Source organism: Xyrauchen texanus, chromosome 27 (genome assembly GCF_025860055.1).
Source record: "Xyrauchen texanus isolate HMW12.3.18 chromosome 27, RBS_HiC_50CHRs, whole genome shotgun sequence".
NCBI lineage: Eukaryota > Metazoa > Chordata > Actinopteri > Cypriniformes > Catostomidae > Xyrauchen > Xyrauchen texanus.
In genome coordinates this window covers 25,176,930-25,239,787 of record NC_068302.1, presented here as the reverse complement: position 1 = coordinate 25,239,787, position 62,858 = coordinate 25,176,930, and the positions used below count along the sequence as shown (strand labels likewise).

General features: G+C 39.2%; 3 protein-coding genes across 5 annotated transcripts; 2 read left to right on the top strand and 1 right to left on the bottom strand.

Moving 5' to 3' along the window:
- Positions 1-21,801: 21,801 nt before the first annotated feature.
- LOC127621262 (matrix metalloproteinase-9-like) lies at positions 21,802-26,308 on the top strand. The gene is made up of 10 exons (XM_052094778.1): positions 21,802-22,042; positions 22,516-22,754; positions 22,873-23,021; positions 23,409-23,537; positions 24,335-24,490; positions 24,601-24,808; positions 24,933-25,066; positions 25,161-25,305; positions 25,415-25,518; positions 25,694-26,308. Exons 1-10 carry the CDS (start codon positions 21,908-21,910, stop codon positions 25,798-25,800), a joined length of 1,506 nt encoding a protein of 501 aa, XP_051950738.1. The 5' UTR covers positions 21,802-21,907; the 3' UTR covers positions 25,801-26,308.
- A 745-nt stretch (positions 26,309-27,053) lies between these two features.
- On the top strand, positions 27,054-51,726 carry LOC127621261 (zinc finger protein 335-like). 3 transcript variants are annotated; one of them, XM_052094777.1, is made up of 28 exons: positions 27,054-27,177; positions 30,552-30,747; positions 30,841-31,111; positions 31,260-31,337; positions 31,843-32,730; positions 33,100-33,246; positions 33,336-33,503; positions 33,692-33,950; positions 34,127-34,304; positions 35,008-35,120; positions 35,331-35,349; positions 35,831-35,947; positions 36,109-36,185; positions 36,384-36,544; positions 37,128-37,345; positions 39,283-39,382; positions 39,547-39,620; positions 41,902-42,185; positions 45,232-45,364; positions 45,463-45,669; positions 45,857-45,999; positions 46,346-46,485; positions 46,691-46,791; positions 47,889-47,975; positions 48,176-48,259; positions 48,452-48,517; positions 50,492-50,597; positions 50,753-51,726. In XM_052094777.1, exons 2-28 carry the CDS (start codon positions 30,559-30,561, stop codon positions 50,872-50,874), a joined length of 4,530 nt encoding a protein of 1,509 aa, XP_051950737.1. In that variant the 5' UTR covers positions 27,054-27,177; positions 30,552-30,558; the 3' UTR covers positions 50,875-51,726. The 3 variants fall into 3 exon arrangements, with proteins under 3 accessions (XP_051950737.1, XP_051950735.1, XP_051950736.1); XM_052094775.1 differs by having other exon boundaries at positions 45,232-45,370; XM_052094776.1 differs by having other exon boundaries at positions 27,072-27,177; positions 30,522-30,747; positions 45,232-45,370.
- Positions 51,727-58,421: 6,695 nt separating this feature from the next.
- Positions 58,422-62,174, bottom strand: prok1 (prokineticin 1). Its single transcript, XM_052094697.1, has 3 exons — positions 62,103-62,174; positions 59,320-59,445; positions 58,422-58,553 (listed from the first exon to the last, which is right to left on the bottom strand). Exons 1-3 carry the CDS (start codon positions 62,172-62,174, stop codon positions 58,434-58,436), a joined length of 318 nt encoding a protein of 105 aa, XP_051950657.1. The 3' UTR covers positions 58,422-58,433.
- Between the last annotated feature and the right edge of the window lie 684 nt (positions 62,175-62,858).

Sequence of the window (62,858 nt, the reverse complement as noted above, 5' to 3'; positions counted from 1 at the left end):
CTTGTTAGTTCTTGCATGTTTTTGTATGCTCTGTGCCAGGTTTCCCGTGTTTTTCTTTATTCCGAGTTTTCTTTATGTTTATTAAATAAACTGCTGCACTTAGATCCTCATTATCTGCCTGCTTCATCACAGAAGAACTAACCACCATTATGGATCTAGCAGCCGTCAGAATTCTCCTCCTCAGTCAAGAGGACCGTCCAGTTGAGGATCACGTTCGTGAGTTTTTAGAGCTGGCAAATTTAGTGGACTACCCAGAATTTTCCTTGGTGGTTTTCTTCAGAGCAGGTCTCAGTAGTTCACTAAAGGAGCTGTTGCCTCCGGCGGATCCTCACTGGACGCTCCTCGAGTTCGTGGAGGAGACTCTAGGAGTTAGCGGCTCGCTGTTCACTGTGGGTGTAGAGGAGGAGGGCTTAACATCTCCTCCCACTGTGGTCACCCCCCAGACTTCCATGGCTCGTCCCCCCACGCCTGCCACGGCCAACGAGCCAACGCCCACGCCTGCCACGGCCAACAAGCCAACGCCCACACCTGCCATGGCCAACGAGCTGGAATTCTCGTCCGTCCCATAGCCGGCGTTGCCAGCTTCGTCCGCCCGGAGGAGGAGGAGGAGAAGAGGGAAGGCTTCTGCTCTCCAGCCCACGCCTGCCACGGTCAGCGAGCCAGAGCCCACGCCTGCCACAGTCACCGTCCCAGCGCCTGTAGCCTCGACCGTCCCAGCGCCTCCCGAGCCTCCGCCTCCCAGGGCTCCTCCTCCCGAGCCTCCCAGGGCTCCGCCTCTGGAGCTTCCCAGGGCTCTGCCTCCCAGGGCTCCGCCTCTGGAGCTTCCCAGGGCTCTGCCTCCCAGGGCTCCGCCTCTGGAGCTTCCCAGGGCTCTGCCTCTCAAGCCTCCCAGGGCTCCAGCTCCCGGGCCTTCCACCACTCCGCCCACACAGCCTTCAAGGAATCTGCCTTCCACGGCTCTGCCCCCTGAGCTTTCCACAGCTCTGCCTTCCACGGCTCCGCCCCCAGAGCTTTCCACGGCTCCACCACCAGAGCCTTCCAGGAATCTGCCCCAGCTCCGCCTCCCATGGCTCCGCCTTCAAAACCTTCCATGGCTCCATCTCCCTGGGTCTTCTGGGCCTCCCAGGGCTCCGTCTTCTGGGCCTCCCAGGGCTCCGCCTTCCACAGCTCCGCCTTCCATGGCTCCGTCTTCCGGGCCTCCCAGGGCTCCGCCTTCCACAGCTCCGCCTCCCAGGGCTCCGCCTCTCGAGCCTCCCAGGGCTCCGCCTTCCACATCTCTGCCTCAAGCCTCCCAGGGCTCCGCCTCCCAGGGCTCTGCCTCTCGAGTCTCCTAGGGCTCCGCCTCCCAGGGCTCCACCTCTCGAGCCTCCCAGGGCTCCGCCTTCCATGGCTCCATCTTCCGGGCCTCCCAGGGCTCCACCTTCCACAGCTCCGCCTTCCATGGCTCCGTTTTCCGGGCCTCCCAGGGCTCCACCTTCCACCGCTCCGCCTTCCATGACTCCATCTTCCGGGCCTCCCAGGGCTCCACCTTCCACAGCTCCGCCTTACATGGCTCCATCTTCCAGGCCCCCCCAGGGCTCCACCTTCCACAACTCTGCCTTCCATGTCTCTGTCTTCCGGGCCTCCCAGGGCTCCGCCTTCCACAGCACTGCCTTCCATGGCCCCGCCTCCCAAGCCTCCCAGGCTTCCTGACCCTGTTCCCGTCCTGTGGCCTCCTCCTGACCCTGTTCCCATCCTGTGGCCTCCTCCCAGGCCCCCTGACCCAGTCCCTGTCTTGTGGCCTCCTCCCAGGCCTTCTGACCCGGCCCCTGTCCTGTGGCCTCCTCCCAGGCCCCCTGACCCAGTCCCTGTCCTGTGGCCTCCTCCCAGGCCCCCTGACCCAGTCCCTGTCCTGCGGCCTCCTCCCAGGCCCCCTGACCCTGTGGCCTCCTCCCAGTCCCTGTCTTGTGGCCTCCTCCCAGGCCCCCTGACCCGGTCCCCGTCTTGTGGCCTCCTCCCAGGCCCCCTGACCCGGTCCCCATCTTGTGGCCTCCTGAACCGGTCCCCGTCCTGTGGCCTCCTCCCAGGCCCCCTGACCCGGTCCCCGTCCTGTGGCCTCCTCCCAGGCCCCCTGACCCGGTCCCCGTCCTGTGGCCTCCTCCCAGGCCCCCTGACCCTGTTCCCATCCTGTGGCCTCCTCCCAGGCCCCCTGACCCAGTCCCCATCCTGTGGCCTCCTCCTGACCCGACCCCTGTCCTGTGGCCTCCTCCTGACCCGGCCCCTGTCCTGTGGCCTCCTCCCAGGCTCCCTGACCCAGTCCCCATCCTGTGGCCGCCTCCCAGGCCCCCTGACCCAGTCCCCGTCCTGTGGACTGCTCTGTTTGCCCCTTGTGCCCCCTTGGAGTGCTCTGTTTGCCCCTTGTGCCCCCTTGGACTGCCTGTTTGCCCCTTGTGCCCCCTTGGACTGCCTGTTTGCCCCTTGTGCCCCCTTGGACAATTTGTTTTTTGTTTTTGTTCTTTTTGCTTTTTGGAGTGTCTGGAATCCGCTCCTTAAAGCGGGGGCTCTGTCATGTTCACTGTTGTCTTTTGTTTTTGTGCTTTTATGTTGAAGTTTAGTTTTAGTTCCTGTTTGGTTTTTGTAGTCCTTTGTAGTTTCATTTTATGATTGGTTTTCCCCTGATTAGTTCTCATTCCCTGATTGTTTCCCCAGGTGTTCCTCATTCCCTTGTTTGTTCCTTTTGTGTATATAAGCCCCTTTAGTTTCCTTGTTAGTTCTTGCATGTTTTTGTATGCTGTGTGTGTGTGTGTGTGTGTGTGTGTGTGTGTGTGTGTGTGTGTGTGTGTGTGTGTGTGTGTGTGTGTGTGTGTGTGTGTGTGTGTGTGTGTGTGTGTGTGTGTGTGTGTGTGTGTGTGTGTGTGTGTGTGTGTGTGTGTGTGTGTGTGTGTGTGTGTATTTATCACTTTGTGGGGACCAAATGTCCCCATAAGGATAGTAAAACCCGAAATGTTTGACCTTGTGGGGACATTTTGTCGGTCCCCATGAGGGAAAACAGCTTATAAATCATAAAAAATTATGTTTTGTAAAAATGCAGAAAGTTTTCTGTGAGGGTTAGGTTTAGGGGATAGAATATAAAGTTTGTACAGTATAAAAACCATTATGTCTATGGAAAGTCCCCATAAAACATGGAAACACAACGTGTGTGTGTGTGTGTGTGTGTGTGTGTGTGTGTGTGTGTGTGTGTGTGTGTGTGTGTGTGTGTGTGTGTGTGTGTGTGTGTGTGTGTGTGTGTGTGTGTGTGTGTGTGTGTGTGTGTGTGTGTCTTTTAAGAAAGATTGATATTCATTGTTTTTTAGATGCAACTCCAAACGTTCTTGGCAGCAGATCAAGACAAAACATACAAATATAATTCAATGTGGTGAGTATTTACCACAACCTTTTATTATTTTTGTGAACATTTCATCACAAACACTTGTTTGCAGCAAACAGAAAAAAGTGTGAAATACGGAAAACTGAGGGAGGGCCACCTCCTCCAGAATACACTGTGGCAGAGGAGTTGGCTCTGAGTAACAATAAGAGATGGCTGATTATGGATGGGATTGCAGGTGCTGTGCCATCTGACCCTGGTGCTGGCTCCTCGAAGCAAGTGACACTGGGTATGTGTGTGCAATGCATTACTAATTTTTAAAAAGTTGTTAAATATGGCTGACTCTGTTCTGCAGTAGAGGGAAATACAGTGTCCCTGTTAAAGCCAGCATACATGCACACAGTCTCCCACACAGAGGTCAGTATACAGCAGACAAAACACAACAGTTTTACAACAGTTATGATTTATATTGGCCTACTTATATTTATTAGGGTGAAGCAAATGATGAAGACACTCTGTTTGTGTGTTCTGAGCCAGTTGCTGAGGTGAATGCATTGGGCTTTTTATTATGGCACACATTTGAATGTCATAATTAAGTGACTGGCCCTTACACATCTCTTTTATTGTAGGGTTTTTCACAACCTGACCCAGAAACTGAAGCCTCTACCTCAATGGCCTACAGAAGGAATGTGAACAGGGTAATACTTTAAACCCTTGCCATAAATTACGGTCAGTCCTATGTTTGTAAAAAGTCATGCTACTTTTTGTGATTTGATTAACCTCCAGAAAACTTGTAATAATTGTTTTTGGTGGAATTGTTTCAGGTGAAAACCGACTCCGTCAGGGCCCTTTACAAAAGGAGTCTAGAACTAGACTGTTCACTAAAGGAGCTGGACTGTGAGCTGAGGAGGCTCCAAATTAAATTGGAGATCAAACAGCTGGAAAAAACAGATCTCCGTGTGTGAACTTATTTAACCAAGTAACCCTTTAGTATGAACACAATGAATATTTATTAATGTAACTTTCTCTTGCTCTCTTTCCTCCTCCCTAGCCACATGACCAATAAAACCGTTTGAGACCTATCTGATTCTGCAGTGTCAATGTGCTTTTATTAAGTAAAATATTGTGTTGTGATTGCATCTCTGACAGCTGTGCCAGCTGGGTGGTCAAGTGTGATGGGGTCAATTTCATCGGGGAGAAGCTGGTTTTGTGGTGGTACTCGCTCCTTTCTGATAGTGGCTATATTGTGCAGAATGGCACATGCAGCCACTATCTGTGATGCCCGCTCTGGTGATACACTTAAGCGCCTAAGGCAGTTGAAACGTGCCTTTAGGATGTCAAATGTCATCTTGATCTTGACCCTGGTTTTACTGAGGGCTACATCGAAGCGGTTTTGTGGCCCTGTCTGAGGGTCAGGATAGGGGGTTAGCAAAAACCTCTGGCATGCATAACCCCTGTCTCCTACCAACAGGCTATCAAAAAGCCCTGCCACTGAAGGGAAAATTGTGTAAGTTTTGCTGTGTCACAATTAAAATGAACACTTTAAAGTGTTTTGTACTGTAACAAATTTAACTTGCCATCCTCAAAGCGCTGACACAACACACTCACGGAAAATTTGTGAGTCATGCACTGAGCCAGGCCATTTGGAATCCAAGCTTGTGATCATGCATTCATGATCACAAGCTTGGATTCCAAATGGCCTGGCTCAGTGCATGACTTAAAGATTGATCTAAATTGCAAATAAAAATCATCTCACAGCCCTACCTGAACATTAAGGCTGTGAAAGGACTTTCTGTTCACATAATCCGCCTCATGTTCTCCTAGAGCTGTGGAGATGGCAACATGTGTGCAGTCTATTGCTCCAATGACTCTAGGGAATCCTATCATAGGAATAATAAAACAAAAAAATAGGCTACATATTTAAAACCATTCTTAACATGTAGCTACTGTAGAGTATTGTATAAGACATTGTATTACAATACAAGTGCTCCAAGTGAAATGTGCTTTTTGAAGAAAAAAAACAACTGAATGTGAAAGGTTAAATTTGTTCATGTCACCCAATCAATATATCTTACCGGCAATTTTATAAAAGCCGTCTTTTATGGACATGGTTGTTAAATGTCCAGGGAACACAATGAAGCTATTTATGTACCCCTGCAGTGCGAGGACCACCTTGCGAATAGTTCGACAAACTGTGTTTTTCCCTAGATTCTCTGCATCACTGACCGCATACAAGTATGTTCCACGTTCAAAAAAAAAAAAAAACGCAACGCAATACATACCATTTGCAGTACAGTAAGTGCATGGCTTCGATGTGCTGCTCAAGAAGTTCGCAAAGGAAGTCTGTGGAAAATCTGTATCTTTCATACAAGTATCAGGAAAGTCAAGGGGATTTTGTCTGTCCCTAAAAACTCTTTCTCTATGAAGTGCTCGTCTAACAATTTTCACGGAGATGTCCACAGGATTTGGAAGAAAAGGTGAAGCCATTGCAACAGAGAACAGAAGCTGGGAATTAGTTATGTCACCTATATGTTTCTTTGCTCACAGCTGATTGGTCAAACTTCAGTCTGAAAACTCGAATCCAGAACATAACCTGCCCCGGACCAGGTTAGCCGTGGAGCGTTAGTTACTATGGCGATGAACACTGCTAAAAGGTGAAAAACTTTCATGGTGCCTAAAACCCAGGGTTGGCACAAACTAAACTGAAACATACCTGGCTAGCCACCTAAACCGGCTTCATGGTATAGGCCCCAGGTTTTCACCTGCTTCTGGAGCGGTTTTGTGCGTCTGATGAGCGGTCTGTATGCTGAAATTAGCATAACAAAGATGCGGTCTGAGTAGCTGAGGTGGGGGGTGGGGATGTTTGTAAACAAGATCAAGCGCGTTCGGCCCTCTCGTTGCAAAGTCCACATACTGATGGAATTTAGGGAGCACTGTCATGAGATTCGCATGATTGAAATCTCCGGCGACAATAGAGATTGCTAATGTGACGTCATCGTGACGTATCATCAATGGTGAACGCAAAGCATTTTGGGAATCCGCGGCACAAACAGAAGGCACCAGACTTGATTGCATGGAGGGAAGAACGCAGTGTTCAAGATGCCGTCTACCTGCTGTGTTATAAACTGCAATAGTCGTTCTCACGATAGAAGTGGCATAAAGCTTAAGAACGTAAAATCCTTTTATCGTATTCCAGCGTGGAAAAATAATAGTACAAGCCATGTTTCAGAGGTGACAAAAAGGCGACGAATGGCATGGATAGCAGCAGTAACGATTTCGGTACAACGGAGTGAAAAGCAAAACAAAAATGCAGAAGGTATTTTTATAAATGTCTTAAGCCTTGTATTTTTTTAATAAGATTTATTAATAAAGGCATAGAACCAGTTTATTTGTAGTGCACTGACAATAGCTTTATATAATTAGTTTATTAATTAAAGTAATAAAAAGACAAAAAGACCTTGCGATATGTTTGGTATTTGTACCTGAATTAATTTAAAATTTATTTGCTATATTTCAGATCAATATATTTGTTTTCCTTAATTTTAATTAACCCTAACTTTATTCTCATCTGAATTATAAATAATTGATTTCCGTATAAAATAATACTACCATTTTTTAATCAATGTAGACTATGTAACTCTGCTCTGAGGACAAGAAATGAAAACCAATGCGATATGATTACTGTCCAAAAGATGGAACCCACAGACTGTTTTGAAATGGGGTTAGATAAATATGTTTTGCTTTTAAACCTGTGTGTGTGTGTGTGTGTGTGTGTGTGTGTGTGTGTGTGTGTGTGTGTGTGTGTGTGTGTGTGTGTGTTTGTTTGGTTGGGTGACAGTTGTAGGTTACAGTTTGACAAGAATTTAGAGTGTGACAAAAGCACAATGTTGTGTTTTATTGCGAGTGTACACAAATATAAGTAAACACTTTGCAGTTTGAATGATGTCCTCTATGAACAAAATGACGGAGTATGTTTTTATGTTTCCACTGCGCGCGACACACACACACACACACACACACACACACTCCAGCATTGCAATCTTGACTTGAATTCTGACTGCATGCAGATAGATGAGAGAGAGCGAGGAGTGTGGTGCTTAAAACATTAGCATACCGTTGAACGGACGACAGTTTTCTGCCCCACTTTTACAATCTCCAGGTCCTGGACCAATCCATCTGTAAAAAAGACCTGGGCCTGCTGCAACGACTTGAAGATACTGAAAATTTCGTGTGTATGCACTAACACTTAATATCATTTAGTTGTATAAATATGGGTGCTGGAAGTTGGGCAACAGGTTGACGTCCCCTGACCAGTCACTATGCTCGTAAGGATCCAGTCCTTTGATTCCCTTTATTTTCTCGTCATATCTCGTCTTTGCATTAGGATTTAGTTTTAGGCGGTATGGTCCGACAATGTTTTCTTTAGCCCGCTGCATTTTGTAGGATTATTCTGTTTTTCACGCAAAATTTTTATTATTTTCATGCCAGAACACTAGCCTGCTATGCCAGCGCATGTAAACTGGCCAAACATACCCATAATTCTTTGCGTTCTGATGACGTTGCCGCCCAGTTGGTCACGTCTTAGCGATCTCTATAAACAGTCCGCCAGGGTGAGCATTCTGCAGTTCGCTAATAGCCCTATACAGTTCACAGAGCGCTTCCTTAACATTAGCGCTGGGAGAATGTAAACTCCGGTTATAATAACAGTGGTGAATTCCCGTGGTAAATAAAAAGGTCTGCATCTAACAGTCACACGCTCCACCAGCGATGAGCAGTAACTAGAGACTAGCATAGAGTTACTGCACCATTCCGTGTTGAGGTAAACACACAAGTATGTAGTCCAGTTTATTGTCCAGGGAGCAAATATTTGAGAGCAGGATAGACGGGAGAGCCGGCCGGCTAGGGTTTGTTTTTAGCCCGCCCCCCCGACCTCTTGCCGCGCTTTCGCTTCCTCGCACAGCGCTTACGACGTCCCCTCCCCCTGGCACCGGCATCAGGCGACGCCGAGGACTGGAGGCCTGGTCTCCGCAGCAAGCCGAGTTCGCGTAGCAACTCCTGCAGATCATCATGCAGCTTGGTTGTTGCATGAATCTTATATGTTAACAGTGTCTGGCGATGGTAGACACGAACACCGGTTGCTCCGATGTCCATGTGCCGTAAAAGTCGGGCAAGTGACAAAAATAGCACCATTTTGAATTCTGGGAAATAAAGACATAAATTGATTCTGAGAAATAAAGCCCAAAAGTGTCTTCTTTCAAAAGATACAACTGTGTTCATACTCCAAAGGGTCCAGTAAATACAACCATTTAAGTTCAGGTATAATTTTCATAGTTTGTGCTCAAAAAGGGGGTGCGTATCAACAGGTTAATGATATTGCTGTTATAATAATTTCAGCCTCTATTTTGTATTCTCTACTCTTGAAGTTTAAGCTGTTGTTTAAACAGTTATCATTAATAATTCTATCATCATCATTATAATCGTCATACCTCTCTCTATTTTACTTACATACAAACACACTCATGCAAAAAAAGAGCATCAGTTGGATAAATCAATACCTAATTACTGTGCAGTTCAAGGCTCTGAATAAATAATTTCAATGAGGCCTGTTCTATAAATTGATTTAGCAGAACTTCTCTTCAGCCAGACAGAAGAGTCATCTGAGCTTTATCTTCACCAGCTCTTTGACTCACGAATACTGAGAATCACAAAGGTCTATTTTGATTTTACATTTACTATTCAGGCTAGTTTTGCATTATACTGTAGGCTCTAAATAATAATGGTTTCCTCCCCTTTTTTTTTTCTTAAATTCCATCAGGACAGGTGATTTTTGCCTCCACACAAATTATTTCTTAAGTGACACTTCACCTTAAAGTTTTGCTTTACTAAATAATTTCCATGATTGAGTGGTTTTAAATGTGAGATTGAGAGTATACATTATATGTATATGTATCTTTGCTGAGATTTGTTTACGTATCTGAATATCTATAGGCACATTTAAATGCATTTAAATTGTATGTATGTAAATGAGGTATTTTACAATAAAAGACTTTAAACCTCCAGCACTCATCTGTCATTGACAATTAAATGGCTTTGAAATAGTGTCTCTATAAATACATTATGACAGAATTACCATCATTCTGGAGAGCATGACATGGGTTAAAAAGAATTGCTTTGTTGTCATGATGAATTTGTTAAAAACCTAGACTAGTGCCAGGGAAACCGTGTAAGCAGTTAACATGTATTAAATGTATAGAATTTAATATATAATTCTAAACACATGTCAAATATATAGACATGGATAAATACACATATAAATATATGGATTCATCAGTGCTGCAGGGCAGATTTCACTCCTGACATAAAGTTTTTAGAAGGCAAGACAGTTGCTTTGAAAGTTGAGAAATCTTGGAGTTAGGACTCTTCATACACAATCTGAGGGAGTAGATGATTAATTTAGCCACAAATCATTGACATAAGCTTCTTATGAAGAAGGAATATGTCAATGTGTAATTCTGGTGGTGGCTCATAATATGAAATGTTTAATTGTGCAAAGTAAAAAAATCCCACCAAATTCATTGTATAGTGTCATCATGTGTGTAGCAACAGGAAATGATTCAAGCTATTAAGCTATTAACAAACAAATTCTCTGCAACTGCTGTGCTAGTAATCAAACAGCAAGTACCTTTGAACTTAAAAGCACAACAGTGCAACTTTTTTACTTTTTTTATTCTGCCCATGTGTGCCCCTTTGTGTTCCAAATCAAAGAACTGTTCTTACCTTCAGAGTTACTTGGTTAAGCAATTATGCTTTATTTTCTGCAACAGAAAATTGTTGTCCACATCGCAGTGAATGTTGCGTCTAAAATGATTCTATCAATACACACTGCAGGCAGGTTTGCCTCTAACATGCTTTCTGCACAATCTCTTAAAATTTTCTAAAGTTCGGCATTACAACGAGTGTGTCTTCTATAAGCAGCACTAAACTAATGTTTTCAGAAAATATGCTGGGAGTCGTTGACTTGTTATATTGTGATATAGAGTGATATTGACAGCAGATATAATTTGCTAATGTTCCAATTGACAATGTAAGGTCATGGAACAAACTTTGGGAACCGACCACCTGATCAACATCAGCCAATTTCTGAGCTCAAGAATGAAGCAGTATAACCTTCCAGTGCCATGTTGTGATATCATCTGTTTAAAACCCTAGTGAGCTTCTTCCGGTGGTTCCATTTTAAGGCTTCATATCTGTGCTCCCAATGCAAAGGCTGTACCAAAAGGTGCATAACTTAATTATGCTGCCTTAGAACATGTCTCAAACATAATCTTCCACAGGTAGGCAATCCCAGAAAGCATCGCAATGAGCTTGTGAAAAAACTAATCCAAGATGGTGGACGAAGCAAGATACATTTTTATTATAAATAATATCGATGTAAAAGTATTGATTTTGATATTGATTATTTTTTTTAAATAATAGAAAACAGGATATTCAACTGGATCTTTTTACAAAAACAACTTTGCTAATCCAAGCCAGACCGCATCACAAAGTTTTGTCATCACAATTAAATGATTTGGGGATTTTGTTTGCTTTCTAAATGTAGCACAACAAAGCGTGCATTATGTGTGTGGTTGTTACTCTAATTCGTATTAGAATTATTTGGTTTTGTTGACATTTTGCCTCCTTGAAGAAATAATCATCCTCAAAAATAGTTTCATGGCCAAACTTAAAATGAGCTACACATTTCTCCACATCAAAGCCAAATGGCAGCCGTATGTCTGGGGAAAAAAAAAACATAAACACAAGTATATTTTTGTTTATTTTTTGATACTTTTAGGAGACCTCTAACTCCTAATAGACCAAAATATGTTGCCATACTCTTAATAGTCTAGTCCCAAAATAGATAAATAGCCATGGATAAGATGCAGTAGGCATTTTTGAGGAAAAGTACTTCAAGTGTTGTTTCTATATGATTTTTAGGTGCTGAATCCATTTCTGCCATATAACAAGTTGTAAACATCACTGTTTTGGCATAAACAATAAAAACAAAATGGATGCCAAAAAAAAAAAAAACGTTTTAATGCATTTATTGCAGTTTAAACATTAAACATTAGAACTAAACTGTGCATTCTCAGAATATTTAAACATGTAAACAATGAAAAAACAACATTAACATGAAAGGGACAGTTTTTAATGTTTAAATGGCTGCTGGAACTCTGAAATTTCAACAAAATCAAGCAACAATACTGTGATCACAGGTATTCCAAAAGTTTTTTGTTCATACAAGTATCATTGGACTTTCTGCATTTGCAGGATGCAGTGCATGGATTAGGCTTGCAGCCGCATCGGGCTGTCTTGCACCCAGTGGTGCAGGAACAGGTGATGAACTCCTCACAAGCATCTGGAACTGGGGGTAGTGACATGAGTTGAGGAATAAGGGAATTCCCCTCTGTCTTCCATCCCATGGTTTCAGGGGTGGCAGAACTGGCTGCTGCAAGTGGGCCTGCCGCCAGATCAAAGCCTGGAAGTGAGAGCGCTGAATGTGGAAGTAGAGAGCGTCTCTGGTTGGGGGCAGTCTTTCTATTGTCATGCCCTTGACAAACATGCTTGCTCGAACTTCATTGATGTTATCAGCATCCTTTACATCATAGAGTTTGCAGAAAAACTTTTCTGCATTCTGAATGGTGTGGTCACTCAGTTCAGGACCTTCGCCAAGCCCCGTTATTAGATGTGAATACTCTATGAAAACTTTCCAGCATGTCTTCTTTGAATGTCCTGCAATGTATGAAGTTGAGTCACTCCCAGTGAGCGCATGGAAACCAGGAAGTAGCTCGAGGACCTGTGGCTCCATCTGCAGTTGTTCCACTACAGTATGAACTGGGACGTACTTTCTCTCCTTTGCTGTACCTGTCTTCATCCAGATCTTTTTGCATTGCATCATGTGGAAGTGGGCAATCAGCAGTACCAAGATGTCGGTGTCTCTTGCAGAGACAACAATTTTTGATGCTTTGCTTCTGATGCAGTTAAGGATAATTCTTGTGTCTCCTTCTTCATGTTTAGCTTCCAAACTATCAGTGTTAAGGGTTGTATTAGATGCTTCAACCCTCTCTTCATCACTGAAGCCACCTGCAGCAACTATAATCTTGGTGTCTGGTGCTCTCACAATCAGCTGTTGTGATAGAAAACGAGCAAGGTCTGCCTTGTTGTCCTCGTGAGCGATAAAGTTCTCCCATTTTGTGGGAAGAGGTAAATCTCTGCCCTCAACTGGTCTTCTGATTGCCACCAAGCCTCTTCCACGCCTTTTATGTGTTCCACTCTTGATTGAGTGTGTGTGGTAGCGATCAAACAGAACATCAATTCGCTGGAACTGTGCTCCACTTCGGAGAACAGTTTCCACAAAGATGTCTGCCAGGTCTCCAAAAGTCTTTGCTTCTTGTGGCTTCCCAATAGCAATGACCAAAGCTTGACCATCAACGATAAGCATGGATTCGTCTTGTAGGTCTGTGGCACCAAGGTGGTTGGGACATGGAATGTCAGCAGTCAAGACCTTAGTAAGTATCGCCTTTGAACCTGAACGAAGCTGCCCATTAACTTCTGCCAAGGACAGAGGTACAACGAATAGTTCATGCATCATAATGCTTTTGAGGTTGACTGGGCATCCTGCCTCATATGCAGCAATGAGGCGCTGTAGAATGTTTCTGTCTGCCTTGACAGTTTTTGCCTTCCCAGTGATTGGGTCTGACTGTTGAACTTCAAACAGGGAAGCAAAAGTCAAATACTTGTTCTTTTTCAGTTTGTCCCTGAAAGTGACTCTTCTCCACTCAGATGGCAACAGCCTCTCCTCTACAAATGTATCCAGTTGACTTTGCCCTTTCTGTGTAGCTGTCAACAGCTCATCTTCAATATCCTGGGTGGCAAAGTCTTTGTTTGCAATGTTTTGCAGTGTCTGGGGCAGGTTAGACGAAAAGAGACCAAATCTCTGCAATACTGCAAGCAAAGCATCTTCATCTATTGAGTCCCGTTTCATTCTGCCTTTTGTGGTTTCATTGTGGATGTAGTCATCATCTGTATCCAGACCAAAGGCACTTTTTGTGTCATGGGCAAGATGGGATCGGAAGTTGAAAGACAGAGCCCATCTGCCAAGAGCTGAAGATGTCTTTGTGATACCAACAATTCCTCCTCCCTTTTTTCCAATACAGCCTAGCCACTCCTGACTATGATCGGGATCCACTTGGTTGAAGTGATGTAAAGAGCGCTTGACTACAAAGTTTCCAGCCTCAAACTCCTTCTTCACAGGCTGTGGAAGTTGGTGCATCTCGTTCAGGTAGACGGTCCCCCACCGAGCATAGTTGATGTGGTTATACCGCATGAAATAAGGCAACATTTGCTGGAATGCACAAAGGTGCAGGTCCCAGATTCCGTCCCTCTGTGCGCGAATGAAAAATAGAAGAATGTGAACCATCTTCATGTAGCCCCACCAAAACATGAGGTTTGGGTTGTTGTTGGCTTTAATGTAGGCCTCTGTGACTGCTTGAAATTCTTCAGAAGCAAGCAATGTCACAAGATCTTCTACAGGGCTGTTCTTTGTCTTATCCAGTAGTTCATTAAGGTCACGATTTCTGTCTTCCAGAAAGCTAAGCAGCTGAGGCAACAGAATCCTCCACATGGCCTGCAGAGTGATTTTGTGGGCTCTAATTCCTTTGTTGTAAGACTTCCCTGCCATAACTTGCTCTGCAGTTTTGGGGCCTAGTAGGTTGCCTTCAACCCATGGTTCCAACAATCCAGATGATTGGACGTGCTTGCCAATGACTTCCATGAATTTTAGGGCAATGTGCAGGCCACCTAATCTGACAACAAGGCAATCCAAATAGTCATCATTTTCCCACTTCAACTCCATCAATTTACAGAACAATGCTTCATCCACTGTGATAACAACGTGATGCTGCCCTAGTTTTCTGGCCACATGTTTACATCTCAGCACAACAGTATTCAGTGTATCTAGGTCATGAGCAGGTGCCTGGATAATGGGCATGTAACCAATGCTTGTCATTTCAGGTGACCTTTCACTGTGATTTTGGTTAAAGGTTGTCCAGCCTTGCTTCATGTCTCCTTCATCCTGACGCTTGAAAAAGAATGCCATGTCTATGGCAGTTGCTTTTGCAATTGATCCATTCTCATCTGATTTTTTGAACCACTCCTTCTTTGTATTTTCTGTTGATTTTGGATAGGCTTTACCTTCTATAACTCCAGCTGGAAAAAGCATCTCCATCACCTCAGGGACCTGAAGGCTTTCCGTTTTTGATGGTCTCAAATCCTTCATCATGTCACCTTCTGGACCACGTTGCCATGCTCCATCTGTGTAGCATGGAAGGTGTTCTTGCCATCAAGGGTTGAATCATTTATGTCAGTGTTGTCACATGTAAAATGTGTGAATCTGCCAGGTACAAAGTTAAGTGGAGTCACTGCTCCTGTCACTGAATCCATGGTTTGCAGGGTTTTTTGTGCCATAGCAGTATCAACCTGCAACAGACTGTGATAGCTGATTGTGTGCCCTGCATTGTGAAACAGTTTCACCAGTTCCTTTGATCGTGTGGCTTGGTGCAAGGTACAAGCTAGTCCCACATGCTTGGGTGTCCAGTGTTTTCCACCGGTTACATTGTAGACAAGATCTTAGGACACACTTAAAACTCTTGTCTGAGTATCAGCTTCCTCTCTGTCCACGGTGATGTCTTCATCATCTGGGCTTCCTTCCAACAGGTTGTGGCCACCAAACATCAAACGGACGAACATGAAAACGCTTTCAGGAACACACGCTATCATTTCATCTTGATTGACAACAAATCCAGTGTACTTTGGGTGCGCAAGTATGTCTGCTCTTAATTTCAATGCAACATGTACCATTTCCAGGAATCCCTCATCAGGAGACTGATATATAGGAATTGCACAAGACTCTTCTTCCTCTGACATGAGATTTGAAAATGGCACATGTCCAAATTCTCTGGGAACAAGTAACACATATTGGTTAGGTACAGTTATGAAGTCATATGAGTCCTGTGCATATAATTGAAGTTTTTCTTTAAATGTAGCTCTCCTGCTTCTAAATGACATTGGCCTTTTCTGCTAATCAACATTGGCCTTTTCTGCTAATTCACAGTATCTGTTCCACACTTCAGAAAGTTGAAGGACATGTCCTTTCTTTGCAGATTGTCTGATCTCCTTGACAAGCCATTCCATAGCTAGATCAGTTTTTTCTGAACTTTCTTTGGTCTTTGATGCATTTCGCATAAACTTCTTTAAGCAGTTTGCATGGTATTTTCCTTCCGCTGCAATGAGGTCACTAATACCAGCTAGACGCACATGGGCCTCCTGGTCATACTTGGACAAATCCAGGATCTGATCACTCATTTTAAATGTACTCACAGATGACAGTGTATCTTTCCCTTTTGTGTCTTGGCAGAAGATGCAAAGATCCCACTTGACAGATGTCGTTGAGCTTCGCAGCATTGTCGCTGATGTACTAGGTTCACCACTTTGTGGTCTGGAAATCTGCTTTTTCCTTTGTAATCTTTCAATGAGAGTCTTGCTTGTGAATAATGAGAAACATGACTTGTACCACAACAGCGGATTAACATCATGTAAAGATATTTCCTTGATTCGGTCGATTGCAGGCTTGCTGTCTATATCACACAGTTTCTCTCTTGTTTGGGAAGCACATTTTAACGTCTCAAAGCCCTTTTCTCCAGCCTTTACTAACCTTTCCCTTTTCCTTTCTTGACAGATGAGACATTCTTCTAAATTTGGGGACTGGTGAATCCGCTTGAGACTGCAAACAGCTTCCATGATCAGGCGAATCAGAAATGAAAACTGGAAGAAATAGTCTTATTTATAATGATATACTTCACTGACATATCCAAACGCTGTTGTCCCTGTTTTGTGGCACTGCATCAAATTTGTTACAAAAAGGGCTAGACATTTGACCCCTGCATAATGCTCATGGCACTATTTAACTTGAAGTACAACCAAAAACACTGTTGTTGTTTTTTTATGCAGTGGTCATTTGAGATTTTGTGTTATTTTGGTTCCTTAACATGTATTCCTTCAGATCAGTGCAAAGAAAATACACAACAATACAAAGCACAACTGTTAATTTAACGACACTTTGTCTATTCGAGTCTGTGGATTTCAATTCCGATATAAAAGTTTAGATTATGCAAATTAGCACATATTTAAATTTAAATTGATAATGCCTCATTTACATATGTAAACATGACATTTCAGAAAACTTGTAATACAAAAAATGTTTGTCTCTATATAACTGAAAAACTGGAAAAGTTTTATGGTGATATCTATAACTTAAAATGTTTACCCTATCCACCTGTAGTGTTTCGGCTGTGAATAATGCACCTATTGTTTCGATAACAATTACAAGAAAATGGGATCCTTATTTCAATGTTATACGGTGGATCCTTATTCAGGAGACATTGAACTTTCAAAAAATGTGTTATAACAACTTTTCCTCAAAAATGCCTACAGGGTTACACAATCTTGAAGATTCGGACCTGACTAAATGAAATGAGCGTGCATCCTATCAACAGCATCAAAACACTGGGTAAGCCAGCGATTGCTTCAGTTAAGAACAGGTTGTTTATGGAAACAGTTTGAAGTTCTATGAGTGCATTCCTTGCCTTTGGCATCCGCCAAGTCTGACACTGACAAAAAAATCTATTCAAGCACGTGGGCACCATCTTTTACAGTAATTAATGGTTTGGGCTATTCCAGTTATTCTAATCAAAACAAATCTTAATGTTACACCCAAATGTGACATTCTAGGGAATTCTATATTTCTAACTTTGTTGTGACAGTTTGATGAGGGCATTTTCTGTTCCAGAATGACATTGTCCTTGTGCACAAAGGACATGAAGAAATGATTTACAAAGTCTGGTGTGGAAAAAATTGACTGTTTTTTTTTTTTTTTTTTTTTTGTCATGTTGCAGCCTTATGCTAAAATGCTTTAAATATTTTTTTCTGCTTCAATGAACATCAAAAAACAGATTTTTATAACTTTGCAAATGTATTAAAAAGAAAAAACTGAAATATCACATTGACATAAGTATTCACACCCTTTCCTATGACATTTGAAATTTAGCTCAGGTGCATCTGATTTCTCTGGATCATCTTTGAGATGTTTCTACACTTTGATTGTAGTCAACCTGTGGCAAATTCAATTGATTGGACATAAGGTCTCACAGCTGAAAATGCATATCAGAGCAAAAAACAATCTATAAGGTCAAAGGAACTGCCTGCAGAGCTCAGAGTCAGGATTGTGTTGAGACACAGCTCTGAGTAAGGCTTCAAAAACATTTGGACTGCACTGAAGGTACCCAAGAGCACAGTGGCCTACATAATTCTAAATTGGAAGAAGTTTGGAACTGAATACTTTGGGTCTAAATACTTTCTGTATGCACTGTACATGGATAGATAGATGGGTCAATAGATGCATAGGAAGGCAGATAAAAAGTGTAAGCTGTAAATCAGCCATTTCATTTTATTTATGAATAACAGATATTCTAAGCATCATTGTTTAAACTCTGAAAGTGCCATTTTTTTTCTTGTTTGTCCAATTTTGTCTAATTATTGTCTATAATAATCTGTCTGTGAAATCTGCTGTTGAACTTGATTTGCGCACTTGTGATCAGCCTGACTGAAATCAGCAAATTTCAAAATTATAGCTCCTGATCAAATAATTAAAAAGGATGTTACGTTTGTGTCAGAAGTGTTGATCACTTCAGACAATAGGATTTCTTAATGCAGTCTTGTTTTACTGATAACACCATGTCTGTTAATCATAAACAAATATTCAAATTTGGCACAGCCCACTATACTTCTTTACAGCCTGAACATACAAGTTTCTTCCATTTAAAAACTATATTATATGTGTTGATACATTATTCTGTATTTATATCTTAGTAAGCAATAAAATATGCACATGAAAGTAATTTAGAAAAAAAGAGCCTACTTGTTTACATCATTTACTTAAAAATAAAACATACTGGCAGTCGCCACCTCCAACGTCATAAGAATTAGAATAAGTATTTTTAAACGTCAAAATTAGAGACATGCAAGATATTTTTAGCACTAAACCATGAGAGACCTCTTTCCTGTGTCAGATTGTGTCACAGTGCATTTGTTCATCTATTCCTAAAATGTATACAATTTATTGTGAGTACATTGCATTCTTCTATGGCTATATGTTCAGACTGCAGGCAAATCGGATTTTTTTTCTCAAATCAGATATTTTCAGGCAGACTGTCTGCATTGTTAATTGCAAGTGATCGAATTAAATTTGCGCATTCAGACATAACCAACCTATCTGCATGGGTTGCTTTGGTAACGAGGTAGGCGTACCCACATGACGATGCTTTCAAAACAGATGCGGGAAAAATGGAGGCGCATCATCTCGCTCTCCAAATAGGGCCCTGTCCAGTCGCGTTGCAGAACTCCTCCGTCGCACAAGAAACACTCAGTGAAAACATTGTGATGTTCCAAGCAGGTTACACATTTTGTAAGAGCTTGTGGAACTGATATTTCTGAGACAATATATGTTAAAGACAGCATGTTTATAGGAGATATTGATATCCTTAAACACCATTGTACCAATAAACATATTATAAATATTATAATAGGTGAAACGGCAACTCATAAAAGTTCATTGTGGAACAATGTATTTAGAAACATAAACTGGACAAAAGTGGAAATTATTGTTTAAATAATAAAGTAATAAAGTTACTTTCAAAGTTTTATATGGCATCTATCCAGCTAAAGGTATATTAGAGAGATTTCATTTGGATATTGATTATTCCTGTGATTTTTGCTCAACAGAAAAATAATCTATTATCCATCTTTTTTGTAATTGTGCATACCAGATTTTTTGGGTGGATATGGAAAACCTAAATTATATTCAATCTATATAATTTTGATATAGGCCTATGTATATATTATTCCAATGAAAATAATGAGAATATTTTAACTGTTCTTACAACTTTTCAACGTTTTTTTATTATTTTGGGGAATTTCCACATACATAAGAAGAAATGGTCAGGGTCCAAGCCAAATTTCATTCATTTTCTCCAGGAGATCAAGAACTACAACACCTGTTTGGAGAATATTGTTGTGGCAGGGCGGAGGGCGGTGCAGGGTCCTGATTCCACACACCTGGCCCCTAATCAGTCTAATCAAGCCTCAGAGAGGGATAAAGGCATACTGGAAGCTGTCTGACACCTTTTTTGTTTATTTTCTTATTAAAATATTATTTATATTCTCAAGCCAGTTCTCGCCTCCTCTCCATTAATCCCTTTACAATTATCAATCAAAAAAAGACTTCAGAGAAAAAAACATATTTCAATTGCATTTGAAACCACCTCTTGATGAATTTTTTTTTTTGTTGTTGTTGTTCAGACTATCAAAAACTCATCTGGATACAATCTGGATATGCAAACAAATCTGATTTTTAAAGGCAGTGTGAACAAGGCCTAGGTAGAGTATGTGAGAAGAAAAAAATATAATCATAATTTTTTTTACAAGAAACGCATAGCCTACAGGCACACATATGGTTACTTACGGCAAAATTAGGAAATTAGCAAATAATTATATCTTGCAGTATCTAGTAACACAACACAACACTCTCATGTCCTTATTAGGCAACAAAATGTAAGAAATATTTTTAGATGTAAAAAATAACACAAGCTGATTGCTTCTGCATTTCTCTCCACAAACTAGAGCAATGCATGCCCATATATGGATTATGATTTCCTTAGCCTCTGGGCACATACTGCTCAGAACCCCCTACACAGGCCAATTACACAGTGCAGTCCAACATGAATAGTTTCACAATTTATGGTTAAGTTTCTGGAGCTATGTTGTCAGAACACCTGCATGCACATTCAACGTCATTCAGTCATTCAACCTCATGAACGTTGGTGAACATTATTTATAGGGACAGCCAGGGTTTCATAAGTCACAAACCTAAGGAACCAATAAAGCAACAGTTTGGTGTTCCTGGTAGAACAGAAACATTTTAACCTACTTGTTAATCCATTCATGTGCACTGTATGTATTTAAAAACTTTCAAACATATCCACTGAAAACAGTGGTAAACTACCTGATTATTTTATAGAGCTATTTCTACCTGATCTATAACTTAAAATTAGTTTAGTTGATGTTACCTAATGTGTGAAATAAAATACAGAATGTAATGTATTTCTATGCAAAAAAAAAAAAAATGCAATTCAAAGCTAATAGAGGAGATTATTTCATTACACAAGAAAGGTCATGGCTAAAAGTACATTTCCAAGGCACTTCAATTTACAATAGACAAAGTTGGCAACACCATTCATACATTTTTTAAATGTGGTACAACAGCAACCTTCTGTTGAAAGCAAAACTTCACCAAGGGAAATGTTAATTCCAGTTGACTGAATATTCAATAAGTAATTAAGAAAGACCTGTGGAGTCCTGGAAGAAGGTTTTATAGATGTTTGACACTAAACTGAAAATGAGTTTTAGACCCATGGGTCAGCAGTGCATCTGGAGAAAGATGACCAGGTGATGAACAAGAACAACAACATCCCCACAGTCAAGCATGGAGTTGGGTCAGTCCTGTTATGAGGGTGTTTTGCAGCTGGAGGAAATGGCTATCCTGACTGTGTGACTGACACAATGGATTCTTTCAGGTATCAGGCCATTTTGGCATGAAAAATGTGATTACTTCAGTGTGTAAATTGAAACTCTGTGATCATTTAACTTTCCAGCAAGACAATAACACAAAGGATACATCCAAGTTCTTCAAAATCTGGTTCAGGAATGGGTCGTGGAATGTCCATAAATGGACCTTTCAGTCCATCATTAACCTTTGTTGGGATTTCAAGGAAGAAGTGGCAGCACAGAAACCAAAGAATGTCAATGAACTGGAAGCATTTGCTCATGAGAAATGTGAAAATATTCTAATAGAGAGGTGTCTGAAGCCTGAGAACACTTACCTGAAACATTTAGGGACTTTGGGGGTTGAATATTTTTGACATGACATTTGTGGAGATAATTAGTTATTTTTTATTTTTAAATTTGGGTAAACTGAACTCTTTGTTCTCAAAATCACTCAAATGTGTATTAAAAATGTAAAACTGAGGTTTAAGTTGATGTGTTTTAATTCACATCACCAGAATGTATTGCTGGTCAGGGGGGTTGAATAATTTCGATTGCAAATGTATAATATATAGGTTGCTGGAAAGTCCCTTCTTTTTTTAATAAGATAAAAAAATCCCTTCTTTCAGTGGGCAAGTATTTAGTAAGTGGGAGTGCTAAAATTACCTACAGGAGGTGGGTGGGTGTTCAGTGACTAATACCTGTGGACCACATAAATACTGCCTTCAGGGCATGAGAGAAGACAGAGAGATCAAGAGGAGGACACAACAAGACTGCACGTTCTTCACTTCTGGCTTGATCAGTTTCTCCAGCTTTGTTTTCTGTTTCCTTACTAAAGTTTACTTTGATCTGTGACTTGAAGCTCTAAATATGAGACTTGGAGTCCTGTCATTTCTGGTCCTAGGATCCTGCTCATTAACAGTGTGGTGTCTGCCACTACAATCTGTGTATGTGACATTCCCTGGAGATGTGATCAAGAACATGACAGATATACAGCTGGCAGATGTGAGTATAAGTTGCATTTCAAGACTACAAATTTTTTTTAATGGTTCTGTTCAAATGGGCATAATTTTAATTGCAAACCAACGACAATATATGATTTAGTCTGACTGAGAATTAGATTGATTTAGTCAAAAAAAAATAATAATAATAATAATTTAGATGTTACCACATGAAGCACATTTTTATGTTACCTGACAAAACATTGAACAAAAAATTTACCTGGAAATGTGCTCTATGTGGTAACATAAATTAAGTGGATTGATTCAAGTCAGAAATATTATTTCACTGAATCAACCTGACTAAATTAGGTTACACCAACAAAGCTCATTTTAAGGGTTAGGTCAGATAGAAATAGCTCCTTAGGGTTAAAATGGCAGGTTACCTGTTTGTATAGTGTAGATTAATGTTGGAATAGACAGAGCACAAGTGAATCTAATGAATCTGTATGAATTCCTTTTATATTTATTTGGCTCCAGGATTACCTGAAGCGTTATGGCTACATAGATGTCTTGCAGAAGAGTGGAAAGCAATCAGTAGTATCCAAATCTAAAGCACTGAAGAATCTCCAAAGGCATCTCGGACTGCAGGAGACAGGGACACTTGACAAACGCACGATTGATGCAATGAAGCAGCCTCGTTGTGGGGTCCCAGACATCCGTAACTATCAGACTTTTGCTGGGGACCTGAAATGGAACCACCAAGATGTCACATACAAGTGGGATATTAACTAAATTACAAAATATGTATTACACTAGCAACATAATCAAGCACTTTAAAATCCCAATAATTTTTGGTTAACAGATTTTAATCAATTGCATTGTTTTGAATTGTAGAATTCTGAATTATTCTCCTGACATGGAAGCCTCTTTGATTGATGACGTATTTGCCAGAGCTTTCAAGGTGTGGAGTGATGTGACCCCTCTGACCTTTACCCGCATCTATGAGGGCACTGCTGAAATCATGATCTCCTTTGGGAGAGCAGGTAAGTTGGATTCTTGTATCCCATCAATTCACTCACAATTTCTGATATATCCAAGGTGAAGAATGGATATAAAAATAACCTACTTCCTTCTATTCCAATTTAATATTCAATCAACTATGAGTAAGCCATTCATAGGTTGATTCTACTGAAAAGTGTAGCCATTGGCGGTTCTGTGGCATTCCAGCCATCCTGACACAGAAACATTGGATTTCAATGGCATGAGTTTAGGGTGGGATCTTTTGTCCCACCAATTTTTGAAAACATTAAATATTTATTGCAACTCTGTTTGGTGATGATAGTGGTTCAAATATTACACAATTCTTTAAGGGAAAAACTATTGTAACACAAAATTAAAAAGGTCTGAATGAGTTGTGTTTGTTGTTTCAGAACATGGTGATGGCTACCCATTTGATGGCACAAATGGCCTGCTGGCTCACGCCTATCCTCCAGGTGAAGGAATATTGGGGGATGCCCATTTCGATGATGATGAATACTGGACACTGGGCACCGGACCAGGTGAGTGTCATTCATGCCTCCTGTCAAAAAAGTAAACTGAAGGGCTCCTTTTGTATTTGAATACACCTCATTTGCACAGTTAATATTAGAGTAGTTTAGATTTATAAGTGGCCAGAATTTTAAACATCATGTAAGAGTATAAGTCCCTGAGTGTTAAGCTTGCATAGTGGAACAATCACTACATCTACATTTTGGACTGCATATTGACAGAGCAACTGTGCCCTGATATTTGTGGTCAACCTGGTCTCACATGGAAAGGGGTACATGGAAAGATTTTGATTTAGCTTTTTTTTTTAACATAAAAAACAGAAACTTAAAATATTGTAGGCTGTCAAAAGAGTAAAATAAATAATCAATTACAATAAAAATAATGTTTTAGTAAATGCCTTAACACATTTATTACCTTTTAAGGAAATCCAGTATGAGTTTAAAGGAAAGGTAAAAACTGAAGGTAAAACTAGTTTAGAAAATAACAATTATGTGACACTTTAAGCAATTAAAACACACAAAGGTAATGCAGAGGGAGCCATATGCCACTTCCCATTCCTGTTTGAGGGAATGTCCTACAACACCTGTACCACTGAAGGGCACAAAGATATAAAATAAATACATTTGGCTTCTGTCCCAGTGAACGTAATTGTTCTTTTTGAAGGGCTTTTACTCAAAAACAGATATTATATAAAATAATCACATTTAATTAGTTTCATTCATAGTAAGGAATTCATATAAAATGAGCCAAAGAATGTATTACATTTTTAACATTCTGTCTTTGTTCTGTCACTGCTTTCTCCTCATAGGATACAGTCTGTTTCTGGTAGCTGCCCATGAGTTCGGACATGCACTTGGTCTGGACCACTCTAACATCAAAGATGCTCTGATGTATCCCATGTACAAATATGTAGAGGATTTATCTCTACATAGTGACGATATCAAGGGCATTCAGTCTCTATATGGTATTTAACCAATCAAACAATCAATCATTTACTGATTGATACAAAATTCAATATTTTCCTGAATTATTCTTACTTCATATCTCTATTTTTATTTTATTACTTCCTTTCAGGACCTAAAACAGGCCCTGATCCCACTCCACCACAAACCAAGACGACCAATTCCTCTCCAATCATGCCAACTAGACCCAACCCAAGTGAGACAACTGCATCTGTTTCCACTGCAACACATGTAGTAGACCCTTCTCAGGATGCCTGTGAAATCAAAGAATTTGATGCCATCACTGAAATCCAGAAAGAGCTTTATTTCTTCAAGGATGGGTATGAGTCATCATTCTACAAATAGACTAATATGGGAAAACAAATTACATGTTGATTAACTGTGAATGTTCACTAAAAAAGGTTCTTAAAAATGTTTTAAAATTATTTTTCATTAACAACAAAGGCTCTACTGGAAATTATCAAGCACTGGAGAACGCAAAGGTCCTTTCTTAGTATCTAAGAAATGGCCTGCCCTGCCAGCAGTCATTAATACTGCCTTTGAAGACCAACTTACTAAAAATATTTACTTCTTTGCAGGTACTAGCGTTACAGATTTTTTGCCATAATTACTAGATGAATACTGATATATATAATTTTGAATGCAAATGAAACCTGTATCTTTTGCACACAGAAAAACAGTTCTGGGTATATACTGGAAATGAAGTACTCGGACCACGTAGCATTGAGATGCTCGGCCTACCATTAGAAAGAGTGGTGGGAGCAATCCAGAGAAAAAATGGCAAAGTGCTTCTGTTTAACGGCGAGAACTTCTGTAGGTGAGAAAAACTTCGTATTGAGAAGAATATTCTATTCAATAATTGCACAAGCAATACCTGTTACCTGTCCTTGTGTGGTTTTTCACTATTTTGTCATTTATTGTCACAGACTGGATGTAAAGACTCAGTTGATAGACAGAGAGTACCCTAAATTGACTGAATCAGCTTTTGGTGGAGTGCCTACCGATTCACACAATGTATTCCTGCACAAGGGTAGGTGTGCTTAATCCAAAATATTGTATAGTTAACTAAACTCATTATATATAATATGCTTCTTCTTGGCCATACATTTCAAATGACTTATTTAAATTATTTGTTGAAATTTTAGTAACTACTCTGATTATCTGATTTGTTCAAGCATGTTAAATCTATTATTTATACGTTGCAGGATTCTTTTACTTTTGCCGGGACGGTTTCTACTGGAGAATGAATTCCAAAAAGCAGGTTGACCAAATTGCATATGTGAAGTACAAACTCCTGAAATGCACAGTCTAATGAAGACGTCCAACATCCTAACCTGATGACAGAGCCCTTTATAATAGGAAAACATTACTCTTCAGTGTAGATTTAGTGAGGAATAAACTAATGTATTAAATTTAAAGTCTCTGTTATGGGGATTTTGACTTTAACTGTTAATGGAGAAGAGCAGTTTTATCATTGAAATGATCATAGGCACATCAAATGGGATGTTAGACATATTTGTATGTCTACTTTAACGTGATCTGATAATTTATTATTATTTCAGTTTATTTTATAACTTGCTTAGGTCTGAATGTGTTCCTTAACAGAATATTACGAGAAACTTTAATCTTGTTATATAAAACTATAATGAGGCAATGGCCGTGTTAATCTTGGAATTAACTTTGTGTTTGTAAACATAGGAGTGGAGTCACAACAAGAACAGTCAAGGTCAAATTAACTTATTGATGACCCACATTAATTGTTGTTTTGTACAACGTGTTAATTCTCTGTGTTGACCACACTCAAATGTTAATTTTTTTATGCAAAGGTTTATTTTTAGCCATAGAGCTAATATTGATGATATTAAGCCCATATTTTGTTTATTGTGAAAATAATTTGCCTGGTGTAAATTAGAATATTGGTATTAATTTAATTGTCCACTTGGAACTTATTTATATTGTTCTTTGTTTTGTTGAATTGTTTGCTGTTTAAATAAATTTGTAAACAAGAAATCCTTCTGCAATTCCTGTGTCATTACAACTTGATAAAGAAACCTAGTTGGAAATATGGGGAAACACTGAATTGACCAGACTAAGCAATGCGTTTTACCAAGTGTACAAGAGGATGGCAAAAAATAGATAATAACCCAATCCTAGTTGTCTCCGTATTATGGCACAATACTACATCTATATCCAGTTTGAACATACTTGTAACGTACAACGTGTAAACTAAATTACCCTACACATTTAATTAATTGAAAGCTGAGCAAGCTGATTTTTATTTGGAGAATCAAAGATTATAAATGAATATTAAACCAAATAATTATCGTCTATATTAATCCGCGAGTCACTCACTGGGTTCATCCTCTCAAAGGAATAGTCCACCGTTGTTACAACATCAATTTACAAAACACTCAAAAAATGAGTGTTTAGCCGAGAATGTTAATATTCTTGTTTCCTAGTCAATAAGTGAACTTTAAGTTAACTCTTAGTACATTTTAAAATGCGAATTAGCGTCCCCACTAATCTTTTCCCCGCGACAGATAAATGAGTTCCGGCCAGATATGAGGACAGGAAGCGAGGAGACGCTGATGGCGCCCGACTAGAAAGCAGTAGCAACTAATCGCTTTCAAATATCGATTTTATTTAACCTCAATCGCGAACGCGAGGAGCAAAAAGTCGTCCATCTACGGTAAGAAAATATCTAATCTCTAAATATTGGGGGCAAGTTGTTTCAAGATACATTTTGTTGCATGGTAGGCAAGAGAAAACATTCGGGCAGGCTGGTTGCTCCCTGCCCGTGTAGGCCCTCGAGGTCCCCGAGTGGTTCTTCATATCGCCTGAGCGGAAAAAATAATCTGAGAGCGGCGGAAGGAAAAATGGCGCTGCCCGAGCAGGCAGAAGAAAGGGCAGCACATACACACGCATTTAGATAGAGATTGAAGCACGCGAACAGGAGCCATTCAGTTCTCTGAGTGCTTAGGCGTTTTAAAATGAAACGTGGTTGCATTTTCTCCCATTTAAATGGTTATAATGGACGTTTCGTGGTATTAATGTAGGACAATGACCCGAGCCTTGTACAAGCAGTTGTCCTTGAGAAGTTTGAGCAGAGAGAGAAATGTCCAAATCCAAGCTATATTAGCTGTTGTGGCGGGTTGGGATGGTTTAGGTGATATTTTTGCGTTATGAAGTGCATTTAATGCAAAGTCCACATTGCTGTCTGATAGTTGTTGTGGTGGTGGTAATTTATTAAGTGGAGTGAGTGCTTATAGTGACCAAGAATGTGCCAGCACAAGACAGCTTACTGTATATTGTTCTGCGTGTAGTCTACATAAATTGCAAATAAATTAAATGGGATTGTCACCAAGTTTTTATTTTCAGTGGGGAATGTTTTTTGAAATACTCGAAAACCGATACAAAACTAGGCGGTATGTTTTGCCACTGTGTCTTAAAGGAGTCATGACGCAAACTTTTAGCTGATTGATGATTTAAAAACAAAATGCAATTCACATAAAACCATTACTTGAGTACCCCTTTTCTATGATGTTTTCAGTTTAAGGAATCAAAATGTTTTTTGTATTTTCTCTGGATCGTAATGTTACACCCTATGTTTTCCTCATAAAAAAAAAAAAAAGGTTAACTCTTAAAGACAAGAATTGTAATTTTGCAATGTATGTAGGAAATCGTGACCACTCACATTAAAACTCCAGTCATATCAGTAACCTTATCAAAGCTGTTTTACTCTACATGGAGAGGGTCCACACATGGGGGCTGCCATGACAGAATCACATGATCAGCCATATGCTACTTGCTTAATCTCAGTAACAGTCCTGTTATTTGATACTTCCACTGATGGATTAAAGTAATCATGGCTGACTGAATGCAACATCTCTACAATGGCATCTGAAACTGAAAACTTTTGATTTTAAATGATGCTGCATCCAAGCCGCTAGGTGTCAGTTTAATTCCAAGATGACACAAAGACAAAAGTTACTGAGTGCACCTTTTTAAAGTTAAAAATGTCATGTAGTTGATTTTATTGGACCCCCTCTAGATTGTATAGGCTTGGTCTTAAAGACACACCTACCTTCTTGAGATGCCAATCAGAAGATAGGGACACAAGTCATGTTTTTTGGTGGTGTGTTAAGATCTAAAAATGTATTTGTGACGTATTGGACACTCAAATTTCATTTTGCCCCAGACTCTGTATTTTAGGCGATCGGGTGGTCATTAATATAGGGGATAAATACATAAAAAATTGTGTCCTAGGCAGTGTTATGAACCACAGGCGTTATGATCCTTATCATAACAGAAATAATAATCCTTATCATAACAGTAATAATCAGTGTTATGATTCTTAGTGAATGGAAGTCGGCTGGAGCGCCCTCATTTCAGGAGTGGTGCATAGAGATGGGCAGGGTGGTGGCATTCAAAGAAATGTCTTATAGAAGGCAGGGAAACTTGGAGTTATTTAATAAAAAATGGGATAGCTATTTGGCATTTTTGGAAGGCTCTTGGGGAGGGGAAGTGGAGAAAGATGTGTAGTTTTAAATATGTGTGATTTTATATATATATATATATATATATATATATATATATATATATATATATCATTTTTATTTGTTTTGTATTCTCAAGTTGGACCACAGGGATATTCGTTGAGGGTGGGGTTAGGGATTGGTTGGGGGAAAGGTAATGATCAGGGTTAAAAGTTGATTCTGTGCATATATGTTTTCTTTTCTGATTCATGTGCCTGAATCAATAAAAACTGTTAATCAGAAGAAAAAAATATATAATGTGGTTTAACTTCCCAGAGACAGTAAAATGTCTCATTAAAAGCTGATATTATTGAGAACAGAAATATTGGCACGAGTGGTACAAAATAAAATTTTATTAATATTCCTTTTATAAATAAGCAGTGAATCAGTTGTTTCAAAATATGATTAATATTTGAAAAAGAAAAAAAAAAAGTCCACCAAATCATGTGGTGTAACCACTGATCTATATATATAACTGGATAGCTCATAGAATTCTAAACTGCCAGCAGTAGCTTCACTGTTGTGACGTCATGAGCTATCCAGTTATATATATAGATCAGTGGGTGTAACTAACATGTAAGAACCATTTTGTTGTTTACAAAAAATAAAGAGGACCCCTTTAGACCCTAATAACTGTGTAAAGTTGCAAATTGATATTTTGTCCTTGCTATGAAAACCACACCAGGTCATGTGGTGCAACCCTGAGAAAACTGAGTTTTATTTATTTATTTTTCAAATAAAATATCAAATAATTAAAAATTTCACAAATTCATGTGAATTGTGGCCAGAACTTTGAAGGTCCGAAAAGCACATAAAAGTAATCCATAAGACTTCAGTGGGTAAATCCATATCTTCAGAAACAGATCAATATATAAGTCCTTTTTAAAAAAAATGTCCTCCCTGCCCAGAAGGTAGTGATATGCATGAAGAATGAGAATCTGCAAAAACAAAGGAAGAAGAAGAATGTGAAAGTGAAAGTAAAAAGTACTTTTGCAAGGATAGTACTCGAATTAATTTTATATGATGTTACACCATGTGACAGTTTTAATGTCATAAAATACTTATTTTAATTTGTTGCAGAAAATCCTATACTTTTTATTTTCTAAAAACCAAATTGGGCACAAAGATTCCATTTCTATGAACTTGACACGTTTTAAACAAGATTTTTAAAAGAATTAAACATTTTATCATATAAGAAAAGTGATGATCTAAGTGTCAGTGACCCAAAGATATTGTTAGGCAACACATCAGTTATGCAAATAAACTTTTCCTTAAACTTTTGACTGATATAACTTAAGCCATATATGACATTCTCTCCCACCCCCAGCCTCCAGTGTGTCAAAATGTAACATGTAGATTATCAAACTTTTTCAAAGTTTAGTAATGAGAAAACTTTAGAAATCCGTTCGTATACAAGATTGTCCCCTTCACAATGAGCTCTGTTCTGATGTTATTTCAGTCAGAAGATAAGCAATTAACTTGCACCCTGTCCATTTAGCTGTATTGAGTCGCACACACTTTCTCACAGAACAGAGATGGACTCCGAGGAGATGGAGGTGGAGAGCAGCAGTGATGTGGGACATTCTGGGATGGAGGAGCCATCAGAAAGTGGCATGGGCATGGAGTCATCAGAGGCCATGTCTGCTGATAGCAGCGATGCGGTGGCTCCTGCCCCGGCCCCAGAATCAGATTGTCAAGTAGGACAGAGCTCTGAGGGACTTGTGGTAAGACAGACAATATACACATCTGTGTAGCTCCATATGCTAATGTGTAGATCTAGATTTCATACCAAGGTTATTGTATCTGGTGTGTTGTAGGTTTTTATTCCAGAGACAAGCTCAAGTACAGATGTGAGAAGAGTTCATCTCCCAGACTCTTCCTCTGTTGCCCAGTCAACCAGTGTGTCCAGTGTCTCCACGGTGACACAATCAGTCCTGGTGTCGGAGTCTGTCCAGGTCATGGTGCATTCCAGTGCTGTCTCTGAAGGAGGGATGATGGTTTCTGATTCAACTGCTTCCACCTCCTCGGATCTTGGCTCGGCTATAGACAAGATCATCGAATCCACAATTGGACCCGACATTATGAATGGTAGGAAAACTCCTTGTAGTAATACGTTTTTATTAATAAGTGATTTACTTTGCATTTTTTTATTACATCCAAGGAAGCTGTCATTGTTGTTATGTTTATTCTGTATACAATGCTGGGTACATTATTAATATTTATGGGCATTTTACAGGATGTATTGCTGTTACAAGTGCCGAGGATGGCAGTGCAGAGACCACGCAGTATCTGATACTTCAAGGACCTGATGATGGTGAGAATTCTTCAAACTTTCAAAGTTAAATTGAAGTCTTAAATTTAAGGGATAGTTAACCCAAAAATTTTAATTCTGTCATCATCTACCTCACATCATGTTGGTTGAAACAAATATAGCTTGTATGTCTTCTGTAGAACACAAATGTATATTTTGAAGAATGTTCATCCTTCTCTTTTCAATACAACAATGAAAAATAAAGTGCCATATAAAATAGTCAATATGACTTGTGCACTGTATTCCACATCTTCTACTTTTTGTTACGTTTTGTAGCTTGACAGTCCCAATACCTATTTGCTTTCAATGTGTGGATAAAAGCAGCCTTGACATTCTGCTAAATAACAAGACAAGACAAATTATACAGGTTTCAAATGACATCAGCAGATAACTTTTCTTTTATTGGTAAACTTAACTTTTCTCCTTTAATTAAAAGAAAAGAGACACACGAAGATTGTATTTGTTTTGGGGTTTTCAGTAAGCCTTTTTCTGTGCTAACTGTGTGCAGGAGCTCCAATGGGTGCTCATATGTCTTCCTCTGCACTGTCGAGCCGCATTGCCATTGAAGCCCTTGCTGATGGACCCACCTCCACATGCCTGGATCAAGCAGACCTATCAGAAAACCCGCAGGGCAGTGTGGAACCCGACCAGCCTGGACACTCTGGTTACCGTGGACATGAAGATGGCAGCAGCAGCAGCAGCAGCCACCCAGACCAGCCCCAGCACTCCCAGTACATTGAGTGCAGTGGAGGAGATGACCCAGACCAGAACAGAGAGGCTCGATGCATTGAGTGCTCAGGAGAAGAACCAGACCAAACCCCACGTCATTCTGGGGTCACGGACTACAGCGTGGCAGAGTGCAGTGGTACGAACTCTAGCCCTCAGAGAAGTTCCTCACGCTACATTGTGGAATGCAGTGATGGGTACTTGGAGTGCAGTGCAGAAAGAATGGAGCAGTCGCAGCATTCCCGTTATATCGACAGTAGTATGGATGACAGGGAGCACGTCTCGGCCTCAGAGCAGGAAGGGAGTGTGGCAGAGGAGCCCCAGCACTCGTACGTGCCGCAGGATGTACTGTATGCAGACGAGGGTGATGTACGCCACTCATTGGCCGACACAGTGGGCTCCCAGCTCGCTGATCAAATGGACTGCAGTGACAGCTTGCCTGGATCATACATAAGTAGCAGCGGGACCTATTCTACCCACCCAGATCCTGAGGTGGTGGAATCTGGGGTGGTGGCTGAGCCAGGACATAGAACCCCAGACATGGCTGAGCTGGAGGAAATGATGGAGGTGGTGATTGTTCAACAGTTTAAGTGTAAGATGTGCCCATATAAAAGTGTCTCCAAGGATACGCTCCTCAACCACATGAGGGCCAGACATTTTAAACCAGCAGGTAAACAGTAGGAGGTGACAATATTTGCATCTGGGATATATTGTTTTTTTCAACCGAAAAGGTGAATTCTGTCATAATTTTCACACCCTCATGTTTTTCTAAACCCATATTACTTTTTTTTTCTTCCATGGAACACGAAAAGAGATGTAATACAGAATGTTAGCCTCTGTCACCATTCACTTTTATGTATGGAAAAAAAGATACAGTGAAAGAGAATGGTATAGATGGAGACTAACATTTTGGCTAACATCTTTTTTAGTGTTCCAAGCAAGATTGAAAGACACGAGGTGCTGTAATTATGATAGAATTTTTCTTTTGGGTTAACTCTCCATTTTCTTTTTGATTTAGAATGTGCTGTTTCACACACAGGTGCTCCGCCCCCAAAGAAACGTGGAAGGGGTCGTCCAAGAAAATCTGAAGCTAAAGAACGACCCGTTGCTGTGGTCAAAAAGGAAGAGCCAACTGAAGAAGAAGAGGATGACATCATTGATGCAGGTGCCATTGATGATCCAGAAGGTCAGAGGGGTCAATTCAGTTAGCATTTTCAGAAATCCTGTTTTTTGCATATTGTTTTTTAAATACATGCATTTTTATTTAACTTTTAGGTGACAGTGATTATAAGCCAGCTGATGAAGAGGCCAGGCCAAAACCAGCTGCAAGTCAAAGCACTCCTCCTCCTCCATGTTCTTCCTCATCTTCCACTACCTTGAGGAAACGGCCCAGAAGAATGGTGGGCCCACCACGTAAATTTGTTTTCTCCCAAAGTTCCTCAGGTCAGTGTTAAAAAAAACTGGATATTTATTTTGTTTCCCTAGTTACAGAATTACAATAAAATCTCTCTATATTAAAAGAGCTGTTCATTTGTGTAATTAGCAAAAATCTAAATTTCCAAGGAAGTGTACTATAACTGTTATAAATCTTTGAGATAACTGTGACTTATTTTCATCTATGTATGAAACAGAACCACCAGCAGTCACTCAGACGAATGATGCAGGTGACCCACAAGCTCCTGAAGAGGCAAGCTCCTCTGGATTAGAGAATGGAACTTCCTCGTTATCCAACGGGAGTGCAGTGGAGCCAGGCGTAAGCCAATCAGATTCAGAGAACAAAGATCCCTCATCAAACACGGGCCCTGATGACATTGAGTTTTTGCCAAGGAAACGAGGACGGCCTTCCAAACGCTTCCTTCAAAAAAAGTACAAAAAGTACATGAATCGCAAGTAAGTGATGATGGCTGTACCAGATGTTGATCATCTTAATTTAGAATTTGATTTGTCAGTTGGGCATAGAAATTGAAGTGAATCTTTAAATTGAACAAAACCTTAAATTACCTTAATTTCAAAGATGTAGCCACATGCTCAGGATTATCAAAGTCTTATTTTCTTTTATATTTAAGTAAGTACTACCGATCCCTGAAGCCTCTACTGAGGCCTTATAATTGCTGGATCTGTGGCTCCCGCTTTCTATCGCAAGAGGATCTCCGATTCCATGTGGATTCTCATGAAGGAAATGATCCCGAGCGCTTCAAGTGTCAGCAGTGTAGCTACCGTTGTAAACGCTGGTCCTCACTCAAGGTAAGAATCAGAGACCTTAAACTGCAGATTAAATGAATAGTTTACCTAGTTATCCCAGATGTGTATGACTTCCTTTCTTCTGTAGAACAGAAACTAAGATTTTTAAAATAACTCCTCAGCTTGTTCCATACAATGCAAGTGAATGACCAGAATTTTGAAGGTCCAAGAAGCGCATAAAGGCAGCATAAATGTCACATGCATTGAAGTGTTATGGATTACAACTTCAAATCTCCAGAAGCTAAATGGGATGAGATGTGAGGTGGGATGAGAAACAGATCCATATTTAAGTATTTTTTACTATAAATTTCCACTTTCACTTCCCCATTCTTCTCTGTTTTTGGCGATTGGCATTATTTGTGCATATTGCCACCTTCTGGGCATGGAGGAGAGTTAATAGTAAAACAGGTTCTGGTCACTATTCACTTGCATTTTACTGACCTACAGAGCTGAGATATTCTTCTAGAAATTTTCATATGTGTTCTGCAGAAGAAAGAAAGTCATACACATCTGGGATGCCATGAAGGTGAGTAAATGATGAGAGAATTAACATTTTTGGGTGAACTATTCCTTTAAGGTTTCATTCATACTTCAATTTGTAGATCTTATTGATTGAAATCTCAATAAATATTTAAATCATAAAATCCTAAAAAGCTTATTTTCTAAAATATTTTGATCTGTATGTGTGTGTGTGTTTGTCCCATAGGAGCATATGTTCAATCATGAAGGTATGAAACCTTATAAGTGTGAGTCGTGTGATTACTCCAGTGTTTATAAAAAAGACGTGATCCGGCACTCGGCTGTCCACAGCAAAAGCAAGTAAGACCTGACGCACTGTGAATGTCTCCTTTTAGCTAGTTACTTGTCATATTATTTTTTTATATGATTTGTTTATTAAAACTCAAATTAATTCCATCTGATTTTCGGTCATATTCCAATAGTTTTGTTTTTAATTAAAGATGCATACCTGATATAAAAACTGATAACAGTGGTATTAATATGCTTGTTTTTTCTCCATTCGCTCTTTAGGAGTCGGAAGACAGATATGGTAAGATTCCAGAAGTCATAAAAACAAACTTTCAGCAAGCAATCACATTTAAATGAATCACATTACCTGCATCTTATTCTCTTATTGACATGATGTACCAGTTTAGGTTTACAATAAAGGGATAGTTTAACCCGAAAATGTAACCCTACATACCCTAAACCTGTATGCCTTCCTTCCATGGATCACAAAAGGAGCTGTTAGACATAATGTTAGGGATTGACAGCCTCTTTAATAGCTTTAATAGCATCTTTTTCCAGTACAATGAAAGTGAGTGGAGACTGAGGCTAACATTCTGCTTAACATCACCTTTTGTGTCCTTTTGCACAGAAGATAGTAAGCCATATGGGTTCTGAGAAACCTGAGGATATGTTCTTGATGGCAGATCTTTTTTTTTTTTTTTGAGAACTAGCACTTAAACTGACAGTGATTTAATAACGGGCTGCTTTTCATGCGACTGCAGTACTGTGTCAATCCTTCACAGGTTTCCAAAGTGTCAGAGTTTCCATGTCCCATCTGTCACCGCGTGTACCCATTGCAGAAACGTCTCACCCAGCACATGAAGACACACAGCACAGAGAAACCTCACATGTGTGACAAGGTACAAGAACGCTACAGCTGATTATGGTTAAAGTTGTAGTGTGCTGCAGCTAGGCATTACAATTATAATTTTGTGTATATGGATAAACAAATGGGCTAGTTTTGATGGGTTGAATAGGATTTTGCTATGCTAATTCTAATTTAAACGTATCTACCTTGCAGTGTGGGAAATCCTTCAAGAAACGTTACACTTTCAAAATGCATCTTCTCACGCACATACAGAACTGCGGCAACAGCTTGTAAGTTAGATCTTAGGTTTCAGTGTACGTGTTTGTTTGAGCGTAAAAAATAACTCAATCTTGAACAGTGTGAAGTTCACCTTTAAGTTCATGGTCTTTGTAAAGGTTTTTTTAACAAGGCATAAGTTTATATATTGCACAAATTGGCAATACCAGGACAGGTTGCTAGATGTGATATTCCCTCTTATCCTTTGTCAGGTTTAAGTGTGAGTTCTGTGAAATTACCTGCAATGACAAGAAAAACCTGCTCAATCATCAGCTGTCCCACACCAACGACAAACCTTTCAAATGTGAAGATTGCAAATATTCCACGAGTAAAGAGGATTTCCTGGTGTCCCACATTGCCATAAAACACACTGGTGAGTTCACTTTATAATTGAGAAGTCCACTGTTTTGTTTGTCACCTTATAACAATGTATGTGGTTTGGTGCTTGATAAAAAATCTTTTGTCATTTTAATGTAATGAAATAGTCACAAAGTATTTAGACTGTATATTATTTATTATCCCAGGACCGATGTTATAAGATGTTGGGAGTTTAAATATTTGAGTACTTGAATTGGTCATCAAGAATCATTATTGATCAAAACAGTAATTGTTTGAAATTTTCTGATCATAGCCTAGTTAATATTAAAGGTGCTTTATGTGATTTTAGCCAATCTGGAATTTCCAGAAACTGAGCCATTGGATTAGCCATGCCCTCTCTTTCCAAAACACAGCACTCCTAAAACACCAAATGAGCTTTATTGAGACTGACACAGTCATACACATCTGGGATGGTTTGTGGGGTGATGATGACAGAAATTCATTTTTATGTGAACATTTCTTTTAACTGGGAGTTTTATTTAGCATGTAGAATCACATACATATTTTACATCCTTCAAAGTGTAGGTCAGAAAGTTTTCCTGACCTACCGTGTCTGTTTATCTTTACCTCCGGTTCAGGTGAAAAGCCCTTCTCCTGTGACATGTGCCACTTCACAACCCGACACAGGAAGAATCTGCGGCTGCATGTGCAGTGTCGTCACCCTGAAGCCTTCGAGGAGTGGAATCGGGTGCACCCCGAGGAGCCCATCCGTCGCCGCCAGAAACCTGTTTTCACCTCGCAGCAGATTGAGGAGCTTAGGTTGCAGCATGAGACGCAGGGACTTCAGGGCACCATTGTGAGTATACACATGCACCAAAAAGTATTTGAACACTTACAGTGCATCCAGAAAGTATTCCCAGTGCTTCACTTTTTCCACATTTTGTTATGTTACCGCCTTATTCCAAAATGGATTAAATTTCATTATTTTCCTCAAAATTCTTCAAACAATACCCCATAATGACAACGTGAAAGAAGTTTGTTTGAAATCTTTGTTTGCAAATTGATTAAAAATAAAAAATGAAAAAAAATCACATGTGCATAAGTATTCACATCCTTTGCCATGACACTCAAAATTGAGCTCAGGTGCATCCTGTTTCCACTGATCATCCTTGAGATGTTTCTACAACTTGATTGGAGTCCACCTGTGGTAAATTTAGTTGATTGGACATGATTTGGGAAGACACACATCTGTCTATATAAGGTCCCACAGTTAACAGTGCATGTCAGAGCACAAACCAAGCCGTGAAGTCCAAGGAATTGTCTGTAGACCTCCGAGGTCTACAGACAATTCCTTGGACTTCATGTCAATGAGCACAGTGCCCTCCATCATCAGTAAATGGAAGAAGTTTAGAACCACCAGGACTCTTCCTAGAGCTGGCCGCCCAGCCAAACTGAGTGATCGGGGGAGAAGGGCCTTAGTCAGGGCGGTGACCAAGAACCCGATGGTCACACTGACAGAGCTCCAGCATTTCTCTGTGGAGAGAGGAGAACCTTCCAGAAGAACAACCATCTCTGCAGCACTCCACCAATCAGGCCTGTATGGTAGAGTGGCCAGACGGAAGCCACTCCTCAGTAAAAGGCACATGACAGCCCACCTGGAGTTTGCCAAAAGGCACCTGAAGGACTCTCAGACCATGAGGAACAAAATTCTCTGGTCTGATGAAACAAAGATTTAATCTTTTGGCCTGAATGTCAAGCGTCATGTCTGGAGGTAACCAGGCACCACTCATCACCTGGCCAATACCATCCCTACCGTGAAGCATGGTGGTTCAGCATCATGCTGTGGGGATGTTTTTCAGCGGCAGGAACTGGGAGACTAGTCAGGATCGAGGGAAATATGAATGCAGCAATGTACAGAGACATCCTTGATGAAAACCTGCTCCAGAGTGCTCTGGACCTCAGACTGGGGTGAAGGTTCATCTTCCAACAGGACAATGACCCTAAGCACACTGCCAATATAACAAAGGAGTGACTACAGGACAACTCTGTGAATGGCCTTGAGAGGCCCAGCCAGAGCCCAGACTTGAACCTGATTGAACATCTTTGGAGAGATCTGAAACTGTCTGTGCACCAACACTCCCCATCCAACCTGATGGAACTTGAGAGGTCCTGCAAAGAAGAATGGGAGAAACTGCCCAAAAATAGGTGTTCCAAGCTTGTAGCATCATACACAAAAAAGACTTGAGGCTCTAATTGGTGCCAAAGGTGCTTCAACAAAGTATTGAGCAAAGGCTGTGAATACTTGTGTACTGTGTACATGTGATTTTTCTTTCGATTTTTTTTTTTTTATTATTATTATTAGTTTTTTATAAATGTGCAAAGTTTTCAAACATCTTTCATGTTGTCATTATGGGGTATTGTTTGTAGAATTGAGGAAAATAATGAATTTAATAATTTTTGGAGTAAGGCTGTATGTATCATAACAAAATTTGGAAAAAGAGAAGTGCTGTGAATACTTTCTGGATGTACTGTAATTCACACACAGCATTTGGCTTTTTGTAATTGTGAACAATTAATCTATTGTTTTATAATTCAAAACCTAACAAACTTAAAATGATTTGCTTAAAGTGTCTTTGTGCTATATTATTGTCTATATTCAAATTATCAACCTTTTATCCCTTTACAACTGCCACTCTATATACTGTACATTCACTTAAATACAGTACACATAAGCTATTTGGACTGTGTTGTTAAATTTTAATATAATAAGATAATCCGTTTTCATACTCTAAGGTGTCAGTGGACCCCATCACTCTCCAAACCATGGAGTCCCTGGGAAATACCTCTATATCCCAGGATGCACTGGGAAATACTACCATCATCTATGAGCAAGGTCAGTTGAAAAGTTTTCCTGCCTAAAGCTTGTCCTTATTTTGAAACCCACTTAAAATGCAGCTTGGAATTTTCAATTCACCTACACAATGTTATACTTTCCACCTTATATTATATTAATTTTCTGCTCACAGTGCTAAATGTGATGTGTATCCATTCTCACAGGCCAGAATGCAGACCTCTCTGCCCAGAATGCCCTAGATCTGCTGCTGAACATGAGTAACGCAAGAGAACTTCAGGTATTATACTGACACACAGACTTTTTTACATGTATAATAAAGTGATAAAAAAAACCTCATATGGCAATGATTGGATAAGAAGGTACCAATAAGTGAATCAACGGATTTGGACATTTTTGCTGATACTTAAAAACTATAGGGCAATTCTGATATTGAATAGTCACTTATTTGCCTATTTGAATTTTTGTAATCATATAATTTTTTTGTTGTTGAGTTATGCTTCTAAATAACTTAAGTCAATTAAATTTAATTTACAAAGACATTTAGCCATTCCCATTGAATATTATTGGACTGGATCTGTTTATTGGGTGCATTGGAGGCCTACATTACATGACAGGCACATTAAAATGATAATAATAATAAATATTCTAATATGTCCAATTGTATAGAGCATAGGTCGGCAACCCGCGGCTCTAGAGCCGCATGCGGCTCTTAAGCGCCGCCCTAGTGGCTCCCTGGAGCTTTTTCAAAAATATGAAAATGGAAAAAAAATTGTTTTAATAGAATTTCTGCAGGAGGAAAAACATGACAAACATTCTTAAAGTTTTTCAACGTTGTAAAAATTTGTGTAATAAATATTTAATTTCAACATTTCTGTCAACGAAGAATTTACGTCATACTGAGACACACGTTTCTGTCAGATCGGCGTGACAAACAAACAAACAAACAAACAAACAAACAAACGGCGGGTGTGTCATGGGCCATGGATCCCAAGGAAAAAAAGAGAAAGCTAGAAATTGAAAGCCTCCCAACTATCGAGAAACTTGTGTTTGAAACATGGAATGCTCTTCCTGACAGTTATAGGAACATGAAGAAATATGCATTTGGAGTGTTATCCATCTTTGGATCAACATACCTGTGCGAGCAGATATTCTCAAACATGAACTACATCAAATCCAAATACCGCACCCGCCTCACAGATGAGAGCTTGCAGTCCTGCGTGAAGATTAAAGTTACATCTTACATGCCCGATGTTGAGAAGCTGTCCAGTGATGTCCGAAAACAGAAGTCACATTAAACGGGTTAGCTAGCACATAATTAGTAACAAAGTGGCTTTTTTATAAAGTGATTTCTTATTTTTGTCAGCATATTTGGAATGACACATAGGGGTATTATGCATGTTTTATGCATGTTTTAAAGACTTTTCCAGTTCGTTTCAAAAGGCTGCTGTTTTATTGCACTGTCTGTTGCCCAGATAAGGGGGGAAAGAGAAGAGGATTGTATTGTAGCTTATTGTATTATTGAGGATTGAAGAGGACTGCATTTTATTTCCATGGGGAGGTCTGAAATTACAGGTGGCCTATGCACGTTGCACATTTTGTTGTTGTTTCGAATACTAAAGTAAAAATGACATCAAAAATCTGATTTCTTTATTGTATTTCTTTAATTTCATAAATGCAAGGAAACATAAAACATTAAAATTATAATGGAAGTGAAACTTAAAGCACCACCGTACAGTAGATTAGTCACGTGGTGCGTCATTCTCTCCAGGATGCGCTGCAGGGAACATAAACATTTAATCATGAATGCTCATTATGTATTTGTAGCCTACTTATCATTTTGATACTAGGTGGCAAACAAAGCTAATATAACACTTACAGCATGTGTTGCATTCATTATAAGGGTTATATAAGGCTTTTAATTTTTTGCGGCTCCAGACAGATTTTTATTTTTTTTTTTGTCCAATATGAGCCATATTGGACACCATATTTCAACGTTTTGGGTTGCCGACCACTGGTATAGAGGTTGTTATAATTGCACTAAACAGCATTTACCAGTTGTAATAAAACATCACAAACGACAAATGTAATACAAAAGTAATACCATGTTTAATTGAATTAAAACTATGGCTTCTGCAAAAAAAAACATTATTACAATATTGTGGTTATTACAATATTGCTGTAGTAAAAGCATGGTTAATTTTACCCATATCAAACCATTCAACTCCCTGACCTTCACCGTGACCATTTTTATTTATAATTTTAAGTAGGATTAAATGAAATATTAATAGTGGAGACAGAAAACAGGATGGGGAAAAAGTGGGACAAAAGGTGGAATCAAACCCAGGTCATTCGCTCGTAAAAAAAAAGCACATACTGTACACCCTGTCGTTACACCCCACGACACTGCAGCGACACTGAGGGGTGCAATTTGTCTTCAATTTGTGTGATTCTACTAGACTTTTGGAGTTCAAATAGCTGTGCTGTGTGACAGGTGCTATTTACTCTACACCTAGTGCAAATAATCACTCCATAAATGTGTTCGTCATGTCCCCTCACAGGTGGCGGTGCTGAAAACAGATGGCAAGACTCTCGAGACTGGTTCGTGGGCCGGAGCTGGTGCCGGCGGTCAACCTCAAAAGATTGTGACCTTCCATGTGTCAGAGAATGGAGATACTCTGGTGCAGGAGGCATTTGAGACGGCTACAGGAACTGTGGAGCAAGAGGAGGAAACTGGTGTGTCACAGGATGTGGCACAGATTGGCATTAATACATACGAGGGAGACGATTTCAGTGTAGTGGAACAGGCCGCAGAGGAGTTTCCTGCCAATGGAGAAACACACAGGTGATATTTTAGATTCTGCAGTATTTTTATGTCACTAATCAATTAAGCAAATTTTACCATGTTTACTGCTTTGTGAAAGAGATCAGATTTCCTACTCATGCTGTAAGTTCATGGATCACCAGCTTTTGTGCAAACTTGTGTAGTCCATTTCAGCTATAGTGCATGCGGTCATTACAGCCAAGGGGGGCATCCTAAGGGGCCGTTTAGACCGAACGCGTTCTTGTGCAAAAAAGGCTAGAGGCAACACAATTAATAAAACAGAATGTGTCTTAATGTGTTTATCTGTTGAATTTCTAGTTAACCTGTCACAGCATTTAAAAAATGTGGCGCTCCTGCCGAGATGCGGTGCAACAGTCAATGACGTCCATCTAGTGCATTTTTACATAGATCACCAATTGAAACACAGCACAGACAGATGCAAAAATTTGTTTGGTGTGATCTGCCCCTAATAAATACTAAGAAAGTCAGAAATTCTGTTACTTTTCACTCAAATTATTATGCTGATAATATCGTTTAAAAAATTGTTATATTAAAATAGAAAAATGCAAAATAGAAGCATTTTAACTAGACTTGTGGGTCCCAATGTACATTTTTATTATGCAGTGGTATATTGATGCTGATTGATACAGGCTTACAAAATGTATTATTAATATTCGTGTGTGTGTGTACTATGTTTATACTACGTTGTGGTGACCAAATGTCCCCACAAGGATAGTAAAACCTGAGATCACCTACCTTGTGGGGCACAGCCCTAAGAACAGCTAGGGCCAAACTGTCACGGGCAATCAGAGAGGCAAAGCGCGCACACGCCCAGAGAATCAACAGTCACTTCCAGGACAGCGGTGACACGCGGCGCATGTGGCAGGGCATCCAGGCCATCACCAACTACAGGACAACATCAGTTGCCTGTGACAAAGATGCCTCCCTTCCAGATGCGCTGAACGACTTCTACGCTCGGTTTGAAGTGCAGAACGACGTGATGGCGAGGAAGTCCCCCCTCCTCCCAACGACCAGGTGCTCTGTCTTACCACGGCAGATGTGAGGAAAACTCTACGTAGAGTCAACTCACGGAAGGCTGCTGGACCAGACAACATTCCTGGCAGAGTGCTCAGAGGATGTGCAGACCAGCTAGCAGATGTTCTTACCGACATCTTCAACATCTCTCTGAGCAGCGCTGTCGTTCCAACGTGCTTCAAGGCCACCACCATCATCCCCATGCCAAAGAAGTCTTCAATGTCCTGCCTGAACGACTACCGTCCCGTCGCACTTACACCCATCATCATGAAGTGCTTCGAGACGCTCGTCATGAGGCAGATTAAGACCCAGCTGCCCCCTCACTAGACCCACTGCAGTTTGCGTATCATTCAAACCGTTCAACGGACGATGCCATCACCACAACCCTCCATCTGGCCCTCACCCACCTAGACAATAAGGACTCATATGTTCGAATGCTGTTCATAGATTTCAGCTCAGCATTCAACACAATCATTCCCCAGCACCTGATTGGAAAGCTGAACCTGCTGGGCCTGGACACCTCCCTCTGCAACTGGATCCTGGACTTCCTGACTGGGAGACCTCAGTCAGTCCGGATCGGGAACAGCATCTCCACCACCACCACACTGAGCACTGGGGCCCCCGGGCTGTGTGCTCAGTCCACTGCTGTTCACTCTGCTGACTCACGACTGTGCAGCAATGCACAGCTCGAATCACATCATCAAGTTCGCCGATGACACGACCGTGGTGGGTCTCATCAGCAAGAACGACGAGTCAGCATACAGAGAGGAGGTGCAGCGGCTGATCGAACTGGTGTAGAGCCAACAACCTGTCCCTGAATGTCGACAAAACAAAAGAGATGGTTGTTGACTTTAGGAGAGCACAAGGTGAACACACTCCGCTGAACATCGACGGCTCCTCTGTGGAGATCGTCAAAAGCACCAAATTCCTTGGTGTTCACTTGGCGGAGAACCTCACCTGGTCCCTCAACACCAGCTCTATCACCAAGAAAGCCCAGCAGCGTCTCTACTTTCTTCGAAGGCTGAGGAAAGCACATCTCCCAACCCCCATCCTCACTACATTCTATAGAGGGACTATTGAGAGCATCCTGAGCAGCTGCATCACTGCCTGGTTTGGGACTTGCACCGTTTCGGACCGCAAAGCCCTGCAGAGGATAGTGAGGACAGCTGAGAAGATCATTGGGGTCTCTCTTCCCTCCATCAAAAACATTTACAAAAAACACTGTATCCATAAAGCAACCAGCATTGTGGACTGACCCCACACACCCCTCACACAAACGCTTTACCCTCCTCCCGTCTGGCAAGAGGTACCGAAGCATTCGGGCCCTCACGGCCAGACTGTGTAACAGCTTCTTCCCCAAGCCATCAGACTCCTCAATACTCAGAGACTGGTTTGACACACACGTGTCCTGAGTTGCACTTTAATTACTGTCACTTTATAACTGTCTGCTACCTCAATAACTGCTATGTGCATAGAACACTATCTCATAGTATGTTATGTTTACATTTTTAGAAACTGTCATCTTTTTGCACTACTGAGTACTGGTCGGCTCTGCACTGTCTATTGTCCTGTTCATTGTCAGAAATTTGTTGTACTGTCCCGTACTTTTGGCACATGTTTGCACGTGCACTTTATATAGGTATATATATATAGGTTTTTTATATAGGTATTTTATTTTGTTGTGTTGTCTCATGTGGTCCTGTGTTGGTCCTTTGTTGTTTTTATGTAGCACCATGGTCCTGGAGGAACGTTGTCTCGTTTTGCTGTGTACTGTACTAACGGTATATGGTTGAAACGACAATAAAAACCACTTGACTTGACTTGACTTGACAGCCAATGGTACACACACGCGAAATGGCTTATTAAATATTCTAAATTTTGTATTTTTTTTTTTTTTAAAAGGTTTCTGTGAGGGTTAGGTTTAGGGGATAGAAATTATCATTAGATCTGTATAAAATCCATAAATTGCATGGAAGTCTATGGATAGTCACCACAATGATATAAAAACAAGATTGTGTGTGTGTGTCAATAGTTTAGAGGAGCCCTCAGCAGAGCCTCAGGTGATGGAAGTGAGCACCGAACCCTCGTCAATCTCTACACCTCTGAAAGAGAGTAAAGAGAAGTTTTACCTGAGTTCAGGCCTCACGGATGGAGTCCTGCAGCAGGTAGAAGTGAGATTGGGTTTTTAACTTTACACAAAGAATATTCAATGTTGTGTTCTTTCCCAATGGAAAGCACAATTGATGAAATTCTTATCCTGCAGCTGAGCAGTGAAGCTCCAGGATCCCCTTCCCTGTGTCCATCACCCTCTTCTCAACAGTTCAACAACAAACGCTTCTCCTGCCGGATCTGCATGGAAGCTTTTCATGGCCGCTCAGACATGGAAAACCACAAGAGGGCGCACATAGACCCCAAAACGTTTAAATGCCCAGACTGTGACTTCACAGCACCTTCATGGCCAGAGGTCAAGGTATGAGGGTCTTGAGATTTGAGTTTTAAATCAATGTCTAGGTTTTTTTTTTGGTTTTGTTTTCAAATTTTATTTCTGTTATTATTTATTGTTGTATTCGAGTGATTTTTTTTTTTTCAAAATCTGACAAACAATCATGCTGACCTGTCCAAATTACATTCTTTAATTAAACTTTTTGTAATCCCAGTCTCACATGTCCATGCACGCGTATTTGCGGCCTCATAAATGCACCAGCTGCAGTTTTGCGTCCAAAAACAAGAAAGACCTGCGACGCCACATGATGACACACACCAACGAGAAGCCTTTCGCTTGCCAGGTCTGCGGACAAAGGTGAGGAGACCCATTCATTCGAAATTATGAAATTTTGACTTTTTTGCTTTATTTGACTTTTTCTATATTGTATTCATATTATATTATACTGCTCTATATGACAACTTTTATCTATTCTATTTGGTATTTCTCTATCAACAATCTAATATAACATGCATCTTTTTCCTTTTTATATACATTTTGGAAAATATGAATGTGTTGGTCAGAGAGCATGTTGTTGGCAGTTATTATCAGAGAATTTGTACTTGTCTATGACTTTTGTGAGAGTTGATCACACATTGGGATAAAAAACCACACATATACTCGCACCTCGACAGTTTCTTAGTGGTTTCTGTTACTCTTTTAGGTTTAACCGTAAAGGCCATCTAAAGTTCCACATGGAGAGGCTTCATACTCAGGATCCCTTGCCCCGTAAAGCCCGCTCTGTTCCCTCTCAGCAGACCATCATTGTTAACAGTGATGAAGAGGCTTTGGCCACACTGCAGAGTAAGTGCTGTCTTACAGCTTTCCTTATGAAGAGACTTTGTGGTATTATTCAGATATAATTGAAATTCCTCACAGAATTATTCTCTCCCTCACAAATGATTACATGAAGACATGTCCTGCTAAACTTATGATATAATAATGATGCCTAATGGCTGAGTAACTCTTTTGGCTTTGTTCTGTGTGTGTGTGTGTGTGCGCATTCCAGATCTGCAGGCAGGTCAAGCGGTAATCAGTCCAGAGAGGTTGCAGCAGGCTTTGTGTCAGGAGCACATCATTGTGACCCAGGATCAGACTCTTTCAGACCAGGTACAGCACATCTGTTAGCATTCCCATTTTTCTCAATGGCAGTTCTTCATTTGGCACAGAATCACCCGGAAGTACACGATTTGAATTGCCATCTTTGCTCATGGGCACAATTTTTTTTAAGACAATCACACAAGCTGTAAATTTCATGTGAATTAAATACTCTGGAGCCAAATCAAAGTACTGAAAAAATGTATTGGATTATGGCACCACAAGAATGTGCACTGTTCCAATCTCTTCATTATCAACTTTTCTGAGTTTTGACATCAAAGACCATGGCGAAAGTCCAAGCTTTTAAGAACACAAACAAATTGGTCACTGGTAAAATGTCTACAAGCTTTGCAAACATGCATGTACTTCATATGTAACATACTGAAGGCTTTGATTATTCTCTTTTACCAGGTTTAAGGTAAATTAAGGTTTGACTGAATTAAAGGGATAGTTTTCATTTAAAATGAAAATTCTCATAATTTGCTCACACTCATGTCATCCCAGATGTGCATGACTTTCTTTCTTCTGCAGAACACAAACTGTAGGTCCATACAATGCAAGTGAATGGTGGCCAGAATTTGAAAGTCCAAAAAGCTTACAATGGCAACATAAAATAATCCACACTACTCCAGTGGTTAAATCCATATCTTCAGAAGGGATATGATACAGTAGCTGTGGGTGTGAAACAATCAATATTTAAGTCCTTTTTTAAAAAAATATTCTCCTCTCCTGCCCAAAGAATGTGAATCGCCAAAAACAAAAGAAGAATGTGAAAATCGAGCTGGATAGTGAAAATTGTACTTAAATATTGATCTGTTTCTCACCCACAACTATCATATCACTTCTGAAGAAATGGATTAAACCACTGGAGTCATATGGATTATTTTTATTCTGACTTTAAATGTTTTTTGGACCTTCAAATTTCTGGCCACCATTTTCTCACATTGTATGGACCTACAGAGGTGAGATATTTTTCTAAAAATCTTAATTTATGTTAAGTAGAAGAAAGAAAGTCATACACATTTGGGATGGCATGAGTCTGAGTAAATTATGAGAGAATTTTAATTTTTGAGTGAACTTATTTTGAATAAAAATGCTTAATTTCTCAGGAGGAGGCAACATATATTCAGCAGATCACAACAGTTGATGGACAGACAGTGCAGCACTTAATGACTGGAGACAATCAGGTCACTGAGGTACTCATTCTCCAACATATTTTTTATTCTTTTTAAGTTTGCATGACTCTTAGCTGCTACGTCAGAAGTGACCATGTCACATTTATGTTGTAAGGGCAGTATCATACAATGCAACTAAATAGGTTCAATGAGATCCTGATGCACTCGTAATCAATGCAAATCACATTCTGATGGTATTCATCCCTTTCTATTTCTTTCAGGTCCAGTATATCATCTCCCAGGATGGAGTTCAGCACTTAATCCCACGGGAATATGTGGTGGTATCTGATGGAAACCACATTCAGGTAAGGATGTGCTCTTTACTAAAGAGCATCCCTAACCCAAGGGTCCGGAATCATAAAAGATACGTTTTTAAAGAAAGGCCCTTTTGAAAGTTTGGAACAGGCTCAATTGGTCTGTTGCAGCAGCTTAAAAGGCACTTTGTGGTCTGTACGACATTAAATAAAAGACAAAAAATATCTGATTGTGATTTTCAGATGGAGGATGGACAGATTGCTCACATTCAGTACGAGCATGATGGGACATTTATGCAGGAGCAGCAGGTTGAGCTCACAGCAGAACACAAACACACTGATGATTTTTACATTGCAAAATAGCTTAAAAGCATAAATGTCTGTGAACACTTTCAATTCAGATGAGCACATGTAAGCTCTCTTCCAAAACCTAGCTTTCAAAGGCAGCATCCCAACCTTCATGGAACCTCATAAGTGACCCATTTGGAACACACTACTGTAGGGCTGTCAAAATGGCTGAAAAACTCAATTCGACTTTCTTTCTTGAATAATAGTAATATTCTAATTCAAAAGACATTATTTTAGAGGAAAAAAGTACTGTATTGTCTACTAAACCCACAAGAGGGCGCAAGTGAGCGCAATAAGCAAATATAATCCAAATCAAGCATTGATGAGAGAATTTTTTTTTATTGAAATTAAATGTTTACAGCCCTTATTTCATCGTACCGAAGAAAGGCTGTAGTTTGCGGCCAATATTGGACCTGCGAGTTCTGAACTGGGCCTTGCACCGACTCCCTTTCCAGATGCTGATGCAGAAATGCATTTTAGCGTGCATCTGGCATGAAGATTGGTTCACGGCGGTGGACCTGAAGGATGCGTACTTCCACGTCTCGGTTCTGTGATTGCTTTCAACCGGGCGTATCAGTACAAGGTCCTCCCCTTCGGCTTGTCCCTGTCACCTCGCGTCTTCACGAAAGTCACGGAGGCAGCCCTTGCCCCACTAGGGATGTGGGCATTCACATCCTCTACCTCGACGACTGTCTGATTCTAGCTCACTCTCGAGACCTGTTGTGTGTGCACAGGGACCTGGTGCTCAGGCACCTCAGCCGTTTAGGGCTTTGGGTCAAATGGGAAAAGAGCAAGCTCTCCCCAGTTCAGAGTATCTCTGTAAAGGGATTAATGGAATAGGAGGAGGCGAGAAACTGCTTGAGAATATAAATAATATTTTAATTATGAACTTAACAAAAAGACAAACGCACAAAGGTGTCGGACAGTTGTCCTTAAATATCTCTGTCGCACTGCAGCTTCCAGTCGGCCTTTATCCCTCTCTGAGGCTTTATTATCCTGATTAGGGGCCGGGTTTGCGGAATCATGGCCCTGCAACGCCCTCCGCCCTGCCACAATCTCTTTTCTCAGGAAGCAGTTAGACTCATCACGCTGATTTGCCACCACTTCTTCGGCCCTTGTACAGACCTTGCATTTTTACAGGCAGGGGTTCCCTTACAGCAAGCGTCCAGGCGTGTCGTGATTACGACAGACGCCTCCAAGCTAGGCACTACATCAACACAACGTCGAGTGAGTGACAGAATGGGAATGGCTTGTTTACTGTTGTAACCTCCGTGAAGTTATGTCCCTCTTGCCACAACGCTTTACTACATGCTGGGATATCCGGGACCCTGTCTCGGCTCTTCAGCACAACCTGAACGAGTGGTTGCGAGCCAGCTCCTTTTATACCCGTATGTCCGGGATAGTGGCATGCAAATTCCACTCGCCAATTCTCATTGGCATTTTCTCAAAGATCAGAGGTGTTTGGGGCTCCCTAGAGCAACCCCTAGTGTCACTACATTGACACAACTTCTCGTTCCATCCATCAGGGATCAGAGGTTATGACAGTAACCAAGACTATTTCTTTCCTTACAAAAACAACAAAAAAACACGTTAACATGTTCATTCTGACAGCTCTAATTAAAAGTTGGATTTCTTCAGGCCTATAATGCTTGACAATGTTGCCTCTGCAGGCAGCTTAATGGGTTTTGGAACATTACAATAGTTTTGTTTTTACCCATGTTTAATTCTTTGGGAGACAATGGTAAAACACAACTGACCCCTCTACTGACACCTTTGGTGGAGAAAGCATAGATCTCATACTGCAATAAATCAAAAAGCCTTGTAATGCTGATACATAGTAACAAATAATTTACTGCCTTCTCTTCAAAATGATGCTTGATCTGTTGCTTGAAACTTGATGTTGTTTATGTTTAATTGTCTTCTGTGTTTTTTCAGATTGCTCTGTCTCAGGATGGACAGATCCAGTATGTTCCCATCACTGCTGAGCAACAGGTTGTCACCCCTGAGGACCTGGAGGCTGCTGCCCATTCCGTTGTCAATGGTATGATCTTTCACCTACTCTACTTTTAATACTTTACCTGGACAAGTTTTATCACCCCACAGTGCCAAGTAATGTTAGAAAAATTATTGATGGATGAAAGCAACAAACACTTGTAGATCAGAAGTGATGCAAATTATGATTATGTTTGTGTGTAGCTGTTGCAGATTCAGCCATGGCTCAGACTCAGACGGTTTACACAGAGGCCACACCAGAACAACTGGAACAGCTGCAGCAACAGGGCATCCAGTATGATGTCATTACATTTACTGAGGAGTAGAAAATAAATACATGCTCTGATTTTGAACACCAACACACAGAACATTTGCGGCTCATTTTGGCTCCAGATTACTTCAGTGGATATCACAGACTCTGATGATCATCCACTTTAGGGGACTGAGATGTTCCACAGACTAAAATTTTCTTCCGCTAGAATTGTCCAGTAAGAGGGTGAATGTACTGTTAGATGCACGCTGCAAATTATACAAATCATGTCTTCATATTTACAGTAAATATCATTTAAAGCAATTGATCTCTGCGTGCCTACAGTGTTTTTCCTTGTAAAGATAATTTAAAAAAAAACCTGTATAAAGTATTCTGTATTAAATTCTGTTACTTTGATGTACTATGATGGATGCTAATTTAACTGCTACTGTTCTTCTGACTGCGACAGAATTGTGTAAATGTATATTGAACAATTGATGCTTCTTTTTGTCATATGGTTCCTAGTTGTAGCTAAAGTGCTTATAACAGAGGGTTTATTATTATTTTCATTTTATGTGAAGCATACTGTTTCATCTTTAGCTTCATTTTTAAAGAGATTTTTGCTTTCAGTCTATAAATATAGCTACAGAAATTAACTTGCATACCAAATAAATCATGTCATCTTTCTGTGAACCTTTACATTGTGAAAACATGACGCTTTTTTGAAGTTCAGTTCAATATCAAAGATATTATGATGTACAGTACAAAGGAACAGATCTGTTGCACATTTTAGATACTGAGGTTTGTTGATTAAAGATTGAGAATGACTCTAAGTTATAAAACAAAACTAAAACATAATTACACACATCTAAAATATTGGAAATTTATTTATACAATAGTATATTTTATTTAAAAAATATAACGTGTAGCACAGACACTGTAAAATAAAGTGTTGCTAAATTATTATTGATACTGTTGTGTTTGTTGAGAACTGATGAACTCAAAAGTTGTAAAATTGATTTCTATGTTCAGATAATTCTGTTATTTGCTAGAAAGTGAGAGGCTCCAACAACAAATGTGAGGAAAAGTTTTTGAATGCCAACAAACAAAATGTGACCTCACTTCCATCTTATGTGTTGTTCATTATGGACTCATGTTTGGTTTCTCAATTTGGCACGAGAAGACTCAAATAATTTTAAATGTGAACTATGCATTTTAAGATGAAGCTACTTTTCTTTCTAATTGTCATCTTGAAGAACTATGAGAATGGTTCTTGTTTCTTTGGATATTTTTCTATATATGCAAAGAGGAATATGAAGTTAAATCTGACATTAGATTGAATGGCAAGGATTGGGAAAAATCCTTATTAGATGCAAACTCTGAAATGTAAATTGTAACCCATTTTAACAAAACCAAACACTTCTGTTGTTTCCTATTTAATTGTATTTAAATTATTCACAATTAAATAATTTTACATTTCTCATAATAATAATACAATCAGAATAGGCTTCTACATTGCCTTAATGTCAACTAATAGTTAAAAGTGAGATGTCAATCATACTGATTTAAGACTGAAAATGAATTCATGTCTTAACTCTCTTTCAGGGATGAATCCAACAGAAGGACAAATCAATATGCATATATCATCAGAAATGATTTTAAGATTTTACATTAACCCCTCTTATAAAATCTTTGAAAAAGTTTGCTGTAAGGATGCACAGGATATGTTGTTCCTATATATCGAGGAAGAATACAAATCAAGAGTTTGTTGTAAATTTTAGAAACCCAAGCTGCTGGCAGGTACAGTTGTGATATCAAAGATGTCATGAACACCTATGAAGATTTCAGACTTCAGACCATTTCTAAATTGAAATTTTGCATTTATAAAGTAACAAGTTCCTTAAGATATGATACTTTTAAAGCATCAGGTAATAAGGCAACATAAAGATACAAACAGTCTTACATCTGCTATGTATTTCTAATTTTGTGGCTGTATTATTATATAACAACAAAAATTATTCCAAAATTATATTATAATTATATTTTTAAGTTTTAATTAGCGGATTGTGTCTAATAAATTCACAAATGTAATGTAATTTTATGCTCACAGAACACACTGTCTTTGTTGATGGTGTTGTTTTATGGTGCCTCGTTGCATTTAGATGCCCATGTTTGTGATGTTTAAGCAGTGATTACCAGAGAACGTCCCACATTCTAGCTGTACTGTTTAATGTTGTCTTGGCTTAAATATAAATTGAATAAGTTCATAATAGTGTTCTGTTGTTAATAGTCTGTCTTTTAGATTCACTGTATTATGGTAAGTTCTTGGGTTTGAAGTAATTTCCTTAGCATCTGGGTTTTGAAATGTTACTAGCAATTCATATTTACATTTTTAGTTGCATCCTACACAGAATTGCTTGTTTGAAAAATGGGAATCTTCATTAGACAATTACTTTTGAATATATAAGTTAACCAAGGACTGGGTATCTCTACATTTTGGGAACTGAAACTCTTGGGGATTTCCTGTAAATTGATCTATAAGTTGAGTTTGAAAAACATTTTACATACATTTTTGCTCTGTAGGATGCTGCAGCGTCACCAGTAAAAGCAGAAATTCTCAACTTCGATTTCGACGAGATGCAGGTGCATGATGTCTTACAAACATGTCGACACTCAGGGAGATATACAAAGTAAGTGATTAACATACACTTTATTAAGTAATATCGATAAATTAGTTTGTTTTTTGTGATTCTCTTCTCATAAGGAGGTTAACGGATCGCTGACATTGAATATGAGAATGGAACAATTCAGCAAACAGAACAGGTTGAACACAGAGACAAATTCAGTCATATTCAAGCTTTTACTATTGTGGATGATACTGACTGAGACACAATAACCAGTGTATAAAAAGTAGATTGATATAACTTTATTTTGTGTAAATCTTTTATACTTTGTTTAATGATGAAGCGCTTATAAAATAGGGTCTGTTAATTTGTAACATTTCTTCTTTTTTTGCTTGTTCAGAGATGTTTGCATCTGTTCAAATGGCTACCATACTTAAAGTGAATATAAATGAAATCACAACATCTTTATTTAAACTCTTACATGAGAGTTGTATAGCTTTTCCAAAAATTCAGTTCAACATTACAGATGATATTATACTCTACAATGATGCATTTATTAGGATGTTATACACAATTCAAGGGAACACAATTTAACATAATGTGAAAGTAAATCAGTTTATAACATATATTCACTGAGCACTTTATTTGGAACACTATACTAATACTGGGTAGCACCTCACTTTGCTCTCAAAACAGCTTCAATTGAACTCATTGTCATGTTTATGAAACCGATTTCTAGCCATTAGAAGATGGGTAAATTGGGGCCATGAAGGGATGCACATGGTCAGCAGCAACAATACTCAATTAGCCTGAGGCATTCAACTGAGGATTGATTAGTATTAACTGGCCTAAAGTGAGCCAAGAAAACAGTCCCCACACCATTACACCATTGCCACCAGCCTTGACTGTTGTCACAAGGCAGGTTGGGTTCATGGATTCATGCTGTTGGTAAAAATCCTGACCCTGACATCTGTGTACCTCAGCAGAAATCGAGATTCATCAGACCAGTTTTTCCAGTCTTCACCGGTCCAGTTTTGGTGAGCCTGTGTCCACTGCAGCCTTAGCTTTCTGTTCTTGGCTGACAGAAGTGTAAACTGACGTGTTCTTCTGCTCTTGTATCCTATTTGTCTTTTCTACAGCAATGCCTGAAATTGCGCCTCCTGCAGGGGTTTCACCAATACTACTTCCAGCAGGTCTCTGCGAGAGGCCATTTTAATTCCTTCCACTGGATTGTACACAGGTTACCTTACGTTTTCTCTATCTAGGTGTCTTTCCAAGACTTCACCGTTACCTACCGAGGAGCCAAAAAATGGCAAAAAGTTGATAGGAAGCACAACTGCGGTGCTCCAGCCATTGGCTCAAAACATCCCTAAGCAGCACAAATGTGCTGTCCACGTGCCACAACTGCGGCATCTTCAGGTCATGCAACAAATTGCCATGGCACCACAAAGCAGCAAAATTGTGCTGACCAGGTGCCGCAACTGCTTAACCTTTTAGGCCATAACACTAAATCTCCCACAACTCCCACACATCTTTTTGGGGTGTAAATTCATAGCTTGAGTCGAGCCCCATCCACCATGGACAGCAAGCCAAAGAAGTTTAACCTTAATAGCTTAAAGATTATTTGGGCAAACAAACTTGTGAAACGGATTTCGTTCAAGTCCAAAATATTATTAATGTACCATCTTTGAATCAGCCTGGCTATATTAAAGGTGTCATGACATGAGGAATATAATTTTCCTTTTTCTTTTGACATATCAGAGGTCACTGTTCTATAAAAACATACTGTAAGTTTCAGAACTTAAAACTTCCTACTTCGAATCTGAATCGAATCTGCCAAAAGACTCATTTTGAATTTGTGTAACTTGTGACATAACAAGGACCATATACATTTGCTTATTACTGCCTATTCAGCAAGATATCAATGCCTATTTTTCATCATTGCACCCTTTTCCCCGCCCACTGATGTCAAGTAATAGGTTAGAGAGAACTCAAGTGCAGAATTAAGATGGGCTTTATTAGAAATAAAAAAACAAAACAAAAAACAAAACATTCCAAGGACTGACAGGAACAGAGTGTCAGAGCTGGAGAAGGCGAGCCTCAAGGTCCGGGCTCCAAACAGGAATCTCCAGGATTCTGAGGGGCACACAGACAGACAGGACCGAACTCCACTACAGGAAAAACCTTAACAGTACTTTCCACAATGAACTGGCACAGGATATAGAACACAGGGAGGTTAAATAGGGATGAAATAAGGAGGGTAATGAGCAAAAGTAGGTGAAGCAAATTAACTAATAACCAGGTTGTAAGGGGGCGGGCCTGGACGTGAGACAGGAAGCACATTAAAAACAAACCTGACATAAGCCATGTACTCACACCAAACACAATGACAAGACAGTAGAGCACATGGCAATGAAACCATCATTGGCCATGTGCTCAAACAAAACACATTGACAATACAATAGAGCACATGGCAACAAAACCATTATTGTATAAACAAAAAAAGACAGGAGCACATGGCAAGAGACCTGGACCCAAAGCCATGCGCTCACCAAGACAAGACTTGGAGCATGAGTGTCCGGATCCTGACCAAGAAATGTAACCGAGCAAGAAGAGTCAGGATTCAGACATCATGCTCTCAACATAAAAACACAGGCTAAACAGAAGAGCACACAGCAAGGAAATAATACCCAAAGCCGTGCGCTTCCTCAGAGTCACAGAACACAGGTGTCACCACATTAAAAACAACTGACAAAATGACAGGATACTGACACCTGGTGCTCAGTCAGTCACACAGGTGAAAAGGACCCCCCATCCTGTTTCATCTTGCCATTAGCTGTCTTGCTGTTGTGCAGTTTCGAAGGCGTACTGGATCGTTTTTGCACCCATTTGTGCTATTTGTAATTGTTGATCTTCATCAGGTTGATAACTTTTTATAGTGCATAGTTTGACTTTCAACATGGTCTTGTATCCACATGCTTCATTCTAAAAAACAACTCTTCTCTTAAATCCAGCACTACGTTGCTTTTGTAAACTTTTGTCATTTCTAAAATAATATGTCCATATATATGAAATGTTATACGCACAGTGCTGAGTCATGTGCTATTGGCTTTGTGGTGAAATTTGTTGAATCACTAGATCAAGCACATCATGTTTAAGGTTTAATATATAGGAAATATCCCAGCATGCTGATCTTTTATAAACTCCCTCATCTTTAAAAGGGAAAAAATATATATATATCTAAAATCTGTATGCATAGTTTGATACAAGAATGCCTGAAATGTTCCTAAATTCTTAATGCTATTCTGTTCATCTCTCCATTCTGTAGCAGAGTCCACAGGAACAAAATGGCATCATCAACTCAATTGTGCAATTAAAGCCCCCACGAGGATCCATAACAATTTTATGACATGTGTAACTGTTGTGTAACAAAACCATGTGTACTACCCTTCTGGATAAAACAGGATATGTAACTGGATATATTAGCAACCATTTGATACATACTGTACATTTACATCAAGAAAATAGCATGTATTTGCCCAAAATATCATTATCATCAGCAAGCTAACTACTATGTATTATTGTGTCAAAATAAAAGTATCTCAAGAAATATGCACGAATGAACCTGTGTCGTCCATGTTTCGTGTGCGTTCTTATAACAAAGCACTTGAACGTAACAAACTTATAAATAAAGTAGGATCATTCCGACAGCATATAAAGGCAGTATAAATCTTCTGGAATACTACCATTTGCTTTATCTTTAATGAAAGGAATGTTCTGGGTTCAATACAAGTTAAGCTAAATCGACAGGAGTTGTGGCATAATGTTGATTACCACAATAATATATTTTGATTCGTTCCTCCTTTTCTTTTAAAAAAAAAGCTAAAATCGAGGTTACAATGAGGCCCTTACAATGGAAGTGAATGGGGACAATAAAAGTGAATTTGGCCAATATCTGGAGGGTTTAAACACAGAAAGCTTTTTATTTTAGAAAAACACATGCATTCATTCTTCTGTTAAAACGTGTGTATTATTTTAGCTATAAAGTTGTCATTTTTACAGTCGTTTTAGTGTTTTGGCATGTGTTGACATTATATCATCATGGTAACAAAGTTATAAAATTGGCTATAACTTTACACAGCATGTTTGTAAGTGATTTTATAAAATCAAAATCACCTTTACACACATATCCTTTATGTCTTGTGGTTATAATTTTGAAAAAGTGAGTATTTTAACTTTAAAAAATTGGCCCCATTCACTTCCATTGTAAGTGCCTCATCATAACCATGATTCAAATCTCGTAAAAAATATACTTAACGATGTTTTATTGAAAATGTAAAAATGCAGAACGTTTTTTGTGAGGGTTAGGTTTAGCGGTATGGTTAGGGGATATAATCTATAGTTTGTACAGTATAAAAATCATTATGTCTATGGAAAGTCCTCATAATGACAGCTGCACCAACATATGTGCGTGCATGCGTGCGTGTGCACGTGCGTGCGTGTGTGCGTGTGTGTGTGTGTCCAACCACCACACTCACAAAGGATAAAAGAGATGCACAGAGACCATTCAGACAGATTATAATTTAATTACAATAACTATAACCCTTTAACAAATTTACAGCATAATAAACATGGATTCATCCAGAAATATGATTCCTTCCTGGTGGACCATGACTTCTTGTATGTTTGCACGAGGTAATGTATGAAACTAATGTATGTTTTTACTATGAAATAAAAATGCAGTGGATGCCAAGGTGAACCAACGATTCTGAGGTAGACCTTGTGGCATGGGCATAATGGATCCATTATGCCCATGCCACAAGGGCATAATGGATCCATTTCTGTGGAAGATGAATAACAGCATTTGGAGTACAAAGTGCATGAGAGTGAAAAATGAAAATGACAAAAAAGGTGCTATGGCACTTGTTATGTATTCTTCTTGTGCTATTCTGTTTTCTCTTTCAAGTATTTCTCTTCTCCGTTCTTCTTGTTTTCGCTCTCCATTTCAGCATTAAAAGTCTATGTTTTTGAAGTCGCTGGTACAGCGATATCTGTTGTCATTGTACCTGCTGCACACCAGGTATGGCAGACAGGGGCAAGTGTGGTGTTGTCTCTTGCCGGGAAAAGGAAACTGCAGGGATAACAAAACACTTTGAATTACATTTTAATAACTCATGGATCTAAAAATAAAACTTTCGGATTATTATTCTTAAATTACTTGATGAGATATGCATTGATTATAAAACATTAGACATAATTTTGTAGATGTTTTTGAAGTCTGACTGCTTTAATGACATTTACATGGTTATCATGAAATCTTTGCAGGTTGTTTTGGTAAGCCAATCAAGATATATTGCATTTAAACCACAGGCTTTTGTTTCTTGGAGAGGGTCTGTCAATCGTGTTAGTCATCAATGAGTCAAAGACACCCTCTGAATTTTTTCACCTCCTAACCTATGCTGAATGGCAAGGCTGACTATCAGCTTCTGTATCTCTGTATCAGTTTGAGACAGTCTGACAGAGTGATAAACAGCCCTGATCTGTCAGACATCTAATCAATATCAGTTACACTTATCAGCAGATTCTTTTCAAGCCTTCTCAGCCCTCTCTGGCAATCGCCCATGTTTACTTCACAGCTCAAAGTATCACTGGGCTGTCAGATTACTGTCAGCTGTTTAAACCGCATTACTCGTTGTATTTGTATTTCACTTTTAAGTTCAGTCCTCATATTCTGACAGTTTCCTGATGCTGTTGCTATATAGTTTTTTTGGACTAGTTTATGATAAAATTCTATCTCTCTTTTGCTCTTTCTGGGTGGTGTCTCTCACCACATTCAGTTCATAACTGTCAATCATGAACTCCCTAAGGTCAACCAATCAAATTGTGTGTGTGTGTACCTTGTGGCTGTATGGGTGGCATTCGTCTCCCTCCAGTCCCTGTGGTGTGCACATACGCAGGCCTCTGAGCCACAGACTCATGGCACAGCAAAGACCCACACCACACTGCACATCCCTGTCACATGCCTTATACACAACAACACAACACAGAGTCAGTCTGCCGTGTATCCCACTACTTATGCCCTAGAACAGGGGTTTTCAAACTGGGATATGGGAGCCATAGTTAGGAATAAAAACAGAAATAAAATGAAAATGACATATAATCTTAAATATTTCGAAAAAATAAAGCTTCTTTAAAAAACAAAAAATACAATTAAAAAAAAAAAAAAATAAAAAAAAAAAATAAATATATATATATATATATATATATATATATATATATATATATATATATATATATATATATATATATATATATATATATATACATACAGGGTTGGGAGGGTTACTTCTGAAATATATTCCACTGCAGATTACAGAAAACATGCTTGCTGGCTATAAAAACTCTGCTAGTACAGTAAGACAAAATATACATAAAAAAAAAAACATTCTTTGAAAAACCTAAATATCTTATGCAGTGTTGTTTCTAGAACAAGATAAATCAAATGTATCTTATTTTAAGGATTTTTAGATATTTTTACAGGAAAAAAATACACAAATTATTATCAAGATATTATTTTTGCCCTAATATAAAAGGTCTTACTAGAAAAGAAGAAATTATGATCCAACGTGAATTTTCTTGATAAAAAAATATTGTGTCTGGTAACATGTGCATGTAAAATGGCTTGAAATAGCATTTTAGCTTAGTGTAAAGTTGACAATTTAAACAAGGTTTATTTCTATTTCTTCTGCTCTAAACTTACTTCAAACGTACTTCTCTGTCTGCTCATAATAATGCAACACATCATAAGAAAGTGTTTCACCGCTGTTCAAATGCACTTTGGATAGTATCATTTATATGTATAAATGTTTTCCATCTGAAAGGACTAAATATTAAATGAAACAAATAACAATAAAATGCAAAGTTATCTCTTCAGTAATCAAAATACTTTTTTGGAATGTAACTGTATTCTAATTACCAATGATTTAAATTGTAACTGTAGTGGAATACAGTTACTTATATTTAGTATTTCAAATATGTAATCCTGTTACATGTATTCCGTTACTTCCGTAAGGTTGCAATTCTCTATTCACTGTGAAGCTGCTTTGAAACTATTTTATGGCATACTTTTACAAATGTATTTATATAGCGCTCTTCACATAATATAAATATGTAAAATAAAATATTATTGTTTATTTTATTATTTTTAAATGTAATCTATTTGTAAAAATAAATACATCTAACATTAATTCAGCATAAGAAAGATACTGTATATTGTCAACTTAATAAAAAGTCAATATTTTCCAGATCATATTTTAATAATTTATTTTGGCTTTAGTACAATGACAATGTAAAAGCTAATTATTTAATTTTGTCTTTATAATATCATGTTTACTACTTTTCTCACACAGAGGGTCCCTCACAAGGGGATCATAATATTTGGGGGTCCTTGGAATCAACCAGCATCAAACCCCTGCCCTAGCATATGAAGAAAATGTGATATAAATGCAAAAAAACAAAAATAATAATAATAATACATTTAAAAAAAATCAATGTCAGAAATTAACCAGGGCTCATTGGCAAAAACCCTACCAAAAGTGACAAACATGCCATCAAATAAAAATGTGGGGGTAAAAATATGTCCTATAATGAATTCCTCTTTTTTTTTTTTTTTTTACATTTGATGTAATTTATATACTGCTTTAGCTTAATGTAGTTAGACATTCAGGTAAATAAATTATTGTAATGAACCAATTAAATAACATTTGTCGTAGTTTAAGTGGTTAGTATAAAAAAATACACCATAATAAGGGTTAAAATTGCCCCTGAAAATCAAATCCAGAGGATATTGTTCTATAATGAAAAGGGAAGTTAATTTCTGACACTGAATGACTGTGAATAGGGACAGTATTATAAGCTTCAATAATTTTATTTGATATCTGACATGATTATGAAGAACTTGCTCTTTTACAAGCAATTGAAATTAGTATTTCTTTCTAATGAACTACAAATTAATTTGTTAAATATTGGCTATGCGCAACAAAATTTTTTAAACATGATGAGAAAGGTAAATCATGCACGCGTGTCAATTTAGCTGATTTTTTAAAGAAGCAAACGTCCCACTAACCTACCAAATTCCACCCCCTTAATATTAGTATCCATTATTAAAGTAAATGATCAATTATCTAATCAAATTATCAAATAAAATCTCATGAATTTATTCAGTAATACTTCACAATAATGTTGTATGTGTTAACATTAGTGAACGCAATAATTAATGAGAACTAACAATGAACCATACTTTTACAGCATTTGTGAAACTTTTACCATAATATATTTTTTGCATTAACAGTTATACACATTAATGCATTATGAACTGCAATGAACCAAAAATGATCAGTAGCATATTCAATTGTAAAATAAATGTTACATTTAAATATTAATTGACATTAACCAAGTATAATGCAATGCTGTAATGCTATTCATTGTTGTTAATGATAGCGATTGCATTATTGTAACTAATGTTAACATTTATAACCTTTTTCAAATTGTTACCAATTCAAATCAAAAGAGATCAACCCCAACTGAACACTATACTTTATTAATGTTGCACAATTGCATAAATGAATGATAAAAACAATTTTTAGAGGTGAATTTTGTGAGGTGTATTTGTGAGACTTACCCCTGTAATGACAGCACATCTGCACCAGCTGAGGGACAGCAGGAGTACGGAGAGAATCACTATCCTGCTCATAGCAGCAGATGGACAAACACACACCACTCAAGACTAACTGATCGCTTTTTCTTTTGCCTCTTTATAGTCTCTATTTTTCTTAATTCTGTCCTGTGGGTCTCCCAAAGGATTATGTAAGGCTGTGAAGAGATGCAGTTCCTTGTATTAGTTATTTTCTGTCTTCACTCCAGTTCTTCTTGCTCTGTCTCAGTGTGCTTGAGTCCAGAAACCTCTGAAAGAAGGCTTATATTCTCTCTCTCTCTCTCTCTCTCTCTCTCTCTCTCTCTCTCTCTCTCTCTCTCTCTCTCTCTCTCTCTCTCTCTTTCTTTCTTTCTTTCTTTCTTTCTTTCTTTCTTTCTTTCTTCCTCCATCCCTCTTTCTGTTTATTTCCCTTGCCCCTGTCTTTCCCCCACCCACACCGCCGCAGAGACTTCGTCATCTCCTTCTGTATGACGCTGGACGAGATGATGGAGAAGATGGTTGTCTTCTATGTTTTATGCTTATTGTTTGTATTCTTTTAATGTTTAGTAATTTGGTCTACAGTGTAGTTTTAAAGGGCATATAAATAAATGAGTCTTGAGACTTGACACTTTTAATCAACTGAGTTTACTGAATAGAGCTCAAATCACAAGAAGCAATTTTTCACTATATGCAATGAGCCCCTATTTCATAATCCATTCACTTCCATTACTTGCTTTTTCGTAC

What these genes read in the sequence shown, in the direction of transcription:
- LOC127621261 (XM_052094775.1), top strand. Translation starts at nt 30,559, where the DNA reads ATGGACTCCGAGGAGATGGAGGTGGAGAGCAGCAGTGATGTGGGACAT. An exon ending in CAGACATTTTAAACCAGCAG is followed by an intron (nt 32,731 to 33,099) that starts GTAAACAGTAGG and finishes TTTCACACACAG; the next exon opens with GTGCTCCGCCCCCAAAGAAA. An exon ending in AAAAAGTACATGAATCGCAA is followed by an intron (nt 33,951 to 34,126) that starts GTAAGTGATGAT and finishes TTTATATTTAAG; the next exon opens with TAAGTACTACCGATCCCTGA.
- prok1 (XM_052094697.1), bottom strand. Translation starts at nt 62,174, where the DNA reads ATGAGCAGGATAGTGATTCTCTCCGTACTCCTGCTGTCCCTCAGCTGG. An exon ending in GATGTGCTGTCATTACAGGG is followed by an intron (nt 59,446 to 62,102) that starts GTAAGTCTCACA and finishes GTTGTGTATAAG; the next exon opens with GCATGTGACAGGGATGTGCA. An exon ending in GCCACCCATACAGCCACAAG is followed by an intron (nt 58,554 to 59,319) that starts GTACACACACAC and finishes TTATCCCTGCAG; the next exon opens with TTTCCTTTTCCCGGCAAGAG.
- LOC127621262 (XM_052094778.1), top strand. Translation starts at nt 21,908, where the DNA reads ATGAGACTTGGAGTCCTGTCATTTCTGGTCCTAGGATCCTGCTCATTA. An exon ending in CAGATATACAGCTGGCAGAT is followed by an intron (nt 22,043 to 22,515) that starts GTGAGTATAAGT and finishes ATTTGGCTCCAG; the next exon opens with GATTACCTGAAGCGTTATGG. An exon ending in GGGCATTCAGTCTCTATATG is followed by an intron (nt 24,491 to 24,600) that starts GTATTTAACCAA and finishes ACTTCCTTTCAG; the next exon opens with GACCTAAAACAGGCCCTGAT.